This window comes from Copadichromis virginalis, linkage group LG9 (assembly GCF_057382275.1).
Source record: "Copadichromis virginalis isolate Kocher_CV1m ecotype Utaka linkage group LG9, C_Virginalis_male_GT1.1, whole genome shotgun sequence".
NCBI lineage: Eukaryota > Metazoa > Chordata > Actinopteri > Cichliformes > Cichlidae > Copadichromis > Copadichromis virginalis.
The window spans coordinates 7740535-7812623 of NC_140626.1; the positions used below are offsets into that span (position 1 = coordinate 7740535).

The 72089-nt window shown below is 41.9% G+C and overlaps 1 protein-coding gene and 2 non-coding genes across 4 annotated transcripts; 1 reads left to right on the forward strand and 2 right to left on the reverse strand.

The window, feature by feature from the left end:
• Positions 1-26679: 26679 nt before the first annotated feature.
• On the forward strand, positions 26680-49495 carry jcada (junctional cadherin 5 associated a). 2 transcript variants are annotated; one of them, XM_085467536.1, is made up of 5 exons: positions 26680-26950; positions 37694-38221; positions 40660-41613; positions 42423-45994; positions 47217-49495. In XM_085467536.1, the coding sequence occupies exons 2-5, from the start codon at positions 37848-37850 to the stop codon at positions 47249-47251; spliced, it is 4935 nt and encodes a 1644-aa protein (XP_085323662.1). In that variant the 5' UTR covers positions 26680-26950; positions 37694-37847; the 3' UTR covers positions 47252-49495. The 2 variants fall into 2 exon arrangements, with proteins under 2 accessions (XP_085323662.1, XP_085323663.1); XM_085467537.1 differs by lacking the exon at positions 26680-26950 and adding an exon at positions 26978-27279.
• Positions 49496-51676: 2181 nt separating this feature from the next.
• trnag-ucc (transfer RNA glycine (anticodon UCC)) lies at positions 51677-51748 on the reverse strand. Its single transcript has one exon. It is a non-coding gene; the product is annotated as a tRNA-Gly (tRNA).
• A 1105-nt stretch (positions 51749-52853) lies between these two features.
• trnaa-ugc (transfer RNA alanine (anticodon UGC)) lies at positions 52854-52925 on the reverse strand. Its single transcript has one exon. It is a non-coding gene; the product is annotated as a tRNA-Ala (tRNA).
• Positions 52926-72089: the final 19164 nt, after the last annotated feature.

The window sequence follows — 72089 nt, forward strand, 5'->3', positions numbered from 1 at the left end:
CTTTTTTTTTTTTTTTTTTTTACAATTTTGAACATTTTAAGTGTCTTTAGGGAAAGATGCCACGCAATAATGAGCAGTTTTAAAATGTGTTGCGTAGGCTCATTGCTGTTTAATGATTATGTCGTAGTAATGAATCACTCCATGTTTTAGGTGCCTCAGTGCAATAACACTGAGGCACCTAAAACATGGAGTGATTCATTACTACGACATAGTCATTGACTTTATTGCAATAAGAGTAATAACTCTAAACGCTTAAAAATTGCAATAAAGTCAATATACTTTCATGTCTCGGTTTATTAGCAGTGATCAAGCTTATGCATGATTTGCTCTTGTATCCTGCCCTATAGCAATGTCAATAGGCTGCAACAAAGGGTCAAGCTCCTATAATTTGTCATTTCAGTCTTAAGCGTAATGATGTTTACGCTTTGCATATCTAATATTATACTTTCTGACCCAGTAGTCTTTTAAATGAAGACACATCTTCCCATTTGTATGAAGAAGGTTAATTATGAGTTTACTGTGGCTGGAAAAAAAAAAAAGGAGAGACAGGCTTGGAAAAGAAGTAAGAGGAGGGACTTGAGCTTGACTAGGGGCCCGCAAGAGACAGACCCTTCCTCTAAGGGGATTCATTTGGTAAAATGATAGCCCTGTCTGGGATAATGCAAAGTAGAAGAAGAAGCCATATGGGCAGAGAGCAGCACGATGTTAATGCTTTTTTCCTCGATGGAGGCTGTTCTCCACAAAAATTTAGCCCCAAAAACTCTGGATCAAGAGGCACACTGTGGTTCAAAGAATGCCCCAGAAGTCATTGTTGCCAGAGATGGAGGGTTTGTACAAATGTAGCAGTCAGGAATCTTTGGAAAATCAGTTTGTGCTGGGAAGCTGAAGTGTGCTGAGAAACATTTAGCATATTTTAGGCAGCCAAAACAGATGATTTTTTAAAATCACATTTCAATATCTAATGCATAAATGCGAAACAAACATTATGTAACACAATCGAAATTTTAAATGATAAAAATTCGATTCGAGGGAGATATTTACTTTTGGTTCCATTTTTCTCAAAGTTGAAGTCGGAGCAGGGCGTGCCTTCCTCTGCTGTGTTTAGGTAGCAGACGTAAGGGTAAAGAGACACGAGCCAGAAACCTCCACACGCCAACAGCAGGTTTTAATTTTTCGACCGGCGAGGCAGGTTAACTTATGCAGACACCAGTGTGTGCGTTTGGCCGCGTTTATTTTCTTTTGATTAAATAGGCATTTGGGGCATGTGCAGTTGGGTTTGAGACTCTATAATGCCTTTATTCTCCAGGAACTTGCCGGGGGATTGAAAGCGGTGGAAGGCGAGGTGAGAGAGGAGTCAGGGAGGGAAAGCAGGAGCACAGGGACAAGTGGCGGTGAACTGCTTCTTTTTGTCACTCCTTCTCCTTTATTCGCTGTGACATCTTCACCCTCTGCTTCCATCATCTACTTCTTTCCCAGGGCTCTGGCACGAAATTCCACACATGCCTTTAATTTGGAATGACGCAGCTCAGGAGTGAAGTTATCTTACCGCTGTGGAATTTTCCACTCTTGCCTCTGACATGAGCCCAGAAGCAATTAAGCAAAAGGAGGAGTAGGGTTTATTATCGGATTGGAGAAGGGGGCGATGGCTGTCCGTGAGAGAAATCGAAGGTAACACTTGCTTCTGTTTGCTCGGGCCTGTGTTTACCGGGCAGTGCCAGCGAGAGAGGCAGGATGGAGAGATAACGATTAGGGGGTGGGAGGTGACAGGGGGATAAACGCTGCTGTCCTTGGCACTAAAAGTCCACGTGCTCTGAGAATGAATTGGGAGAAGATGGGAGGAAGAACATTTATCTTGGCCCCGTTGACCCCAGCTCGCTATCTCACTTTCTCAACTCACTCGTTCAGAAAATGTTACCCTTCACATGATGGACTGAATCTGAACTGAGTCATGGCTTTCAATACGCTTCCCAACCCTCCCCGACAGAGTAGTGACCGCCGTTACATAAAAGACGGAAAAGACAACATTTTTAAATCGTCTCCTCTTCCGTCTCACATGGCCTCCTCGGGGGGAATTTGTGGGGTCTGAGTAACCCAATCAGGGCCCGTGTGATGGATCTTACAGATATGTTAGATCCGTGGCTCTGCAATTGACTGCCTGGCCTGTTTTTGTACTCACATCCTCGGTTTGGTGTCTGCTCCTTTTGTCTAACTGGCAAAGGAAAAACTGGGTTATAAAAAGAATACTGACGAAAGGCCTTTGAAGTTTTCCACGAGAAATTGTGGAGAGGAGTGGGGGAAACAGTTGGGTCTCTTCTACTTGAAATAGTAATTATGCTAACGCTTTGATACTTTGAAAACTGGGAGCACACATTCAAGTCTCCTATTCTCAGTGCTGCAATAGGGAGGAGAGGAAGAAAAATCCCCATTCTCCTGAATAATAACCACACTGATGTTCAGAAAAGGCTTTATTCCAAAGTGACTTCAGAGCTTCTTTTTCTCTCGCACACAAAATCTGAAAACCTCCTTTTCAAACACTAATTGATATTGAATGTAATGACCAGCTTCTTCTTCTTGTCTCTCTCAGTTAATGGCACAAAGCCAGCTGCACCGCTAAAAAGAGCATTCACTCTGTGCAAATCAGTATCATATGAAGTAGAGGCTATGCTGAGGCCTTGGTCTAGTTTCCATTTGTCCAGGTTATAATCTTGGAAAAGCTCTAAAATATTTCAGATCTATAAAAAACACTTTTATGGCTTTTATATATATATTACAAACAGGAATGGGATCCTCAGGGTCCAGCAAAACTTTGGAAGTCAGTCATATTTTTCTGTCATCTGTATCAGGGAAAATGCATGACTACGCTGCAATGAGCTATTAGCAGAACTGAAACGAGTGCAACTCTGAGCCCTTTGCACCAGTTTCAGTTACATGAAACCCACCCATAAAGTCTAGCCAACTCCTGCTCTCCACCCTGTGCTTCAAATGAAAGCAAAGGGTGTGCGCTGGAGTAGGAGGAAAACAGAGGAAGAACTGGCCATCTCTTTTCTGTCAATTGAGGATATCTACAAAAAGAAAAGAAAAAACTGTGAAAGAGTTAGTGAGAAAGGAAGGGAAATGGGAAAATAGTTACAAACTCGATGAGTCAAGAAATAGACTTCTGATATACTGTTTGCAGGAAGAAGAGGTGAGCAGCGGTACAGCGGGTTGTCTGGGTCAGCTAGCAGCTCATTGAGAGTCTGTGTCCTCTCCCTGAACTCAGAAACATGGAGGTGACACTGCCATCTCCCTCTTCAACAGTCAATATCAATAACCGCTTTAGACGTCACTGGAGGAGAAGTGGATGGGGGATGTTTGTGTGATGGTAGTGGGTGTGAAACCTGCTCTTTTTCTGTTCTTGATGAGGAGAAAGTTTAATTGTGTACTTAAATTTTATAGGTAGAACAAGAACATCCAAACAATGCTAATAGCTCATTTGCACTGAACTGCACCCGTTCGGTATATTATCCCTGTCAGTTTCAGTCAGTTTAATTTAGTGCCAAATCGAAACAACTTTCAGTTCAAGGCACCTGAGGCAACAGTTATAGTAGGGTTTTCAAACTACGGTAAATTGCAGTTGGAAGACCTTACAACATTACAGAGAAAACCCCCAACAATCAGGAGCAACCATTTGGTGACAGTAAGAAGGAAAAAAAAAAATCCCTTTTAACAGGAAGAAACCTCCTATTGAACCAGGCTCAGGGAAGGGACAGTCATTTACCACAACCAGTTGGTGGTAAAGGGACAAAGACAGGATAAAAGACACACTGTGGAAAAGAAGAAACCCTCATTGCACCTTTGGAAGCCCCCAGGAGGCCTATTGGAGCATAACTAAGGGATGGTTCTAACTATAAGTTTTATCAAACAGAAAAGTTTTAAACCTAGTCTTAAAAGTAGAGACTGTGTCTTCTCTCTCAAAACCAAACTGTGTGAGCTGGTTCCACGTAAGGGGGCCTAAAAGCTGAAGGTTCTGTCTCCCATTCTAGCAAAGCTAATGTGGGAGAAATCTGCTCTCTCATTCTAGTCCCTAACAGTACTCTCACTGTGGCATTTTGGACTAATTGAAGTCTTTTAAAGGAACTTTTGGAACAACTTGGGAATAATGAATTATAATAATTCAAAAGAGCCACAGTGATTTAAGCAGTGGATGGCCCAATTTACATTTTAAGAGAACTCAATTGAGTTTACTCACATACTATAATGATCATGGCATATGTAAGTATATTTCTGTGTTTCCTATCACTCATGCTATGGGCAGGGGTTTGCTAGTAAATAAAATGCAATGTCAGTGGTGTTGGTTTCAACATCTACATGCATACATACAAAATGCAGTACTGCTGTAAGAGTCAATTCCAATTGATTACAGGGTTGAGCTGGTTTCAAAGTGGGACCATCAGTTAATACAGATGCCTGAAAACTATGTAGGTATACATTAGTGTAAGATTAGTTTAACATTAGTTTAAGACTGCATTAAAAGCAAGTCAAGCAAGTCAAGCTATATCAATTATGGCCTACTTTTAGACTGAAATAGCTTTATTGGATGGGAAGGGGGCGGAGTGGGGCACCTTGCTGACGTACATTTTTTATGACTTTATAAAGCTTCATCTTGAGCATAAGTTTTTAATGTGATCTGCTCCTAGCATTAAAAATGCATGTTATGTAGGATTGTCATTTAGTGGCTGCAGTGTGCGTACTTTCGACTTCCCTCCACTCCTCATCTTATTCTAGTTGTAGGACCCTGTGTCTACTCCTGAATGCCTAATGTTCTGTCACACACATCTTATGCAATAGTATTGCGTTATATTTTCTGATAAATTCAGTGCTCATTCTTTATTTTTCATAATCTATTGAATCTGTCTTGATTGTGACCAACTCTTGAGGGAAACATCTGGATTTTAAGATGCTGAATGTTTCACTAAGTTGATGTGCTAGTTTTTAATTAATTAATTTTTTTTTACTATTGTTTGGTCTTTGGCAGGTTGTGACACTTTTAGAACATGCTGCAGCTGGAAATTGAATTGATGCCATCAATTGTACTGAGAGGAACTAGGAAACAAGGTCATATTTACCTTACATTGGGCCTCCTCTTAAATGAAGAATTAAATTTAAAATCCTTCTTCTCACATACAAATTCCTAAATAATCATCCTCATCATACAGTATTTTAAATATCTTGCAGCATATTACTCTAATAGAGCACTTTGCTTTCAGGCTGTGGGTTTTTTGTGGTCCTTAGAGTTCCTTTAGAATTTCCCAGAGGAACCCACCCGAGGGATTAATAAAGTTTTATCTTATTTTATCTTATCTTATCTAAAAGTAGAATGGGAGGCAGAGGCCTCTGCTGTGGAACCAGCTCCCAGTTTGGATTTGGGACTGATACCCTGTCTACTTTTAAGATTAGGCTCCTAAAAGCAGAGAGAGACGATTAGGCTCGGGCTTTTCTTTTTGCTTTTTTTGATAAAGCTTTCAGTTGAAGCTCAATCAGGTGGCCCCGAGGCATTCCTTACTTTTGCTGCTGTAGGCTCAGCCTGCTGACAGACCTCCTATGATGCACTATTAGTATTTCTTCTGCACTCACATCTTTTCACTCCCCATGTGTTTATACACCACTGCCACACATCATTAAATTTTGTCTTGTCTCTCCCACAGTGTGTGTCCTGTCCTGTATTCCTATGGTTTCCTTTTTTGCTTCTCTTTCCTCTCACCCCTAAATGCGTTGAGGCAGATGGCCGCCACCCCCTGAGTCTGGTTCTGCCAGAGGTTTCTTCCCATTAAAAGGCCGTGCTCATTGATAGGGGATCATATCTGAGGGGTTCTCGGACTGTGTTAGGACTCCTCACTTTACAGCGTGAAGTGCCTTGAAACAATTGTTGTTGTGAACTTTTTTTATCATTGCATTCTGTTTTATTTATATTTAAGATGTGTCCCAACTTGTTTGTTATTGTATTTTTCTTACTTTCCTTCAACAGTTTAATGCTCAGATACCATAAGTAAACCTGACTTGGTCTGAATTGCAAATCCTTGTAAGCCTATTCTGCCTTAAAAGAAGAATTGTTAGTTTGCTCAGGTTTAAAACTGAAGGCTTCATTTGTATGTTACTGAATGAACAAATTGATAGATTGCATGGGTCAAGCAGACAGAGGAGAAGTAACTGGATTTAGTGGAACCATGGGGTTTGGGGAATAAGGGACTCTTAAACACTCAAATATTTCCATCCACTTCTAAAACTAACATTCCCCAAATCTGAACTTTTGTCTTCGTGCACTCCGCCTCACTGGACCCTACAATTCATCTTGTTATGTGGCAACCGTTCACAGTCTGGCCCAGAAGCTTCTGTGACTGATGCAGTGCGAAACATTGTTGTTTTTTGGAGGCCAGGGTTACTTCCCTGGTTTTGTCCAGACTGGCTCTGCTGATCCGTGCTCTCTGACTGCCTCGGCAGGCACTCGCCAGGCTTCTCCTCTGGCCTGCCTGCTGGGCTTCCTGTGCTAGGGAAAGAGAGAGAAGCGAGTGGCGGGCTGCCAGGAACCAGAAGCATGTGTGAGCAATGTGTAGATTCAGACCAATGGTGGAGGCTGTGTGTGTGTGTGGAGGCTGGGGTTGCTGTGTGTTTGCAGGGGCGGTGTGGGGTTGCCATACCTTCTCTGTGTAATCACATCTTAATGATATCCTTCCATGTCACTCTCTGCATTTAGTTTCCTACATGTAACTCTCTGATGGCAGGTTTCATTTGGAGGTATAGTCTGCTGCCATTTAAGCTTTTTTCTCTTATCTGCACTGGGGAGGATTCTGCCTAAAATCTGTAGTGCACAAAATGCAATGAAAAAGTATTTCTCTCTTGAGCTCTTGTTTGTTTTTGTTTTTTTAATGCCCAGATTAAAGTGCAGCATTGCACAAGCATGCAAACCATTGACCCTGATCCCTCTGAGTCCTTCCTCACCACCACCACCACCCCTGAGGCCTGGAGAGACTCTGAGCCTTGACCCGTAAAAGTGACCACCTGGCCCTAGGAGATTAACCCCCAACCTCTACCTTCACTTATATCTGACTTTCATTCAACCCCCAGAGAAGCGAGACAGAGCCCCATTCAGATGACAGACTCCCTGACTGCTTGTTAGACAGACACACACTCAAGCTCGCGCTACAGCTAGACCAAACACTGCACCTCAGATTGCTACCCTGAGATGCACTTTACTGTTTACTCCAGCATGCTGCATTTGAGGCATGACTCGGCTCTGTTTGTCCCAGAGCAGTTTATTAGTGCAATTTCCTCTCCACCTCTGGGACAACAAACTCCCTTCATTTCATAATTTAGTGGAGCTGGCTTTTTGGGGACTGGTAAGCTGTTTACGGAAATACTTTTTTTTCCTTACCAAATTGTTGCCAACTTGGCCTCGGCACTTATCGTGAACTCCTGAAGTCAGTCTGCGTATGAGTAATGTTTGGAAGTGTATTCCAAGAAAGGCAATTACTGCATCAGCCAAAAAACAACACGCTGCCTCCTCCGACCTACATGCTAGCCTATTAAACCGACATGACAAATGGAATGCCTTTGCTCTATAAACAATCAGCACGTGGGTGTAAACTTAAAAGCTTGCGCTGTAATTATGATGGATGCCTGGGTTACTGTACCTCTTCAGAGAGGCTGTCAGTGTACAAAAAACTGCATGTTGATGGAATCAAGCTGTCTTGAAGTCTCGTATTTACACTATGTTATCAGACTTGTTTTGGAGTTGTATCACAAAGACCTGCTATCGGTTTTCCCATGAAGTTATCTCCTGGAATGCGGATCGCCACTTGCTGGGTTCCCACAGAGACAGGATGGGGCTTGACTCCCACCAGAGACACTGTCCAGAGGCAGCAGAGATGCAGCAGAAATCACAGTTTGCCTAGAAATCAAGAAATGACACTGACATCTGGATGTGAGATAAAGATGGGGAGGGGAAAGAAGAGTCATGGGAGAAAGGAACAGCTTTAGTGTGAGTTTAGGAAGATCCCTGAAAAAAGTACCTAGGAGTACACTGATGTCCTAAGCAGCAATCTCCTGACTTATCAGTAACAATTTCTTTTCGATTGTTTTAATTTACGTTTTTTACTGCTTGAAATTAATTTTATTGAATTTGAAAAATAATGAATTTTTTCTTTTTTGACACAACATTAGTACAACTGCTTTAGCCTCTATAAAATTGCTTCGCTTCTGCAAGCCACTTTGCAGTCCACCTTCACCCCAACTCAATGCTCTGTATCTGACTTAATCAATTACTCATGTTACTGATGTGTACTGTGTTATATATTCAGGTCTTACTGTTGCTCTCACAGCCTTATTCTTTTCATATATGCTTGTTTCAGGACAGGGAGGTCCTCGAGCAGAGCCATGCTATCAAAAGAAAACAACTACTGTAGATGGAAATATTAGTCTCCAATTGACTAGAGTGGTCCTGGCTAAATGTATATTGACTTAAAAGTAGTGGTTCTGTTATTTCACCACCCAAGATATGCACTGAGTTCCAGATTCGTGTCGCCACTGTACCTCAGTATTTCACTTTGTTTACCAGCTATAGATCAACTAGCCATGCCCCTCTGCTGCTTAGTGGTGCATAGTGAGGGTACAGTGGATTTATCAGAGGCTTGTTAGTAGAAAGATAAGAAGTGAAACAATGAGCTGAAAGAGCATAAAATGCTCTTTACGTAGCTGATGGTACTTACAGTTCATCACTATAGGCTGCTGTGAGGAAAGTCAGCGAGCCAATTCAAGCTGTTTTACAGGGGTGATCAATCAAATCACAATGGTGTTGTCGTGGTCACTGACAACTTCAGAGACAGTGTTGTGAACATTTTAAGTCAATGGGGCAATAACTACCAATAAACAAGCCATGAAGAACAGAGTGATAGAGTTCAAATATCCTGGATTCATCATTTCCAGTGATGGTGACACCATCCACAATATAAGCACCTGGATAAACGCAGTGTGGACATCCTTTGTCCACACTGCGTTTGTCCACAACTGAAGCTTTGAAAGAAAATCATGTTCCCAGCAGCCCTCCATGGCATCCTGGACAGCTAGAATGAAGCACAAACATGCTTTCCACTGAATGTGGAAAATGTGCACGCTTCTATGGATAATAGGCCTCCTATGGGACTGCACCATGAATGGAGATGAGAAAATGAATGGGACTTGTACCGGTTGCAGATAAGGCGTGAGAATTGCGATGTATGGGTAGAACTACTGAAGACTTGGTGGCCGAAACCACTCACAGTCCCCAAAGACAATGACCCTGAATGACACGTCTAAAAGGAGGACATGCAGTATGGAAAAGTCACACCAGAAGACATCTTGTCATTTGCTTCAGGGTCAAATGGTGGTCTCTATCTAATGTTTTAGTTTTAGCCAGCAAGACAAAAAACAAAACATGAATGTCACATCACCAGCGGATGTTTGTAAGAACCTTAAAGTTTTTGGTGGTGTTTTTTTCTTCTTTGATTTAATTATTACTTTTCGGATATCCAAGCATGTGTCAGTGTCTGACATAAAAAACAGCTACAATACTGTCCAGGAAGAAGCAGTATCACAAAATCTACCTCAGTGTTGACCTCTACACCAAACCACTGGGATCAATGTTTCCATAGTTGTGCTTTACTTTGTCTCATTTCCCCAGACATCAACAAGGTTAATGTGGCCGGACTGTAAAACTCTGCAATATCCACTAACTGTGGGAGGTTGGGGGTAAAAAACTACCAGCGACCCAGCCCTCTAAAGGGTTTCACTATGTTGGTGGTCCTCCTCGCTTCACATTTTATGGCGCAGTCTAGTCAGAGTTTGAAGGGTTTTCTTGGATGGCAAAAGGAGCAAGTAAAAGTGGAATGCTGTAACGTATTGAATGTGGCAAAGTACCCTGATGTATATGTCCCACTATTATTCTTCTGATGGCACTAAAGCAGGCCCTGTGCATCACATCTCACACAGTTCCAGCTGCTGGGTGGGCCCACTACATTTGTGTGAAACTAATACCGTTAATTACCCACATTATATGTTATTGACAATTTGGCTGGATCCTCCACAGCTACCTTGTGTCCCTGAATCCCACCGTTGTCCCTGAGGTGCATCTGCTGATAATCAGCTGTTTGCAGAGCAAGGAAGAGATGGTGGAAGTGGCTGGTTACATAGTTGTTTGCTGGCTTGAGATCATAGGTTCTGCACATACAAAGAGCAAAAACAGAGCCTGCCAAGCAGCCCCAGATCTGCCCTGCAACATGAAATCTTAAATGCCGCTGCTTGATTTGTGCTCTAATCAGCATACACTTCACTGCACTGGTGAGCCAAAGGTAGGTAGTGCATATCTTACTATCCAGTAAAGCTAGTAATGTACTGCATTACTGCTGCAAACTTTGAGTAGGTTTGCACTGCGTCCTGGACCATTGTTAGCAGTTAGGTTGCTTTTTAATGTGCAGTGTATCATTATGGGTCCAAACTGCTGTTCTAACATTCAGAGGGGACACAGACTGAAAACAGGCCAGTGTTTAAACTCCACAGGCAGGTCGTGTCTGAGGGTGTGTGCTGTTTAAGCTTGGGATTACACTCCTTTGTAGACATGCCTACCAGCAGCTGTAGACAACACCTTTCTGTTCTAATTCTGCTGAAGGGGGCGCACACAGAGTTGGACCCTTTGTAATGTAGTTAGTATATATGCAGGTCCGTGTGAGCAGGAACACTGGAAAGTATGTGAACATCTGCACCAAGCCTCATGTGCATCTTCTCATGGTACATTTTTAAATGACTCGGACCATATCTAAGTGAGTCTTAGATATGGAAAATGGAAAATATAACACTCCCATAAAAGCAAAGCTTTTATCAGGTTACTTACATGAATGCATTTAGTGTCTTTGAACCATTTTGTAACTTGCAAACAGTTAACAGGATACCAACAGCTGGAATCAAGTTACAGTAACATATACATATTTGTTCTTTTTAATCTTCCTCTTTTGGTCTTTTGTGACAGCGCACCATTTTATTGTATACACATTTGCCCCATTCACATTGCCCTGTGCACAAATTAACATAATTTTCCATCATTGCATAGAATTCATATTTAATTGCACTGTGAAAACTTCAATTTATGTTTGGTATGTTTGTTATTCATTCACCCACACACACTTGTTATGAAGGGGGAAACTGTCCGGAAATGACAATAAATATTTTTGTACTAGCCTGTAAACATTTTTTAGTTGCTGTAAAGTTGAACACTTTAACCTGGGAGTCTATGAGGGTTGACTCTTCAGCTTCAAGTGGCTGTTAGAGGAACTGAGACTTTCTGCACACTTCTCTGGTGTCTTTGGTTTGATTTGCCATTGATCATTTTCCTTTTCAGAATTCAATATATTTAGTCTGAAAAATCAACACCAGACTTGGTTTCTGCTACACTCTGTCTGTTGTCACAAATAAGAAACACTGCTACCCTTGATATTTCTGCAGCTGGTGCCTAATCATGCAGCACGACACACATCTAAAACTGTCCTATCCTTTTCAGTCAGTTAAAAGGGTAACATAACAATGTCATTACTATGTCTTCACACGCGTGTCCTCTGATTCTCTGTAAAAAGTCAGAGTTAACAGAAAAATGCCTGTGAGGTAAACAGGAGAACTAGTAAATACACTTCATATTAGGAAGTAATGCACCAAGACAAGCTGCTTGTGTCTAGTGTTGATCAGGCTAACTTTGCAAACTCTGCTAGCTGTTGCTTCATTGAATTGTAGCAAAAGGATTTCTCTCTCTTTTCATCTTTTTGTACTTTTATGCATTTAAATGAAAGAATGAGCTGTGTATTTTCCTGCACTACTGTCAGTCTGAACACATGGCCTTACTGCAGCATCCCTCCATCCCAGGCATGTGTGGGCAGGCTGTAGCTAGTCCAGACATCCCTTTAACAACTGCAGAGTAGAAGAGAAGCTGGAGGGTGGGGGCTTTGTGGTTCAGAGGTTTTATTAGACTACGCCTAAAAAGTGACAATTATTTAGTTGTCCAGTTTTGTTGGCAAAAGTATTACAAAAATTGTCTTTTCTTAATGAGGGATCTTTCCACCCTGTGACTCGAAGTGTGTGGGCAGTGGTGACTTTGTGATTTTCATGTGTGAAATTTTAATCAGACTGAGCTCTGAGGTCTCACTGTGTTTTTTTTTTTTTTTAAAGTTTGGTACATGGCTCAAGACTTCCTGAAACATATCTAAAGTTGACAAATTGAACACTGTTTCTACCAGCTTGAACCGATTTGTAGGCTTTCACAGACGGAAACAGCTTGTAATGTTTAGATGCAGTGAAATTTGTATGGAAAAGGCCAAAAGCAGAAGAAAACAGCACAGAGTTTGGCTGAGATCCCAGACAAAGAAGTATGTGTGACTTTAGAGCTTACACAGGGAACTGGATATAACTTCCGTTAAGGCGGTTTATTTATTTTTATTTACGGTTTCTTCAGGTGATTCACAAGTGATGCTAGGAGTTTCTGACATCATTTTCTGCAACTATTAAAGAAAAACCTGAAGGCTCAGTTTTTGAATGTTAAGATATCCTGTACCAAATGGTTGTATTTGCTAACTATCACCACAGGGCTGAAAATCTATTAATTAATTAATGAGAAAAACTGCAATTCCTAGACTGGTCACTTGAGTTGATCGCCATGGACTCCCACGATAAATGGCCCAACTTCAGCAATTACTACAGCTTGATGAAAAGAAATGTTCTGGCCTTTATAGTATATTTCCCCCTGTATATTGACTACACAGAGCTATGTATGTTTTTTTTTCTTTTTTTCTTTTTGATTGACATGCATACTAATATGGGCGGCTGTAGCTGATAGCTGTCCGCTAGGTCTCCACTCTGCTAATAGACCGAACTAGATGTCTCAACTGAGTATTGAGTTGATTCTTTTTGGAGTATTTTTAATGGTATTTTATCTGACAACATATATATCTTTTCTGTGGTACATCACTACAGCACTAATTAGGAGATGTTTGTGTCTCTGCATTGCACCCGTCTTAAAGGAAGGAGCTTGCTAACCTAACTTGCTACTGCCGATAAAGTAATGTGTCTCCCTCTCATTCAGATATGCTCTTTTCTGGCAAAACAGTCAAAAACTGATGGTTGAAATCACCTGTAATTATGCTTCTCTCTATCATGTTAGAGTGAGAAACACTCCCCACGTTCCCCCGTGGAGCACATAAACTTGCACTGAAGCACCTAGATGCATACATTTGCATACTAATAAGAATACTGTACCTCCTCAAAGCATTTACATTAGAGTTGGTCATGTGACATTTGTTAGCTTGGACATATGTACTGCTTATTGCATTAATTTGCTGATTTAATGACCTCTGGTGCTGACAGGTTGTGGTTAATATATCACAGTGATTAAAGTTAGGAGGTAAAGTGAGGTTGGCAGCTGGAGTGCTTGCACATGATGTTGTCCACGGTGTTGTAGCTACACGGTGCTATATTATACTGCTGATCCCTTTGAAAAGCTGTCGTTGACCAGCTCATTTCGAGATTGGAGCAGTTTGAGCAGCAGAGTTTTACTACAGCTACATCTGTATTCAGCAGCCCGAGTCTTTTGGCTTGGAGTAAACTCTGGAAGAATGATTCAGCTGTGTTGCACTGTGTTTGACCCTGCGTGCTGCCTCCAGTCTGCATCGATGGACTTGCGCTGAACCGGGCAATTGCTGATAATGTTAATAAATGAGTTGCTGGAAGTCGGTGAAACGTGTCGAGCACTGCGAGCACAGTAGGTCAGCACGCTGCTGATTGGAAGCAGGGCTAATCGGCTGGGGTTTGATCCACAGTACAGCATCTAGATTTGAACGCCCCTGCCCTGTATCACACTGTTTACACGTACTCAAACTTCTGCAGCTAAGCAGTCATCCAGACAAATTGAATTATGAGTCTGACACAGATGACACCCTTCGTCCCGCAGCGTGCAGTGCCAGAGACAAAATACTGGGGTAGAGACGGGCTGCGGAGAGTCGCAGATTGAACCTTTAACTTCGTTTTTGAGTGACTTTCTGCCGCGGACCTCCACCATTGCGGAGAACACAACAGCACAGAGAGGTTAGATTCCACTCAGCTCTACATGAAGAAAAACAACAAACACTTTTAGTCCTCTTGGCTCAACTTCTTCGCTCAGTCCTCTTACCTCTTTCGGGCGCTCCCATTGGAGCTCAGCAAAAATAACACCGTGTCACATTTCCCTCACCCCAAATTGACTTAATACTCAAGTGTGCTTGGGTGGTTTCGGTTTGATACACTCATTACACACACCTCTCCCACTCACTCCTCTTCAGCTCTGTACCTTCATGTGTCTTTTTTAGGTCCACTGTTCCATTTCTCTAAAATTTCTACTCCGCAATGTAGACGTAATGCATTGTCCACATAACATCCCCTCAAAGGGGAACACACAGGTAAATTGTTTTTTTAAGTGCAATGGGCCTTGTGGAACATTATGGGAAGTGCTTCTCGTGCTGTCGGCTCCAGCTCCACTCCCGCAGAGGCGTCCATTAAAATAAAGTAAAAACGGAAGACGTGAGTCTTTGACTTGTTTCCTGTATAGAGGAAGAGTAATGTTTTCCTCGCTACAGGCAAAGGACAGGGAGTTTTCTGGAACAGTAGGGTGCAGGAATGGGTGCAGATAGCCTGACACTATAATTAGTCATTGGAAAAGTTTTGTGAAAAGTGGCCGCTGTAAGTCCTCAGGCTGGAGGAAGAGAGTTCCTTATCCCCCAGCAACATGTGAAGAGAGGGAGGGAACCTGCTGAGGAATCTCAACCATGTGTACTGCATTTATGTGTGTGTGTGTGTGTATACTCTCCATCAAACCCTGTCGCTCATCCATTTCTCACGCCTGTTGGCCCCCACAGAGCGAATCGCACTGCTAATGTCTCCTCTGGGAGGCTTGGATGTGTCAGTTATAATGGAGAACTTTCTCCTAAATCACAACTTTTTTCATATGCGCCATCTGTGAAAAGCGACCTACACGAAAACAGTTTGGTTCAACAAACATGTTATCATCCCCCTCAGCTACTTTGGAATTCCATTTCAGTTTTGATAGGAAAGACTTTACAGACGTTCTGCAATCCTGTGGTTTTGGTCAGTTTCAGTGTTCCCTTTCTGCATCTTGTTAACTGAGCCACTGTGCACTTACTGAGCAATGAATAAGGAAAGAGGCCCAGTGTAGCAGGCTTTGTGAAGTAGTATTAGCTTTACAGCTTCTGAGTCAAGCAAGGGGTATTTATCCTCTTGGCAGCTCGGTGACTCAGGTGAAAGTGAATGGAGACACTGCTTGTGGCTCCAGATGTGAGTTATCTCATCCCATCTCAGTGGACCAGCATGCTATAAGTGTTTGGGGACTAAGGGGAGTAAGCTAGGAGGGTGAACTATAAGTTGGTGGGTAGAAATGGGTGCCTGGTACTGGCCAGGCTAGGAAATGCATCATTCTTCCAGCATGCAGATGTATACATCTACTAATCTGTATACTTGCTCAGCATATAGCACAGTTCAGTCTTTAACCTGTCTATTTCCTCAAGCCCACAAAACAGCAAGATCAAACCACATTTCCATGATACGACACCAACCCACCTCATAGAAGCAACAGTCGTCTCAAGGTGTTTTATGTTGTAGTAAAGACTCTACAATAATCAGAGAAAAACAATCAGATGAGCAAGCACTTTGCCGACAGTGGGGAGGAAAAACTTCCTTTTAACAGGAACCAGGCTCAGGGAGGGGCAGCCATCTGCTGCGACTAGCTGGGTTTGAGGGAAGGAAGACAGGACAAAGAAATGCTGTGGAAGAGAGCCAGAGATTAATAATGAATAATCCTTCTTCATCATTGTACTCATTAACTACAAAAGAAACTGCCATAAAATAAAAGAGTTAATTTTTCTGATTGTTACAAACCTTTGATCCCTTCAGTCCCATGACACTTGAAAAGAATTTCATATCTTTTCAATTTCAAGTCTGTTCATCAAACAGAAAGTCAGGTGGCTCAGTCGGTGGGAGTCCCAAGCCTGTTTCTGAGCTTTACTGAAAGACGCTAACGAGCACGCTCTATGTTTACAGAATTCACAGACATTTCAGTACCTCATGGAAGATGCTTTTGAACTTGTGAACTTTTCTGATATGCCAAAGGTATTCAGATATTCAGATGAGGCACTTACCTGGTTGCAGACCTTTGAAACTGTTAGTTCCTTTGCTGTTAATCACAGCCTTGAGTGTAACCAGTGGTTTGCACCAATGTTGCAGACCCTCAGTTTTTTTCCATTCATGAAGATGTCTCTTGATTGCCGACTTGTACAAGTATCATTGTACAACCTCCTTGAGCATGCTCGTTGACATGGAGGTCTTGCATATTCTAAAAATGGTTTTGATCACTGTTTTGAAAGTTAACCCAAAATGCACTTTTTGAAGTTTTCTCCAGTAAAAGCAGTTAAAACATACAGGGTAGCAGTGCTTGTATCTGTTCCTCAATGTCACAGACATTAAACTGGTTCAGTTTTGCTCTTTGCTAAACAATGACATTTCCCAAGTTGTTGATGTCGGTTATAGAAAAAACCCCCATCTAAAAATATTTTAGATTGGCTTTATATTGTGCCATTTGGAGTGGGTGTAAAACTGATCTGAGTTCAGTTAAAATTGTTTTTCAGACCTGAAATTTTCTTGTTGGTGGGTCTTTTATTTGGGAAGCTATGATGGTTCAAAAATGCTGGAAAAATAAGCTGAATAAAATGCACTGAAACTACCAACAAATTCTGTGATATGAATTAGACAAGAAACGGTTGAAAAGGTGTTATTGCGCACATTTTCTACCCCAAAAAACTTATCTCGGCTCTTAAAAATCATTCCTTTACAAAAATCTAAAAAAAAACAAGAGTGAACTGTACATTTTGCGTGAGGGAACTATTTAAGAACCGTACACCTCTCAGCCTGTCTCCTCCCTAATATCCACCACTTCACCCTCAAATAATGCACTTTCTCTGCATTGTCAAGACACGTAATTAGGCTAGCTGCGGTGCAATTACACATTACTGCCAACTTATAAAACTTCCTGCAGATTGGAAACACTGGGCTGTCTACACGATAAGCCTGTATTTTCCCTCTGGCGCTCCACCATCATCCTTCTCTCACTTTTCCATGTCTGGCTGGCTGGGCCTGTCTGTGCGTCTGCTGCACTCCAGTCAGATCCCACGAGACAGCCTATATTACTCCGACCATGTGCGTGTGTTACTGGGACTGTGTGTTTTGCCACTTAACATCCCGGCGATACTTGGAGGAACAGGGAGGAGCACAAACAAGACTCTGGGATGGCAAAACACACATGCAGAGTGATTCATTGAGTTGTCTACCAAGTCTGGCATGCCTTTCCCAAAAGAATGATCTATGTGACTTCAAATTCTGTGTTGTGAAATGAACCAAATGTAATGATTTAAGGGCTGTTTTTCTTTAGTGGGATTCCATATCCAGGCTGCAGACAATTAACGTGAAGTAGATCACCATGACTCCGCTACCACCCGTCCGATTTTCCATCTGTAGCGGCACAGAAGATGGCAGGCATCAGTCTGTCTCTGTGAAGTGCACTAAATGTCACTTCTGACCCACGCGGTGTGGACATATCAAATTAGCCACTATGGCTGCATGAAAGCACTTCTCTGCATTACTCATATACCAGACAGAGGTCAAATATTTTGCCCATGGGTACCTCGTGTCCTGCCTTCACAAAGCATCTAAATATTATCTAATTTAGATACACATACTTTTGCATTTAAATAACGAGATGTGCCATAGGGATCAGCAGACAAGTGCCTGTGCTTTATCGGTTCTCCGATCTGATGTGTCAGTCATGTTGTGCCTTGGAGGAAAGACACTAAAGTGCTGATCACTGTGTATCCCAGAAAGTCTTGATTGCTAATTTTTCCCTGAGTAGGATCCAGTTACTGTGCAGAATCCTCAAGGAGATCTCAAACAGGCAACAGCTGGATGAGGAGGGGGTTCGTTTTATTTACCAATGAATTCAGGTTGAAAAAGGATGTTTCATTACCTCCCAACAACTGTTCCACCACTGTTAAACAAGTATCTTAAACCAGATTAAATGAAATCTCAGCAATTAAAAAGGAAAGGCTTGAAGGAGGTCTGCAGTCAGATGGCTCACGATTTTGCAGTCCTTGGCTGCGTTTCTAAAATATCCAGTGAAACACTGTAAAGGCTGCACTGATGCAGACTGTGATTACAGTACAGGAAAATGAGCGCTTCACATCTCAAACATTCAGAGAACTACTCGAAGACCAAAGAGGAGTAAGGGTGCCTCTATGCTCACCGCTTGGGAAACGAATTTGACGTCACATTCTCTGGTGGGCGCTACTATTTCGTACCGCTTCGACTGGTTGTGCACCTCTCAGTTGTTGTAACCTGGCAGGTTGTGCCGGCACCACCACAACTAGGTCGATCGTGTCAGTTATTGCCACTTAAACAAAACATCAGTAGGGAAGCTGAGATCAACATATACAGAGGAAGCAACAGTCTGAACACATCAGACTGTGTAGGAAAAGCACTCGGTGATATATTTGCTTCTGATTTTGGCTTCTTCTCTTCCTATATCAGTGCTGATGTAGCAGTATTGTCTGAGCAGTGACGCCTATTGTTCAGAAATATAGTGCCTGAATGGTGAGCATAAATAAAATTGACCATGTGATGAAACGACCAATGCAGAGGATATGCTGGCATCTTAAGTATTGCTGTCATGGACTTTGCCTGACCTCAGTCCCTCTCAGCATTTGCCAGGACATTTGATGATTAGAAGACTAAGAAGGTCATGCATCCATTCCTGGCATCGCACAAAGCTCTTTGGAGTATTGTGAGATGAGGTTGGGAATTCGGAGATTGTCTTTGAACCGTTTTGCATCTAAGATATGACCTTTTGTCGGTCTGGCTAAGAAGTGACACAAATATATAAAAATGTCAAAGGTATGCTTAAGGTTCTTCAGAAGTGTCATATTTATTTATTTTCAATATTGCGCCATATGCTAAAGATTAGCCCTACAACAATTTGTTCCAGTTGATTCTGCCATTATTTTTTTTAGCAGCCTATGGTAATTTCCTATATGTATAAAATGCGATGCTCTGCTTTTTTTCAGAGTTAGCAGGAAGCAGCTGTACGGGCCTCCTTTTTTGTTCAAATGCGTTAATATTGTCCATATATCACATTTAGCTTGTGCAAATTAAGCAGGGGCCCAGGGCTTATTTTTGAATCCATGGCATGTCTATGGGTTAATGTGGTCCTGGTGGGAGAATGCTCCATTTACACATGTAGATAAAACCTGGTAGCTGAACATCATGCACTTTCCAAAAGAAACTCTCCTATATGATATAAAAACGGCTGTTTGCGTGAATCCGGATCAAGGTGGATCAAAGGAAATCTCTACATCAACACATAGCAGCTGTTCACTCCACTGGTTCAGAGGTGAGGCAGCTTTACATGATCCTCATGTGTTGAGAGTGGCCCGCGTGCCCTCTTCCCCACAGATCTTTTACCTTACAACAATAATCAAAATCCACAGCCGGACCAAAAACACGCAAAAAAATGCCCAGCCGGTTCCTCAGATCTCCTGAGCAGAAGCCTCTGGGTGGTGTGATACCGCCGAAGGGGGTTCAGACCTCTTACAGTCAGGCCCTTTCCACATCTGTCTTTAGTTACAGAGGGCACTTTATTCTGTCAAATCCCAGCTGTTTTGGGATTTACTTTGTTGGTGGAGGGGCAGTTTGATCACGGCTGTATTACGCGGTAAAAGCCTTGAGATCATATTTGAGAGGATTCTGTGCATGTTTTTGTTTTTGCTTGGATTATCGGTGCTTTTTCTCAAATTTCTCTGCCACTTCAGCTAGTCGCCGAGCGCCCACTTTGGGCTTGCGGCCTTGAAAAATAAAGCCTTCCGGAGGAACGAACTGAGTAGATTAGATAACCAGTGCTGGGATGTGATGTACCGAGCTCGCTCGTTGTCACTGTCTATTCAAATTGTAATCACATCTGATCATGTGATGGGTGACTAAGACGTTTTGTTTTTAAATGAGTTTCTGAGACATACTGCTGCAGACAAAAAGACAACAGTGTTAGTGAGAAGTAAACATGGAACACATGTTCATAATCACTGCACAACAATACTCCAAATGTTGAAAGTATTCCCCTGCTGTTGATTCACAGTTTCATTGGAAGCGATGATGATGGAGAGAGGAATGTAACACACACTCAGTTTTGTGTTTATGTTACACTGTGGTGCAATTGTTTGGGTTCAGGGCAGCTCCTGTGGTTCTGCCAGATAGATTCAGTCGATGCAATGACCACTGGATACTCTGGCGTTCTTAAAATAATCCTAATTACAGGTCTGCAGATGGATTCTGATGGGAAATGGACAATTTTGGTCCAGGAGGCCCACAAATGTGCAGTTATTATAGCCGAGCCAAGTTTAGCACATTCTTTGTGTATGAAAAAAAAAATACATCAAGCTTTTTAAAAAAGAAAAAAGAAATCAGCTAGATGGACTCGAAGCAGCAGAAAATCATTCTTTGGCATTCTCTTTGAGAGCGAGCCATCAGGGCGATGTTAAATAAAACCTGTCTGGAAGAGGTTTCACATGCCCCACTTTTCTTTTTTGTTGTCAGGAGGAAAGCCTAAATCATCATCAGCTATTTGTCAGAACTCAGAACAAATGCTGAGACAAGAGACTAAGAGCCAGCTTCAGCATGACCAGTGGCCATAAATTAGACTGATCACAGAGAGCGGTGTTTGCCAGGTGGCACCACAGCCCCCTGATGGTAATCTGTCTGGCTCATGCCAAGCTTTAAAAGGTGGTTGCACTCGCTACATTGGGATTGCTGCAATTACAGCCTTCCAAAGCCTATTACCTGCTGATCTATTTAAAGCTACTGTAGCGAACCTCTTTCCCCAGGCACCTTTGATGTGAGCTTTACCTCGGGGGTAACCTATACAAAACCCTTTACCCACTGATTGGACATAATGACAATCAGTCAGAGGTGTATTTACAAGTCAAGACACAAACGTTTTTTAGATCCAGCTCATATTTTTCTTTCTCTTTTCCTGTAAGTTGACAAGTTTAGCAAATACAAGTTAGAGTTCACATAGTAGAATTTATTTATTCTTTATTAAAGCTGTCTCAAGCCTATTTCCAGGTTGTAAATTTTATTCCTCATTTCTGGGCCCAAAACCTGAAGTAGATTTTTCAACTTCCCATATTACTTTTACTGAATATTGAAATATTTGCATGAACTTTTAGAACCTTTTTAACAGAGACCAAATGATTCAGAACAAAAGGTAAGATTGGATGAAATGAAACCAAGTTCTAGGAGCCTCACGAGCTTTGTTACTATGGGAAGATGGGAGGAAGTTCACCAAGTTCAAGCCAGACCGGAAACTTGGATTTAGTTCAAAGAATCACAACAGGCGAAACAGCTAGCCTAGCTCTCAGTCTTATTTTGGGAAGGACGATACCTAGTCCTAGCTAGGCCAGAAGAAGGTTAGCTTAGCACAAACACTGGGGGCAGAGGGATACCGGTAACACAGATGTTTTTGGGATGCTCTTGTTATCTTGCCAAGAATAACAAGAGCATCTCAATTTTTCTTATCAACATGTTTGATTTATACAATAAAATGAATAAAAAGTTGTGGTTTAATGGAGAGTTGTGTGCTAAACTAGTTCCTGGCCAAGTGCAGTAATTGGCTTTGGATCTGTAGACTAAGCTAGGCTTGTTTTTTCCCCATTTTTCCAGTCTATATGCTTAACTACACTAACGGTCTATTAGATGTCGTCAATATTTAATGAAGACATATGCAAGTGATAAATCTTGTCAGCAATGACATATATACCACTCTGGTTTGGATGACCATTTAATTATCAGTTATGTCTTGTTCTCTTCCACAGCATGTCTTTTGTCCTGTCTCCTCGCCTAACTGTTCACGGTTGATGGCTGTCCCTCCCTGAGCCTGGGTCTGCTGGAGTTTTCTTCCTGTTAAAAGGGAGTTTTTCTTTCCCACCGTGACTAAGTGCTTGCTCATAGGGGGTCATTATAAAACGCCTTGAGGTGACTGTTGCTGTAAATAACTGAATCAGTTAATATACCAAAGTATATAAACAAAACTTTTCCTAAACTTGCATTATTTTGCTGTATGTCTTGACCCCGAGGTGTTGTATCTACAGTTTGTTCCGATTGAGCCACTGTAGTTTGGTGCTTTTACCATTTTTTAATCATGTTATTATTTATCATTATCATTTATTTGTTTGGCTACAATAATCATGTAGTGAAAAATCTAGGGGCTCCATTTAAACATTTTTGTAATAACTAAAAGATCCATAGGTCATGTTGGGAAATGCATCCTGTGTAATGGTGTAAAAATCTGCCAAATCAAATGTATGGTGATCCCTTGTGAATAAGGATTTTTTTCAAGTAGTAAAATAATTAAAGGAGAGTTCCTCTGTTTCTACCATCTGAGAAGAAGAAAACTCTGGGTTTTCTGAATTCCAAGTTCTGCCCCATCTAAAGGAGATAACAGCAGCACGGGTTTTACACACTTATCATAAAACTTTCTAATTATAACTAGTGCTCATAATAAGAGTTTACACAAGAAACCTGCAGCAATTTCTCAGGAAGGACAATCTCAGAGGAGGAGATAGAGAAGGGTGTTCAAGACCTTTAAGTTTAACAAGTGGTCCATGATATTTGAGTTTAGTTTTCAGTCATACACAATGTTTCAGCCACAGATACAAGCAATCTAATCTGTAAGAGATGTGCTTATTGTCCTCTACACAGTATCAATCTTAAGATTCGTGAATTCATGTTAGCGTTTTCTCCCTGGTTGATGCTGCTGGATGATTAGAGGAACAGGGAGGTATTCATATAAAACCCCTCCCCACACCTAGAGAGTCAAGATGTTACACCAGAGTTCTGGGGAATCAGGGAGCGGCAAATGCAGCAGCCCACAGTGGGCAGTGCTGCTCACCGAGCTCAGAAACGCTCAACCTCAAAACCACAACTGGCAAACGGAGCAATGACATCAGTGTCTCTGCACCACATTTCAGTGCGCTGCATATGAGCTGCATATGCACAGCACAATGGAAAACAGACGCAGGCCAGTGTGTTGGGTGCAGTGCGGCTCACGTGTGGCGTGCACTCCCTGAACACATGGAAGAACCACTGGTGTTGACCTTCACTGAGCATGTGCAGATGCCAAAGCAACACAGGCCAAATGAAACATTGTATCTTATCCAAACTAGAACAGCAGCTAGAACGTCTCATACAAATTTAGTTCCTTTTGTTTTTTTCAGGTTTAACTCACTTTCTTAACATGTCAGGCAGGCCAGAGTCATCATGTCCGCTGTCTTAACTGCTTCATTCACTAGAACAAATGTGCAGAAGGGAACTTAAATATCTCGATCTTTTTGACTCTGTTAAAAAATTGGGCATGTTTTTTTTCTTCATACACTTATAGCCAGGGCGTGTAGAGTCAACAACTATGAACAATGGAGGGGAAGAGATAATCATCAAGGAGGTAATTCAACGTTAAGCTGACTTTATGTAAACATGACTGCTTTTGTTGGGAACATATTAACAGCTGTGATCAAGTAAATGGACAGTCGAGGCAATAATTAAAAATAAGTCAATGATAAGACACTGAGTCTACCAGCCTCCCTTACTTTCAGGGGAATTCAGTTATACGCAACATCTGTGTCAATATTATGGAGGCTTTAGGGTCCTCTGTTCTTTTTAAGGCCTGGAAAAGGAGTTGCAGCTCTGAAGGCTTGGAGCCGGGTGGGTGTAAAGGAGGTGCTGGCAAACTTGATGGGGGAAGAAAAAAGTTTGATTAACTGCTGTAAATAACTTTTTATACTAACTATGGTATATGTAAGCTACAGTAATTTGTTGAAAATGGGCCTGCTGAAGCAAATTATGTAGATATATGTTTACTTTGGCACAAGAACTAAGGGCTGCTGCTAATGATCATTTTTCAGTCATTGTTGAAACAGTTAAAAAAAATGGAAAAGAATGGCCACTTCTCAAAAACAGCAGCCTAGGACCAAAGAGCTGTTGGGCTTCTGGCTTGAAAATTACATAAACAATAATCAGTTATTATAATAGTTTACTGTTTTCACAGTAATTAATCAACTTATTACATTTCTGCATATGTTAATAGAAGCAAGGCAAGTTTGGGCATCTAGCCTGTGTACGCTAAATGTTACAGAACCTACAGCAGTGATTTGTTCAGTGGTGACCGTCCCCCACTGAAATCTGTTGCCTGCACAGTATATTTACTCAGTACTTGAAATGAAGTGTAATTTTACTGTATTTCAGTACTTCATGTTATGCTACTTTCTCCTTGTAGTCCAAAATATTTGGATGCAAACATCATACTACAATATTTATTTCTAAAGCTTCACTTTTGTTAGCATCACTATTTTGCAGAATTCAAAATAGAAATCTATTATACTGTCTTATTATAATTACAAATAATTAGAATAAATCTTTTGCTGCAACATTAAAGTAATACATCGGCCCGCTCTTATGGCAAAACGTGAAATAAAAACAAAACTCAGTGGATTTGTTCCTGTCTATGGACATCCATGCTCTTGTTTCTTCATGTCTGTCAGCGTGACTCTAAAGCTAAAGTCTGACAATGGTAAGCATATTTTGATTGAAGGAAAGCATCATCCAACCAACCAAGTAAACAGAGTAAATCGACCAGTAGTTATTATAGTATAAACCTGAGTAGTTTTAATGACAACGAATAACAGTAATAACAGTGTAAAAATCTGTCCCGTGATAGCACTTTGATTTTAATAAGCACGAGTGAGATGTTTGTGATGAAAAATCATGTTCTGGGCAAAGGGATGGAAATTTGTGTCTGAGAACGAGAAAAATGTAAATATTTGAGTCAAGTAACACAAATTGATAAATTAAATGCTGTGACTATTTCATGTATTAATGTTGGATTATATTAATTAATCATTTTTATGATCCAAACATTATTATATTGTATGTGATGCATTATGAACACATTTACCTTTGCTACTATAGGTATACTTTGATATTAAAACTTGCATATTATTAATTTGATTTCTTTCTTCACTGACCATTTTTCACTCTCTGTGTTTAACCATTAGTTATTAATAATCTCTGGCTCTCTCCCCTCGCCCCCAAATGATTGCTGCCCCTTCCTGAGCCTGGTTCTGCTGTAGGTTTCTTCCTGTTAAAAGGGAGTTTTTCCTTCCCACTGTCACCAAGTGCTCACTCACAAGGGGTCATCGTTGGAGTTTTCTCTTAAGTATTGTAGGGTCTTTAGTTTACAATATAAAGAGCCTTGATGTGAATGTTGTTGTCATTTGGTGCTATATAAAATTGAATTAAACTAAAAAAAAATCAAAAGTATTAGTAGTATGACTATATGGTTTTAATTATTCAGTACTTAATTGCCAGGCTTTCATGCACAGCTGCTTTTTATGTAATACCATTTGTATGAGGGTAACAGAGAGCCAAGTTTCTACACTATTTATTTCCGATCAAAAGCTATGGCGTTATCTTTGTGCCACTATTCTGAGAGCACGTTAAAAAAAATTGAGCGCACATAAAAAGAAATTGCAGGTGCAAGTGTTGCATTTTGAGGAGAAATTTATTTTGAGCGAAGAAAAGCTAAATTTGAGTGAACAAAATTCATTGCTGCCTGCAAAAAATGCATTTCAGTGTTTGCTATTATCCATACACACACACAATAGCAGCCCCTGTCGCTCAGTTTTTGTATTTGCGCTCGCTCGCAATGTGTTGCTTGCGCTCTCAACATTTCTGTCCGTGCGCGCTCCGAAAACGTTAGAGCACTTATGCAAATATGTGATGTATTTATAAATCGAGCAGATATTAGAAGTTTACACAGCACCATTCTCGCATGAAAATATCTTAAAAGTTTATTTTGTGACCCAGAAAGAGTAATATTTCAAACTCTGCCACTCTGTGTTCCTCCGCCACTGCCTCGTTTGAGTTTCGGACAAAATGGATTCTGGGATATTGCATTTCATCATTTCGAGCTGACTGGAGACCAAAACAGCCAATCCGATTTTTTTGCATCCAAGTCTGTGATTGGCTGATTTTGTGGCACAAATATAACGGTGTACAGAAAGAGTTGAGCGCACGGGCAGAAATGTTGAGAGCGTGAGCAACACATTGCGAGCAAGCGCAAATGCAAAAACTGAGCGAGAGGGGCTGCTATTGTGTGTGTGTGTATGGATAATAGCAAACACTGAAATACATTTTTTGCAGGCAGCAATGAATTTTGTTCACTCAAATTTAGCTTTTCTTCGCTCAAAATAAATTTCTCCTCAAAATGCAACACTTGCACTTGCAATTTTTTTTTACATGCGCTCATTTTATTTTTATTTTTACGTGCGCTCAGAATAGTGGCACAAAAATAATGCCATAAAAGCTGCTTCCTGTAACCTCCCCGCTTCTTCTTGGTTCCCCCTATGCCCCCCTCCCCCTCATCAAATAAGTCCTGGAAACGCCCCTGTAGTTTATGGAGTTGCTCGTCAACTCACATATATTTCTGTTTGCAAGTCGCCTTCAGAGGCTGACACAGTGACGTTTAATGTGCATGGATAGGTTTAGCTTTAAAAGAGAATTCACTTTTATTTTTCTCCTGAAACCCTAAGTGTGAAGTGACCTTACTGCTCAGCAGTCTCCAGCTGCCTCCCTGCTAGAGAAGAGGGATGTTTCCTCGGCGCTGGTGGAGAAGAGGGGCTGTTCCCTCAGCAGATCCCAGCTCAGTCCGTCCAGAGCAGCGGCACGGGTGAGCGCCGGGGACTAGGCGGCAACGCAACGACGCATTTCACAGGTAAAAGTGGAGCGACACAGGGCGCCTTTCATCCAGGCATTCTTTTGGACTCAGGGGTCGTTGTTGGTTGTGGCTTTTTCTTTATTTCTTTTTATTTTTTTGTGATTTCTATTTTTTTGACAACACATGCGGCAGCTGTGGAGGCGAGCTGCTGCTGCTGCTGCTGTGAGGCAGTAGACAGCGGCTGAGAGTCGCATCTGCTCTGCCCTCAACATTTCCAGCGCTCCCTCAACTTGATCCAGCTGCCTCGGCGCTCTGTCTGCCTCCTCTGGTGGAATAGGAGGTTCGGGACAAACGGCCGGGCCACCTCGAGGATATGGCATTAGAAGGTGAAGGAGTGGGAGGATGGAGCTCCTTATTTATTTATTTATTTATTTTTAACTTGGAGCGTCTGCGGTGGCGGCTGCCACAGTTTGCGGACGCGCTCCTATCAGCTGAAGGTTAAAGACTGCTCACGGAGCTAGTCCGGCTAGCGTTAGCCGCGCTATGTGCCGTTCTGCGCGCGTGCTGGGGGAACAGAGGCCAAACTCCGTCCAAATTACGCAGTTTTTAATGTCCTAGCACGCGCGCGGACATTTCCATCGCCCGGAGCACTAATTAAAGACTTGAGCGAAAACGCTGCAGGCCATGGCTGGTGCTCGGGAGGCATCCCGCGTTACTCCAAACAACTGTCACTTATATGCAATTGTAACTTGTAGAATTGCTTTTTCTCTAATTTCGCCCTGCTGGTATCTCCTTCCTAGTGATTAGCCCGACTTACAAAACGGAGCTACCATTAGATGACAGCATAGTGGATCGCCGAAATCAGCCAAGGAGTTCCACTCATCCATGTAAGGTCTCAAGTCATGTTATAACGTCTACTCGTGTGTTGCTCACATGACTAAACCCCAAACAAGCTGAATTTTCTTCTCTGTAAAACTGCGCGTTTCTGGGCTAGGCTAGTAATGCTACGGCACACAGTAATCTGCACCAGAACCAGAGGGGCTAGCAGCATCCTGCCGAGCCCGTCAATCATTTTCTGAGAACAGCACGGTGACAGCACTCGGGTCCGGTAACGCGTGTAGCTCTCGGTGCCCGTCGTACGTACGATGAGCGCCAAATTGCGACGGAAGCCAGGCGCAATGAGCCTCTGACAAATGGTCTGTCAAGTTTAGGCGGCTTTGATGTTTGCTTGTTGTCACTTTGTCACACCTGCAGCGTGTTTGCATGATGGTGGCTGCCGCTGCTGCTTGACCTCTCTTCTCCTTCCCACCGTGCAGGCTTCCTGCACGCACTGCCTTATAACCTCCGCAGAAACGCGCTGTCAAAACAGCCACCCTGCTGTCACTTTGACTGGGAAATAACACGATTTGGGGTCCACTGTTTGATGTTGATCTTAAATGTTTTTCATTGAGTAAATCCATTAAATAGCCCACAAGGCTAGATAAGTATAAAACACTGGCCTGTGTTTTGCCTCTTAACCATACATCTTAAATTATGTCACAGTGTTTGCGATGGCTCTGCCGCTTTAATTTTAGAATGGCTTTCACATAAATTCCTCCTGTCACTTAGAGACCTCTAGGGGCCAGATTGCCAAGACTGTTTTACCTGACCAGTCCAAGTTCAGGATTTTGTTACAGTTTAGTTATTACGGTGCATTTATCGCACCGATCGCTCATATTTAAGCTGACCTGACTTCAGCTGTCAAACTGCTAATTAACATTATGCAGGGGTGATCTGTTCTTTTTTGCCAAGGTCTTTCTTAGGTCAGTGAGTTTCCATCGAAAGCTGTTAGTAAATGTCAGCAAAAGACATTTCCTGGACCTCAGAGTGTGTCAGGATTTGTAGATAAGAAGCCAAAACACTGCAAAAAAAAAAAAGAAAAGGCTGCATGCGTGGGTGCATGAGTGTTATGTGGTAGGTCTTTTGCACATCCTTGAGATTTGAGATGGTGTGGGAACGCGAGGCTTTTATAGATGCCCTGAGGAGGGTGTGTGTATGTGTGTGTGGAATGGAGGGGTGGGGGGGGGTGGGGGGGAGATAGGGAGTGCATTAAGAAGGGAAGCAGCTCATTAATTCCCTCCAGCAGTGAGAGGAAAGGTTTGGTCAGCAAAACTGGAAGGAGCCCTCCACAGCTATGAAGTGAGTCGTAGCAGTTCAACTCTCAGGACTGATCCAAACTTCTCTTTCAGTAATCTTGTCTGTATGTATGTGTGCGTCTGTAAGTGTGTGTGTGATTGTTTGTGGTGTCGTTAACAGTAGCAAGTTCTGCCCTCTCTCTCTCAGTCGGTCTCCAGCGTCTTTTATAGGCCAAGAAAATTATTGTTTCTTTTTTTTTCTGCTATTGGGTGGCTGCAGCTGAAGCCTTTGAAAGCCATCTAATGTTTGCCCGGCTACAGGGATCCCCTCTGAGGTCTCGCCTGATGTCACATGTGATGTCAGAGCAGAGGTGACGCAGGCGGGAGGGGAAGGAGGCTGGTGGATGAAGCCTGCATGAAACATGTGAAAGCTATACTGACATCTGCCAGCACGCCAGCACGCCTCTCAGAGCGAGAATCAGAGGCATGAAATGATCTGGAAAGCGCACTCTCTCTCTCTCTCTCTCTCTATATATATATATATATATATAGAGAGAGAGAGAGAGAGAGAGAGAGAGAGAAGTATTGCTAAGTTCTGGCTGCTAGCCGGTGAATGCCCATATGTTTGGCAGATGGCCTGAGATTGTGTCTGCTTTGTGATTTCTCTGTGTCAGTTTTATGCCAATGAAGCCCTTGAGATAACCCTGACTGTTCATTTTCATGTGTTTACATAGCAGTTTTCCACATTTACCAGTGACAGCACTCCTGTTTCCGTTTGTGTGGGAGAGCCTTTTTCATCCCACCTGTGATGTGCATCACAGTCACCTGTCAACACAATTCTATCAGCTGTCTTAAAATGTGACACGCACGCAATGTGCTTAAACTTTCCTGATGATTCTGTTTATGCAGGACTGCTCGCTACCTCTCCCTCTGTGATGCTGAGCAGGAGCCATGCACAGTCCACATCTGATTAGCAGAAAGCCAGAGCATGCTAACCCTTTGATCACTGTGTTGCTGGCTGATAAACCAAACCACTGTCATCTCTAGCAAGCTCCGGACATTGACAGACACTAATTACCATGAAGCCAGTTTGGCAAGGCTTAGAATGAGTATGAGTTGGGAATAGCTCAGTGCAGGTGAAGCCTGCTGTGTAGCCTTCTGGATTAACGTGCATAAAATCCTTATTTTTTCCTCTTCTTTCCTCACATATGAAATTATGAGCATTTCCTGACTCTGGCATGGATCTCCCTTTGCATACCACTGTTGGATGCGTTCAGACGAGGAGAATCTCGTGATGTCAAATCACTGCATTTGAGCTGAACTGCGCTAAGCCTCACTGCACAATGGAAAATGAGTCCGCTGACATAATAACCGTCACATCACCAGCGCCTTTCGACTTGCCTCGTACATTAATGAGCCATCAGCTGTGCTGTTCTTGTGCCTGAGCCAGTGTTGTTGAACGTTGTCTTTGGGTTGAACAAATGTTTGGCTGGACTACTTCTTGACCATCTGAAATGAATCAGAACCATACCACCGATGCGTTGGAATATGGTGGAGCAAAAACACCACCCTCCCCCTGGTCCTCCCTCCTTTCTCCCAACCTCCTACTCCCCTTCTCCATCCCATCCTGCCTTTGATTTTTCTGCCAGCGGAGTTTGACTGTAATAAGTTTTGGAGCGCGGCAATGCAGCAGGAATATCTTAGCGGTCCACATGCTATTGTCTGCGAGCTGCCATTCACAAAAGCAAAAACAACTGTTGCCATGGGATATGCTAAACAAAATAATGCTAGTGGTTGGGGGGTTTTTTTGTGCTTTTTTTGGCAAAACCTTTCCTTTGTGAGATAATTGACTTGGGGTAAACACACCCAGTAGTGCTGTGCGAGACTGCAATCCAATACCAACTAAATACAGGGCCGGTATTGCATGATGCCGATACTGATACTTTTAACTTCTAAAGGCATCTTAAGTAGGGGAGAACAGTGTGTCATGACCTATGACATGAATCATCATCAGTTTGGAAATTCTAAACACGTTTTAATGACCAATAAATGTATTTTCCGAAATAGTGTTCTTTTGGAGACCCGGAATGTAAATGTGCCTGTCTCTAAAGCACACTGGACCAACCTCTGTTCTTTAAATCTGCTATAAGCTATAAACAAAATAGACATGACAACACACTGGGATTCAGACATTTTTCATAGTTTGAGTTCTATTTTTGTTTTCCATAAAAATAATTAATTTAGAAGAATTTAAGTGGGCGAGTACTGAAGTTAGCGAATAGAAACAAAGTATCATGCTCGTGTTAATCCGATACCCATACCAGCGCTGATATTGATACTATCGATAATTGGATGGCTCCGCCCACCTCTAGCACCCAGCCTGTTGCTACCCTCTCTGTTAGGAGGGTGTACATTGTGGAAAGAGCACATGGGTTGCAATGTCGTGAAGAGCTCTTGTTTTGTAATAATCTTCTTGCTTTCAAGCATTTCTTTACTTGTTCATTTTTAGCTGTAATTTTTCTTTTTTTTTTGCAGAAGATAATAATTGCCCTAAACTCTAGTGGCTGCTGAGCCCAGTGGGATTTTCCCAAAGGATAGCAAGTGCCCAGAGGGCACGTAGCTCCCCGGATAATATGCCCACACTTCATGTTGCTGAGTTACACTCCTACCTGATGTGGGGAACATTGCGGGTCACTGTGGGTAAAATATGGCCTCAGGCTCGTTTGGGCTGTTTATTCCTCCGGCCTCAGCCCAAAAAATAAAACGCCTCCAAACTTCTTTCCCTGGGACAAACAGGAGCCTGCCGAGCGCCTGATTGGAAACACTTGCGACACTGCTGGCTCTGCTCCGTCCGTCCACCCCCCCTCACACACACACTCACACTCAACGCACTTCCTCAGGAAGAGAGACGGCCCCTCCGCTGGACATGGTGATGTCACATAGATAAACAATCTGCACGGCGTTGCTGTTTGCCGAATGTGTTCGGCCGTCATCTCTGAGAAGCCCCTGTGCATGCACACTCCTAACAGATGCAGCCCAAACACTTGCCAAAAACACACCCACACGGGTCAGTTGTTATAGTTCCAAGGAGACTGGGAACAATGTGCTGGAGAGGTGCGGCTCTTGTGGAATATTTTAGGAAGCGGGCTTATCGTCTTTTTTGGTTCCAGGCCCTGGTGTTTGAGATTTCTTTTGTTGTGGTGCCTTTATGCTGGAGCCTGTTAAATCCAGATTTGTTTTTGTCTGTAGTGCTTCATTTTAAACAGGAATGTGCTATTTTAACACATCTGTGTTAACTTTAATCACTGTTACTCAGTGGGTTTTGAGCACAATGTGAAAAGTCTTCTGTTTTTCTACTTCAGACTTCAACTGCAAACTGTCTGTAAAGTTTATTTTTTTTAGATTGAATTATTCTGCTAATTTTTACCGTGCTAGGTTTGTAATCCGTGCATCCCGGGGTGCTTAGTCACACCCTCTAACGCTGCAGTTCTGTGCACCTCAAGGCCTGATTTAGGTCTCTGTCCTGCATTGTGTGCCCTCTCTTCTTCCCTCCCCGCCCCATCTTAGCTAGGCCATGAATAAGGAGCTGACACCAAACTGTCAACCTGCAAGCCGTCATGCCCCTGCAGTCCGCCCCAATGTAGCCACCACACACTCAACTAAAAGAATAATGCTCCTACCTGTTTTCAATAACAGTGTACAGTTGTGGTCAGAAGTTTACACCCTCTCATCATAGAAATTCTTTACAGTGATGAGTATAATTTGGTCTTTTAATGATTTCTTTGAACTGGGTGGAATGATTGTTTATCGTGCATCTTTAATGACTTTAAAAATCAAGAAATAGATGAACAAGTTAGAATTTGCACCTTGACCAGGCACTTTTGGCGACCATCAGCATGCTTCTGGGATTATTTTGCCTGGATATTTGCCCCTTTTCTGGGCAGAATTGGTATAGTTCATTTAAATTACTTTGCTTTCTTGGCATGAACCTAAGTGAAGTCCACAAATTTTTAATAAGGTTGAAGTCGGACTTTGGGAAGGCTCTTCCAGAAGCTTAATGTTAGCCTCCTTTATCCTTTCCAAAACCAGTTTTCGTGTGTTTTGGGGATCATTGTCTTATTGGAAGACTTAGTTGTGAATACGTTTCAATTGTCTAGTTGTTGATTTGAAGTGAAGTATTTGGAATTAGTCTTTCTTCATTATTCCATCCAATCTGTGCAATGTACCACTACAACTGGCAGCAAAACAGCCCCAGAGCATGATTCTTCCCCCACCAAGCTTGACAGTTGGTTCATTGATCTCACTTTTGAAAGCCTCACCGATATACTTCCAAACATACCTCTCGTCTTTGTGGCCAAATAGCTCAATCTTCGTCTCGTTTGACCATAAAAGTTTTCTCTATAAGGCATTTGGCTTGACCATTTGTGGCAGCTGCAAAATTGAGTTGAGCATGAAAGGTTTGGTTTTCGAGCAGCGGTTTCTTTCTTAGTCAGCACGCTCTCATGTAAAACTTATTTTACTGTGGCTGCTGTTTTCTACTTAAAGGCAAGCTTGAGCTGTAGTGCTTTTCTGCATTGTTTCTGAACATCCCAACCATTCCTCTCATCTGATGTTGACAGTATAGCGCCTGGAAAAGTGGTGAGACATCCAAATAACTGGTACTTATGTACAATTGTTTGAACCGATGGTCTCTGAATCAGTAGTTGTTTAATAATGGCTCCAACAAACCTTCGATGGACTTTCCCATTGTTGACTGAGTCAATCCAATCCAGCCTCACTGGTCAATCCATTTAGTGCTGGCAAAAAGAGAAACTACCAGTTGTAGTTGATCATAATCACCAATGAGACGTGAACAAGCCTTGGACTTGACATTGTAGAACCTTCAGCACCACTGCTTTTTGTGTGAGTCAGCGTTTGTGTATGTTTGAGCCTGTATTTATAATTTTGACCCTGCGAATGAGAGATAATCAAAAATAAATTCAAATTTGTTCACACACACAATTCTTATTTATAAAAGTCATTAAAGATGTATACTACACAATAATTCCACCCTGGAAAAATAACGTTTCAAATAAATGTTCAGTGCATGTGAACTTCTGACACCAACTGTATGTTAATTGACCTCTTCTATCATTCACAAAAGATGCTACAGTAGTAGTTTATAGTATGAGGGGTGGTATGAGAATGCCAGTCCCTATATGTTTCCACTTGTTTTTAGCTTACTTTAGCAGCACATGTTATCCATAAACTATATCATTAATTTTCTCTCTGTGAGTGAGCCATGCCATTAAAAATACAGCCGATCAGCCCTTTTTTCTAGTTGCCAAATCCGAGAGGCTGCAACACCAATGTCTTTTTCACATAAGAAGGCATTGTGGTGAAACACAATGTTGTTGTGTTTTGGGGGGTTGAAAGCTGCCCATTGTTGCATACCAGTTCTCAAATCCAAGGTTTTATTTGACATAAAATCAGTAATTCCATTGCGTAACAGAATTAGTGGCATTTAAACAGAGCCCATCATGGGAGGGAAGGAAGGAGCAGGGCTGGTGACACGGTGGGGTGGGGTGGGACGGTTAGAGGGACTGAATGAATGCAGCTCACTTTACAGTAGGAAATCCTCACTTTTACTGAGGATGCAGATAATCTTCATTTAGCGCTGACACCGAGAGCCTCAGATTGAGGATTAAGATAGATTAGTGAGCATATGGATGTTGAGTTAAGCTTGGTTGATATGCAGATATCATAGCAAAAAATGAATGATCATATTAGCCCTTGGCCTAAGGCTTTAATTAATTAAGCCTTTGCCTGGTTGGAGGGATAGGCTTGAGCTGCAGGAAGGAAAGGGTACTGATACCAATCAGATTGCGGATTCTGATACGGGCCTTTGCAAGGCTGCGGGGAGGCATGGTGGTTATTCTTAATTTAAAGCACAGAAGAAAAGGCCCATCACATGAGTGACAAGCTGTCATAAATATTAACATCTTAGCGTGCATTTTACTGGCATTTATGCGATTTTTCTGCAACAGCTGTACCAAGCTTAAGTTGAATTAAAGTTCTAGGTCCACATTGCTCGCTTGAAAGCAAATGAAGCAAACTGCCAGCCCGTTTTCACTGACCTTGCTCACAAGTAGCTAAAACTCCAAACCCAGCTCCTTCTTGAGAAGATTACCCTAAAACACAAATGGAAAGAGTTAAAGTCAATAAAAGTAATAACTGGGTAAGAGCCAAGAGTCAATCCTCCAAAACTAACAGGTTTAAGGTTTTAAATGAAAAATATAATCGTATTAGGGGGCCAGACATACAAAGAAAGCAGCATTTCACGGTCTTGGATCCTGTTAATCACCTAGTAGGCTCTCCTACAGTTCAGGTACAAGAAGGAGGGAGAAGGGGTGGTGACGCTGTCCTCTGAGTCAGGACTCCTTTTATAGAAGGATTTTTTTTTAATCTCTTTGTGACGATCATGGCTGAACAAATTCTATGGAGCAAAACAAATGCTAATGTGTTTGCAGCTGAATACATTTCAGCAAGGCTGCATTGCCGTCTATTTCAGAAGCGAAAACAAGCAATTTGGCTCTGCCGTTTAACAATCATAAAGTGATTGGCTCTTAAAACCGTCTGAATGGCGTTATATTCTGGCAACGAGTCACACGGCGCTGTTCCTGTATGCCATTTCTTATTAAGGACAGCCAGGTTGTTGGCAGTCTGTTCCAGCAGAAAGTATTGAATGAGTGGGCCGCAGCAGCATCTGTCCTGTTGACAAGGCAGCAAACATGACTTCATCAAGGGCATTACATCACGAGCAGATGCACACTGGGTATCATCATTTCAGTTCTTCATCAGCCCATCATACTGATACAGTGATTGCTGGGCAGAAAGCAATTCTTAAAACGTTAAATCCAACCTTCCCCTGGGGGTCCCCGCACTGCTGCCTGTTTAGAAGGTTGCAGAGAATGGTACTTCTATGGGGGAGCTCGTCTAGCTAGCCTAAAGTGGATGTAGCACTGCAGTTCCTTACTGGGTTGCTTCCTTACTGGTTTTTAGCAAAAATGTTGTGCATCATTAGCGTCTGCTTATTTGTTATACTTAGGAGGGATGCTTCTGTTGTGAAATTTTGGGCTGATGTTGATATTTAAAATAAAAATTTGGCCTACAGCTGATACCAGTATTTTTTCTGTTTGCGTATTACCTGGTTACCCGGTTACAAGTATATGGAGACTTTTTATTCAGGGTGTATCAGAAAGAATCACTCGCTCACTGGGCAGAGAAGCTGGCGGTAAATTTTAAAATACAAAGCTGAATATAAAGTTTTCCATGCAAACATGTCTGGAGTCATTGCAGGTTGGTATGCTACCTACCTGCAAACACGTGAAACTCACGAATCTGCTTTTTCTAATGGTACGTGTTTCAAAGCTCTTTGAAGATTGATTAGACTTTTTGATACACACTGTTTTGAGGCTGTCCCATTTGTAATTTACCCATACAGCCAGGGGTTTTTCAGTTTGGCCTTACAGTTGTGATGCTCATACCGAGTAAACGTGGGGTAATGTGGGCTATCGACATACTGCACCGTCTATAAGGCTTACTGCGTGGTGCGTAGCTCTGCACAGGGTAGGAGAGAGGACAGTAACAGAGAGATATACTGGAGTTTATTTAACATTTACAGCATGAAGACAGATTAATTTAAGTAATTTATATATACCAGCAACAGAGCACTGAATCCCAATGAACCTTGATGAACACGTAGCAGTGAGTAAGTCACATTAAGTAGTGCACATAAGTTGGTGTCATGTCATAACAATTCCCTGTGTTTTTTTAATTTCCCTGCTTAATTTTTTTCTATAACAATTGAACTAATAAGATAGATTAAGTTGTAGCTTTTCTCTAAAAACAGCACACTTTTGTGCTTGATGGATTTGAATTTCCTTTGCCAGGATAATCATAGACTGAAAATCTGACATCATATGAAATTCTAATGATTTTTGTACAGAGCTTAGGAGTACACAAACGACTACTCCCAACTAGGAAATTTATTTAGGGCACATGTCTAAAAGCATGTCCTCTTCTTCTAGAACCAGAAAATACTTTTGAGATGACAGGGGAGAGAAAAGATGCGGAGGCGGGCAGAGAGAGAGAGGAATACAATCCCCTAGTTGCTTCATTGATGCAAAACATGAAGCAGCGGAAGGGGCTGCTAACAGCTACCTTACAGTGACTGTATGGAAGTCTGCAGGGAGCCTACTGTAAACAGTGATATTTTGCATTTTCACTGCAGCGCCAGCAGCCCCCTGAAACTCCTCTTCCCGCTGAGGAACATGCGACTGCGGCTTGTTTTTAAGGGTGTTCGTGTAGCCCCGGTTCACCATCAGTTCTGGAGCATTGACGGTTCGGTGCTGATGATGTCTGAGTGAAATGAAAAGAGGGTTGTTGCTAGGAGGGACCGGAGAAGATAGGTGGGAGGGAATGGCTGTTGGGAAGGCGGCTGGGCTGGGTTTCGTCATGGCGACTCAGAATTTGGGGTCATTTTCTTTTTCTTCATTTTGTGCCTTCAAATGTTCACAAAGCTCGGGAACCCTAACAAAAACTGGACACGGGTGGCGGGGATAATGGTTTTATCGTCACCTTCTTTTTTTCTGTCTTCCTTCTGGTGTCTTCATGCCGTCCCCCTCTCTCTCTCTTTTTTTCCCAGTGATGGCCTCAGCTGCGCAGCTGTGCCGGTGATCCCGCCGCTGCACGTAGGGAAGAAGCAGAAACGCCTTGACAACCGACCTACCTTCCTCTCTCTCAGAAAAAAAAGCAGAGAGAGGAAAAACGAAACCACACCAGCATTAACAAATGCGACCATGTACAGCGTGGAGGACCTCCTCATCTCTCATGGATATAAGCTGCCCAAGCATGCCACGTCCTCCACCCCTACCCCTACCCCAGCCCCTGCTCCCTCATCCCACCAACCCCGTTCAACCTCACCACCATCCTACAGCAAGCACCATGAAATACTAGAGAACAGGTCTGGCCCCAGGACAGTAAATGGCTATGAAAGAGGGCCCGTAGTGGCCTATGGGAATGGTGGCGGAACCAGGCAGCCCCAAGCATACGATGCTGGGGGCTGTCCCAACAACAACGAGTCCAGGGATAGGAGCCTGCCGAGACGGGATGGCGAGAACCGGTGCCAAACTGACACTCACTCCTTGGGAGAGTCGCTGACCTCAGACAGTGGGTAAGCTACAGACCCGTGATGTGCTGCTGTCTAGATGTCTTTCTGCATGCCCTGAACTGATTCTTTTTGTCCTGACTGTTTATCATTTGATGTTGTGGTTTCCTTGGATGAGATTTCTAAAATGACGTAAGTCATCAAAGAGTTTTGCACAGGGATTTTGCAGTACATATTCAATGGAACTAACACCGCTGCCGGTTTTTCCCCTGTGTGTAACTTCATCTCATTTCATCTCTATTTCCCTCTTGCCTCCTCTTTCCAATCAAGTCTTGGGTGAGGGGAGGAGGGATAATGTGTGCTGGAGTCTAATCTGCCACATGGGGCCTTGGAGTTGTAATCAAAACAGCTTTTGGCCAAACCTATGTGCCCCATTTGAGCATGCCCAGTCTTACGCACACACTTAGGTTGCCAGGCTTGTCAGAATACCCCCTTCTTTACTGGCTTCCTCTTGTTTTAAAGGCATTAAACCTGCTTACATAATGCATATCTCATCAATTATAAAGTATTCATATAGTTTTTTTTAATATGTATATGGATCATAGGCTATATTTAGCTTAGTCTGGAGTAGTTATGCAAGTGAAACCCTCTCGGGTAAGGTCTGTTAAACCTATGATATTTCCGGAGATATCGCCAGGCTGCAGCCAGCCCGTTTTTTCCCCTGAAAACAGGATTGTTTAGTTTGCCTATTTACACCAGTTCTGGGGGTTAGTGTGCTGTAACTGAGACAAAGTCAATACAGCTGTTCCCTTGTCCACACAATTAGACAGGCTTGTCAGATCTCTTCCCCAACCCCCTTTTTCCTTACATTTTGCTTGGATGATTCCCCATAATCCTTTTTAGCCAGCAGTCAGTGACGGAGCATCTCGAAATAGTCAAATGACCTTGAATAATGTCAGCAGTTGTGTTTGTGGCATTTTTCTTTGTTTTTCATTTTTGGTGTTATTCTTTGAGATGAGTAATCCGCATTTTCATGTCGCTGCTCTGCCAGTGCTATCAGAGCATTCTGCTGGGAATGAGGGAATCGCAAAGACATATGTTCTGCGATTTCAGTCCGTTGTTTGCTCATCCCTCTTTTCTTCCTCCTCATGCAAATCTGTTTTGCCTGGCAGCTTTGGTTTAGATAAGGAACGGGCCTTTATTGGCACTTCCACTCAGCAGTGCTACTTAGACCAAATTAGCCTAATGATGTTAACTCATCTTACACAAGATGCCCTCAAATTTAGCAGACTGCCACGGCTAGTCTCCCCTCCCCTCCTTCTCTTTCAAGCCAACGTCTGTGACCAGTGATGATCACGGATGGAAATGTCAAGGACGCTCGGCGGCCTCGGCCTCGAGGGGGACTACACATGCGCTTGCGTCTTGTTTACATTGTCAGTCAGTCTGTCACTCCACAAATAGGCTGAAACAATCCCGCTGCATGTAGGGACCAAATGCGGCTTGTTGTCTGTTGGGTCTGTCATCAAACATCTTCACAGAGATACAGCAGAAGCCGTCGTTGCATTTAGACCGTGCCCATTGTCTTAGATTAAGGACTAATGAGCAGTGCTGTAGAAAGACTGTCAGTGAAACATCCTCGACATTTTGATCTGCTTCGGAGGACGTCCGGGACTAACAGCCACAGCTTGTCATTGTGTAACATCTTCATTATGCCCCATAGAAAATCACAATTACCAAACACTCCATTATTACTCATAGTCATTTGTCTCCATCTAGTGGGAAATGTGCTCCTTTTTTTTTAATTGAATCTCTTCAAATTGTGAATAAAAATTTGCTACTTATATCACTTATATTTTACTTTTTAGTGCCCAGCTTTACTGAGATTTATTCAGTGCGTATGTCATGCAGTATTGCATTGGCCTACCTCTAAATCAACTATAACGATAAGGATCATGAAGAGAGCCTTACCCTATAACTAAACTACTTCATCTACAGCCAGATATTGGGGAGACACTTTCTTTAAAGGAGGGAAGAAAAAGAGTTAAAATCTTGGTTACCTAGTACCTAAATATTGGACTAGTTTTTCTATAAATAATATATATGATCTTAGCTAAAGCCAGTGTGAGGTTTTTCCCTACATAACACCCTCTACCTTTAAAACACCTCTCATTAAGACTACTAACTATAGCATTTTAAATATTTTTAATGAATAAAAAAGTTTTAACATCATTAGCTTTGGCTTCACTGCAGGTTCTCCAGCGTTGGCAGTTTAAACAGGAAGTAGTCTCTGGTGTTCAGAAGTATCTCCTGTTTTCTTATCTAAACAATTTCACTGACAGATAAGGGAATTTTATGAATTTCATAGAACTTCTATTTCTATTCTTCATGTGTTATTTCTGTCCCAGTTCTTCATCCAGTTTCATCTTTATTGTGCTATGGGTTGTTTCTTCTTCGACAAGCATTTCACTTGAAGCATATGGATGCCTTTGTGTGTTTCGTCACAGGTTTTGTGATAGCACCAGAGGTCCTCAGTCTCAGTCCAAAGATGTGTCCTACTGGCGGAGGAGAGGCCAGGACTTCACTGTGCTGCTGGATTATGCTGACTTCCGAGATCCCCATGGAGGGGGACCAGGGAGCTACAGCAGACCAGACAGGCCTCAACAAGCAAGAGGCCAAGAGCTCTCTGCCGAGGAGCGTCAGAGGGCAGCTCAGGAGAGGCAGCGATGGGCGGCCCAAGCCCAAGCTCAGGCCCACGCTCAGGCCCAAGTCCAGGCCCAAGCCCAGGCTCAGGCCCGATCCAGAGACAGGGAGGCTGCTCTCCATCAGTGGAGGATGGCGACTGAGAGGAAATGCCAGAGCCTGGGGACAGATGAGTGGCGTCCAGCTGTGAACTTTGGCAGCCAGCTGTCACAAAGTGAGGGCGAGCGCTGGACACAGGAGCAACAACGGCTCCATGCCAGGACACCAGAGGGGATGGTAGTCCACCCGAGGACCAAAGCCAAATCCCAGTCCCTGCCCAGGATGCTACAGCCTGAAAGTCTGCAGTTTGTGGAAATACCTTCATCTGGTCAGGACCTGTACAGACGGGTCAATGGCCACCCATTCTTACACCATGATCTTTACAGAGCACCGCGCTGGCCAGAGAATGGCAGGCCAGCTAGCGCTAACCAGCTCTCAATGACACCAAAGCCCCGCTTCACCCGACCCCCCAGACCTCCCTCTTATGAGATGCACCAGCAGATCAGGGGAAGCTGTGAGGTGTTGTCTGGCAGAGACTCAACCATTCCCCAGTCCAGGGACAGAACGCCAATTCCCATATCAAGACCAGGTGACCTCCAACTGGACTATTTTGCACAGGACTCTGGACCTCCAGGATACATCCCTCCCCCATCATATAAAAGAGCTCCTATAATGGGAGGAGGGCGGCGGGGATATGGTGAAATTGCTGTTGACTACAGGTATGGACATGATAAGAAGCTTTAATGTTCCCTACTGTAATGTTCCCCGCTGTAAAGTACCCTACAGCAGAAGACAAGCATGACGAAATGTGTCGATAATTTTTGTAAGAAAAAAAATGTCAGAAGGAAATATCTGATACCACTTCCTATACATATTTTTCTTAAGTAGGACATGCATTTTATGCATAGACTAAAAGCAGGTAGCCACTCTAACGTCATTTGTTGGTTAGGGAAGCCCAAATATGAAGCCTTCAACTGATAATTTTTACTGTCACAAACTTGGGGTCATAAAATTAGACTTGTCACATGAGAGTTGTATCTTACTGAGAAACTGAGCAATCATTAGCTAACAACTTGTCAATTACAAGTCGTTAGCCAATGAGCATATTCCAATTTAAACTTGTCTGTGACTCCAATGGGGACCATAATTTACAAAATGAGTGTTATAATATGTTTAATAAGACTTGAAACAAGCAACCAAAAACTCATTAAGTCTTTACTGAGGTCATAAATCAAGGGCGCTAAGGGTTGTTTCTGTTTCATACACTTGTATCACTTTTCACACCCAGAAGATAATTCCATCTTTTTTATTTCTGTCAAAAGGCTCAATTTCTGTCCTTTTGGTGGTACTTGGTAAATATTAAATAAATTTACCTTGTGATGCATAATTCTGACCTGCTATACAAAAGCTGGAGCAAAGCTATGTAGTAATAGTTTAGTAATTATTCACAAATTAATATTGAAGCCAGTAGGTTGTTTTTTTTTATGTTCATCTCCGTATTGGTTAACTTTGTTGTTTTAACTCGTAGGTACAGAGGAGAGATGTACCAGCACATTCAAGTTGCTCCAGATGGGTCTCACTGGTTCACCAGACATCAAGTAGGTCCGTGGGCTGATCACCAGAGAGAGAGGAGCCAGAAGCAACTTTACCCTGTGTATACTACCCAAGAGCACCCTGGTGGAGGGGTCCAGTATATCCCCTTTGATGATCCCCGTATCCGCCATATTTCCTCAGCCCTGGGTGGCAACTCCTTGACGGATGCTGATAAGATTCGCCACATTCGTAACGAGCTTCCCAGCGTCACCGTGTCGGAACCTGCACCCGACGACAGTGCCTTTTTGCCCCCGCCATTGGGGCCTTTCATCGCTGCCAAATTGGCCGATGACGGTAACCAGACATCTTCTAGCGACTTTGACAATGACAATAAGAGGTGGCACAGCAATTTGCACAAACAGACCGTCGATAACTTCCCAGCACCTGACCAAAACTGCAACAACAGATATCCTAAAAACCATCGCCCTCCTCCTTCGCCCTCTTCAGCCTTCCAAACCCCGTTAACAAGATCTTCTTCTCGTCAGGGCTCCAGCTCAGACCAGGTCTTTGCTGAAACCATCACCCAAGTGAAGAAAATTGCCCCAGATTCAGGGCCAGAAAACAATAGGAATACCAAGAGAAGAGTGAGTGAGACCATCTTCTGCCTTGTGTCTGTCCCTGTTCATACACCGACTAACATTAACAAAGACTTTGGAGCTGATCAGAACAACAATGAGACAATACCGAGCTTGACCGTCACCAACACTGAGACATTCGCTGTAGGCCTCAAAGAGAGCCCCAATATTAGGAGCAAGTCTGTGAACGAGATGCCTATTAAATCCCATTATTCTCGCTTTCACACCAGCAGCACATCCTCAATGAGGAATTACAAGAGAGCTCCTTTAAGGAAGGAGATAATAGATGCCTGGACACTTCAAGCCAATGAAGATAAAGAGTTGTGCTATGCTGGGTCTTGGCCTGGAAACCAGTACCGTAATCAGGAAACTCAGACCGGCTCACCTTTGACAGTGGTAAAAAGTCCAGAACCCCAGAGCCCTCCGGGTGGGCAGGGACCTGTTCAGTCTGCCTCAAATACAACCACGGATATTGGCGTGGTGACAGACAACAGCTCCTCTTATGGCTATCCGATGGCAGGCCAGAAGAACCTTCATCTCTCCAGCAACAGCGCTTTTTCCCGCCTCAGCCTGAGCCCAACAGAACCGCTATCCCTTCAGCCCGCGCAGCAAGACCTGTCCTCTCCACCCAAGGTTCAAAATCAGGGAGACGAGCAGCCATCATCTCCGAGAAAAAACAGCACCCCAGAGACTGCAGAGCAAGTCGTCTTTGGTCAGTTTCTCCTAAAGCCAGTGAACCGACGACCCTGTGATGTTATTGGTGAACTGGAGAGCATCAATAAGGAAATGGAAGACACAATCAGCAAGAGGCCCATTGTGGCTCAGTGCATTGATGATCTTGATGGGATGAATAAGAGTTTAGCTCGGTTTAATGCAGGAGCACACTTTATTGCTGGTCCAGAACCAGGCAGGGAAGCAATCAGTCTTCCACCATTGCACAATATAAAGCCCAACAGTACAAAAGTCAGATCAAAGTCATTGGCATCTACTGCTGACCTAGAGTCCATGAGTATGAGGAGGTTTTTTTCCAGATCACAGGCCAACAACATACCAGCTACTAATGATCATTCAGTTCACACAAACTCAAACTGCAGAGACAACTTGTCCTCGCTACCCCCTCACAATGAGTCTAACCGCCACTATAGACAGGATATCCCAGTCCCTCAAGAGTCTTTATTGAAAGATGTGGGGTTAACTGTGTACACTGAAACTCCCGGTGGTCCCGGGGAGCCAGTGCAGCGCTCACTCTCAGTCCCCTCACCGCTGGATCAGAAAGATTTTACTCAGTCGATGGAGCCCTCCTGGGACACGAGGACAGCAATTCTTAAATATAGGTGTAGCCCTGAGCACAACTCAAATAATGAACTTGAAACCGAGGGGAATGCAAAAAGAAAGGCTGAATCAAACAATGTTCCACCATTAAGGGGAGACGTGAATTTAACCATCTGCAGGACCAGGAGTGAAAGCAGCAAATCACCCCAGAAAGACAGTTCACCACATATCACAAGGTTGACCAGGGAGGTTTCTTTTGTGTTTGAGGATGATGATGGCGATGTGAGATATGCCATGTCGGAGCCACTGACCTACAAGAATGAGTCAACAATAGCAGATAAGCACCTAGAGAACTTATTGATTCAAGAGAAAGCCAATGCTTTACGTGCAGAGGATCTCAGCAACCTGTACGAGGTCAAATGCGCAAAAGGAATCCCGGAAAATGAGTCCATCGAACAGAGGGCGGCGCGGATCCTGGGTATAGCCGTTCCAGTGGAAGCTTTAGGCGTGGCTGACAGGCAGTCTGATGACAGCCAGGATGATGCAGAAGCTACTGCAGCTGAGGAACGACAAAGCCCAACTGATGACACACAGCAAGTGAAACGAGAGTGTGAGCAAGTGAAAGAGGAGTCCTTGGTTGTCCGAGGTACAGATCAAGAAGAGTTCAAAGAGACACCATCAGGTATGGATAAACAAGTACAAGAAGAAGATAACAGGCAACAGCACAGCAATGATCACAGTGATGGCAGAGACAATGACGATACAGAGACTCAGTTAGTATTAGACCTGCCCGAATTCCCACCAAGTAAGCTTCCCCTGTCTCTGCCCATCAGCCCCGATGAGAAGCTGTCCTTGAGCATTTGCAGTTGGGAGAAAAAGGGGCGAGGTGGAGCATGCAAACTAATCGAATCCCTGCAAGATAAGCTGAACTCTACCGCGGTTTCATCTGCTACTTGTATGGACAGGTCAACAGCAGACAGAATGGCCCGTCTGAAAGAACTGGACTCTGTGTCTCGAATAAGACGCCTTAGTCTCAAAGACATCAGGTCTGGTGAAGAAGAGTACTCGCAAGAGATAAATGAAGACAGAGAGGAATGTGAAGTTCAGGAGAAGACAAAAGAAGACGTAGTCGAGCAACAATTAGAAAAGGAGGAGAACGAAATGGCAAGAGAAGGAAAAGAGGAGAAAAACCCAAGTGAGCATGATAAGTTGGAAGTTTCTGAAGAAGACTGCAGATCAAATGAAGTGAATGAAGGGGTGTGTAAGGAAGAGCCGAGACAGGAAGACGAGGTTGAAGGGATTAATGTTGAGACTGTGGTAACAGCAGACCATGAAGGAAGTAAAGAAGTAGAAACTGATGTTAAAAAGGAAGAGCCAGAAGAAGAAGTGGTTTTGAAAATTGTGGAGGAAGACAATGAAAACTCTAAAGATAAGGTGGAAGACGAACTGAATGCAGCAGGGGTCAGCAGAGCGGAGACAACTCAAGATACCGGCGGGCGAAAGTTACCCAAACCAAAGCAGCGCACTAGGCTCCAGAAGCCTCCTCTGCTTCCTAAACCTCGCAGTGTTCCCAAGAGAGAAATAACGCTGCCACTTAACTACAGCGTTGGGACCTGTGGCCCCTCAGATATGGAGGATGAGGAAATGCTCTCCATTTCAGGTGGGTTCAAGTCAGTGGCTAGATTCAACCTTTTCCTATGCCTATTTTCCCTCCTGAATAAAGCACCCTCAGTGTACTATACACATGTGATTATTAACCATTTACAAGTACATACACTGCTGATTATGTTACTGTTAATGGCTGGGGGAAAGATTTAGAAGAGAAGCTTTATAACCATTAAATATCTGTTAAGATGCAGTTAAGCACATCGAGAGTGTAGCCAGGAGTGCATGTGAGTTCACAGAAAGACATAAGTTTGCACCGTTATGTTAAGACTGTTTTTTATATTTGAACAAAGCCAGGCTAGTTGTTTCCTGTAAGATGTTTTATAGCTATAGCTTTATACTTTGTGTATCTCATATCTCACTATAACGCTTACAGCATGTTTTACATACATAGAAACATCGAGCTTTGCTATAGCTAACCTGCCTTGGAAAGAACTAGCCTACTAACATAAGTCATTAGGGAGGCTTTGTAGACCCTGCGATGTAGCCTGACATAGCCATAAATGACATTGTTGCTGTCATCTATGCTTGTTTGGGTTTAATATGTGTTAATTGTCATGTGTTCGTGTCCCAGTGTTTTATATGCAGTGCCAGCCTGTAGAAACAAATAAAATGCTAGGTCATTTTCCTCCCGTGGGTCCCGCTCTTTGTTGTGGTCAGTGTTTTGTTTTTTCATTGCAAACAAATCTCCCCTCAAGAATTTCCTAACATTACAAGTTCTTATATTGATGCTATGATTATTCTTCCTCATATTGAGACGATGTAATTGTTGTTGGTCTCTGGCCGATACATTTAAAAAGTATACAGAAATAAACAGGAGGAATCAATGAACAGGCCAATTACAGTAGTTGCAGGATGCACCGACCCAACACGCAGTTACGTTTCTACAGAGATCGGTTACGCCGTAAGTCACGGCGTAGATTTCCTCCTGAAGCATAAATCTGCAGCAAGTTCTTGGCCCACAACAATCATCAAGCATGGCTGTTATTATTTTGTCAGTGACACCTACAAAATTTCACAAGTGTCTTGCGTAGTTCCAATTACCGTACTCCTCTTTAGGAAATCGTGAATAAATGTGTTTGTTACAGTCGCACTATAACAGTCCCAAAATGTCAAACTATTCCTTTAAGGTCCACTGAGGTGAGAGCAAATAATACCGATATGTCTTGTTTTCGGTGGCGTTGTCTCATCTTTTCTTCCTTCTCTTTTCTCATCAGACTCTTACGACCCCAGTCAAGTGGAGAGGGTGTAACCTCTGACCACTGCCTTCACCACTGTGGAAATCAGTCTTTGTCAAGTTAACAGCTTTTTCCAGCAACAAAGGCTTTCATCTCACCTCTTGGCTCAGTCAGCTGTGACCCCTCCAGTAATGTCACACATGACTTCTCACAGAACTGACTGTCCCGGTGCTGCAAGAGTTTCTTTCTTTCTTTCTTTCTTTTTTTTACAGCCAAATAAAGGCACTGCTGGGTGCCAACTCTCCAGGCCTTTTTCAGTCTCGTCATTGTCATCCTTCCACTCTCTCCACCTCTCAGCTAGTTTATTTGCTCGAGCAAGAGGACTTCCTCCTTTTGAAGTTGTCTTATTTTGCTTTTGGAGGAATGCATGTCATTATTCCCGTCTGCACTCGGGGCTTTCTCAGCAAGCTCTGGTGTTGAAATATGAATGTAAAAGTGCTTCTGCTCAACAAACAAACAAAAGAAATGTAACAGAAAAAAACATACAGACACACGTGAAGGCGACAGTATTGCATTACAATCAGTATTAACCTAACCAAATGTAAATAAGAAAGAGTTATAAGATTTTATTAAGAATATTAAAAAAAATAACAACAATTTAAGACATTTAATTGCTGAAGAAATGTATATTTTCTTATGTATGTTATGAAAGAGTAGATTTTTGGGGGGATTGTAGTGTTTGGGTGTATTACCGGTAAGGAAAGCCCTTGCTCTTTATTCTTATATTTGTGTGATAGAGAATGTACCGAGAGAGGATTGCATAGAGAAACACTGTGGTCCTTGAATAGCTTCACTCAGAGCAATACAGTTGTCACACGCTGGGGTGTTTGTGAAATGATTTCAGAAGCAAGTCTCTATTTCAAGGCACTGATCTCATTTGCTTTAAAGGCTCTACCTTTTGGTACAAGCGTTAGATTTGCACAGCTGAGATTATTGGCTTTATGTTACCTATGAGCACCTGATAATCTCTGCAAATGCTCAGAGATTATACTGGGAGGGATTCGCTTTTCACACCCTCCCCGCTCGAGTCTCAGCATCAGCAGTCGAGACATGTACCGGGACTGTCTTTCGTTAATCCTCATGTTGTTCCTAAAGAAATCTCAACACATATATTTTTTCCTGGAATTTGTGGAGTCTTTGCTGTTTTTGCTCACACCCTACCTTATGTGTGACTTCAGAAGTGCTTTTTTTTGCAGGAAATGATAGATGTAGCTATGTAGCAGTGTGCCTGGTACACGCTGTCTTTGTGGAGAACTTTTTCTGTGTGCTTATTTAAACTGGACATGAGCAAATCCATTTTATTTTAAATGAGATTGGAGACGTATGAAGGTGTTTTGGCAATAATAATGATTTTAAGCCAGAAACGCTTAATATCGATGCTGTACAGAACATTGATGTTGGAATACTAATCACAGTATCTGTACATGTTCAATAATTTAACACTGACATATCAATGCTTTGTAAGTTGTGGGCATAACTGGCAATTTGGTTCAGACTCACGTCACTTATGGGGTAGCAATACAAGAAATTTAAACACAAACCAAACCAAACTTTGTGCTATGCATTGGACATCAACACTCACTGGGTTTAATGGCAAAATTCCAAGCTAAAACTGTAACTCCTGGTTTGCTTGTATGACCCTGTCACTCTTTGATCCAGTTGTATTTGGGATCTGGTTTTAGACTTTCTCGGATGTGGCTCTGACCCTGAATTCATCGGCAGGGCATTAAAAACAAGGTTTTGTCTTTGTTGTGTTAAAACAACCCAGTACCCGTACCTCTGTGTTCCAGGTAATGTGTTATCTGGTCATTCCTGTAGGTCTTTTTGTACGGCGAGTTCTTTGTAACATAATCTAGACTATTGGTGCACATCTTGCTTTGATATTTTCTATTTTCATACAGAGGTATGTACAGCTTCTTTTGTATGCGCTGCATCTTTTTTTCCCCTCCTCTTTTTTTGTGCATGTAATGCGTAAGAAGTCACAGAGAGAAAGTGTATTTGCATATAATTGCATTTGGTACAATATAGTCTATCCAATAAACAACTGTTATATTTCATATAATGTATATTTTATTTTCAAAAGTTAAGCTACATATTTAAAAAGAACAAGGTATTTTTAGATTATTGTGAAAAGGGAACTGTTTTTGAAGGCACAGTATTTGTCTATATTTGCTATGATCATTAAGAATGATCAGAAATACAGACAAGTTTGTGCTGTTGTACAGTACTGCAGACTGTTCATAAATAAAAGTCTTTGCATGAAACATTTTGCTTCTGGTTGTTTGCATTGTGTTAATGTAATGAAATATCCGTCAAGAAGCAAGCCAGTGGTGCTGTGCCATACTGCTAATTTCAATGTGATACCAAGTAAATACGGGGCTAGTGATACCAACACCTTTAACCTATAAAAGGCAGCTTATGTAAGGGAGAGCAGTGTGTCAGGACTTATGAGATGAATCATCATCAATTTGCTAATTCTGAACATGTTTTAAATCACTGTGACTTTTACTTTCCATAATTATTAGTTCAACACAAAACACAGCTTTCAGCTTTTTATGGATTTAAAAATGAAATCTTTGGAGACCTGGTATGTAAATGTGCCTGTCTCTAAAGCACTCTAAAGCGCTCAAATTCTGCTGTTTAAATGTGCTTTAGGCTTTTATAACTAAAATATATACGGTTAAAATAAATACGGTGGCACGGTGGTTAGCACTGTTGCCGCACCGCAAGAAGGTCCTGAATTCTATTCCACCATCAGGCCGGGGTCTTTCTGTGTGGAGTTTGCATGTTCTCCCCGGGTACTCTGGCTTCCTCCCACAGTCCAAAGACATGCAGTTAGTGGGGATGGGTTAATTGATTAATCTAAATTGCCCATAGGTGTGAATCTGTGAGTGAATGTGAGTACGAATGGTTGTCTGTGTCTTTGTGTGTGACTGGCGACCTATCCAGAGTGTACCCCACCTCTCGCCCTATGACAGCTGGGATAGGCTCCAGCGACCCTGGAAAGGATAAGCGGAAGTGAATGGATGGATAGATACATGTGACAGTCAACACAAAAAGCTTTTAGTGGATGATTATATTTTTTTATTTAAAGAAAAACCTCAAATATATATTAACCTGTTCAGCTGCTTAAATGCAAATATCTAGTCAGCTAATCAGATGGCAGCAGTAAAGGCGATTTAAGTGGCTTTGAATGTAGCATTGCCTTGTTAATGACAGAGGTCACAGGCAAACAGCCAGACTGCTTTGAGTGAAAGGCAACAGAAATGCAAATGATCTGCCCGTACAGTTAGCGTAGAAGAGCATCTCTGAGAACCTCAAACAATGTCGACAGAAGAAGACCCCACTGGATGTCACGCCTGTTACCTAAGAACGGGAAACTGTAGCTACATTTCACACGGGCTTCACCAAATTTGCACAACACACGATTGGAGAATTGCAGAATTTGGTATAAACAATATGAAAGCATGGCTACATTAAAAGAAAAATAGATGGTACTTGTGTGTTATTTACTGCAATATGGTTTGTTTTTTAACTGCATGCAGGGTTAGCAGGGTTTTATGTTCAGCATCCTCTTTGATTTTGTCAAACTGATGTTCTTACTAAATATTAGGCAATCTGAAACCAAAGTGATTGATATGTACAAAATTTCCTATGCAACCCGAGACAGTCAGACAGAGACAGAACAGAGTAAGAGGACCATCTGCTGGACACATGGTTTTATGACTGCACTATGCTGTCAGGAATACGAGGTTAAGTGTGCTCAGGATGTCCTCACCTTGATGCTCATCATATCATGCATACTTTTTGGCATTAAAATTTTTGCTCCTACTTTCACTCTATTTGGAAGTCAGGACATTTATCAATAAATACATTTTCATACTGAAGGTTAACCACACATTTTCCAACAGATTAACACAGACAGCAGCTAAATTGTTTCAAAACAATTCAGAGGGTGTTTTGTATTTTCTTCTTAGCTTTTATATTTATTTCCTTTTAACTTTTTGATTTGAATTCAGTTTAGTTTTTAGTCTGTTTTCTATTTTCTAAAATTTCTATTTTTTGTAGATGTTTAGTTTTAGTTTAGTTTCAATTTTTGTCTTTATTAATTATTCTTGAATGGAGGGCATAATGTCAGAGGCAAGACACAGACTCACAGGCTTGTAGACGTTCAAAGTCTGCATAAAAACATTCAAAAACGGTAACGGTTTTTCACATTTACTTTTAGTTATCACTTTGGTTTTAGTTAACTGCAGTAACACTGATTCAGTGATGAGATTAGAGTAAGGCACCCCCACAAAACAAAACAAAACAAAACAAAACAAAACAAAACAAAACAAAACAAAACAAAACAAAACAAAACAAAACAAAACAAAACAAAACAAAACAAAACAAAACAAAACACATTGCGCCAAGGATAGACACAAAAGATCCAGCGCTGCGATGGCCGGGAATCGAACCCGGGTCAACTGCTTGGAAGGCAGCTATGCTAACCACTATACCACCATCGCACAGAATGTCCTGAAAATCAAACACTAACTGACCGAAACACCTCTGAGCTCCGAAGTGAATCGCTGTTGTATGGAGAACATAGAGTTGATGATCTATATTAACTGATCAAAGTGTGTTTACCGTTCTCTATAGTTCAGTTGATTTAGGGAGGTAACATGCTGGAACAAGTAATGAATTTATTTATTGCAATTACAACAATCCTAAACACCCCACGCCTTTCAGACACAGAACTTACTCTGAGTCTTTTCAGGAAGTCTAGCAGCTTTTTAACGTCAAAAGAAGTCTTTGCGATGCTGCAGAAATGAATCTGATCATAAATGTGGCGCTAAATGTTCCTTTTGCTTAAGAATTCAAACCTTTGTAATGAAATGGTATTTTTCACATGCTGTTCTCGTTTAAATTGCCTTCATAAAACAGGGTTTCAACAGGGTTAGAACACATAGTGGTGAGTTTAAGATGCGCATTTTGTAGTCCGACTTAAGCACATTGTTTAATGAGCCTGGAAACAAAAGCGTCGGGACATCTTTAAGTTTCTTGAAGACGTTTCAACACTCATCCGAGAAACCGTGGACGGGTGTGGGTCATTATCAACAGTGGTTTCGGGTGAAGACCTTGCCTAGCTCTGTCATATGACTGAGGTCAAATGACCAAAGATTTGAATGGGCGTTCAGGCGCCTGGGAAGGGATCTCAAAACTGGATTATTGGTGGCAGACACTTGGTGTGGAAAGCCACCGCCTCTGTTCAAAGATGGTCGTTCACAGTGGACATAGGTGGCTTCTTTCCCTCCTTTTTCAAACCATCTGTCTTCTCTGTCCAAATCGTAGACACTGGCATTCACAAAAGAGCGACCTTTGGTCTTCAGATACAGATGTACAGCTGAGTCTTGTCCTGTTGAGGTGGCTCTTCTATGTCGTGCCTTGCGTTTATGAAGTGGCTGTTTGGTTTCTCCAATGAGACATTGCTCTTTCAACACGGAGGACAACCAGCGTCACGCTGTTAAGGGGATTAGTGTCATGACGTATATTCTCCCCTACCCATCTTTTGTGTCATTTAGGAAAGCTCGGAGTTCGAGCAGCAGTGCGCTGGACTGCAGGCAAAGAAAATGGAGATGCCGGGGATTGAACCCGGGGCCTCATACATGCAAAGCATGCGCTCTACCACTGAGCTACATCCCCTCGACCTGCCGCTTTCGGCAACTCGGCTCAGACGGTGTAATTTGAGAAGATTGCGCGACAATTGAAAATTGATTTCCTGTAATTTCCTTACTAATGGTTGTAAGTTTGGTAGACAGGTAGAGCTGGGTATCATCATCATAACAATCTGAACTTACTGTACAGAAGATGATGTTGCTATAATTCACAATATTGTGAAAGTGAATTTATAATTTATCAAGAAACAATTTCCCCAAGCCACAGCACAAATGAAAGGAGAAGTAAAACAGGTTGGTCTAAAGTATGATTAAAGACAATTACTAATATATTGGAAAACCAGTAGATGTTTTTCTGTCTAACAGCTCCATTTCTAAACATGCAACTGTTTGATATAATGTGGAGAGTGTTGGTACAGATTTGATACTTAACGGCTGCGCAACCAATATAACTTACAACATAGAAAGTTGTAATACAACCAAATTAGACATAGAGTACTTATCAATAAAATAATAATTTCAATAATTCCATCTACTACTACGTCTGAATGTGTCGGATTGTCGCCTTCAGTTTGGGACTAAAGAGATGTTTTTTTTTAATGTAATCATTTCATGCTTGTTTAAAAGCCAGCTTTCAATATATACAGTTTCTAATAAGCACAATGACCAGATAAAACATGTGGCAGTGTTTTTATTTAACACAGGCTACCGCGAAATGTTTTGATGAACCAACTGTGGGTATGAAATTAAACTCTTTTTTTAGAAGAACAATCTAAATTACTTTATTTTCAACTGTAAAGCCAAACTAGATTTTAAACATTTATTGTTTAAAAATGACAGCATATGTACTTGGTATCTCTAAACTATTTTAATGTGTTGTATGGGGCTTTCTCCACAAGATGGCAATATTGGCTTTGATTCTTGCAGAGGCAATGTGAATCCAACCTGCAGTATTTCTAATGAACAGCATGCACCCTCTTTGTGTGGCTCTGTGCATTTAGACATTACAAAAATCTATAATGCAAGTATTTATATGTTGGTGTAAGATCGTTTTAGAGCTGATGTAGAGCACACATATAAGTGTGTTTGTATAATCTCACCTAGGACTATAGCAGTGGAATCCCGCTGGTCACAATGAGGTCTTTGTGTCGAGTGCAGAAGCAGCAAGTGAAAACTCATGTGATGGAAAGGCAGTACAGTGTGCAAACCCAGTCTTAACTGTACACATTTATGTCTCTGCACAGTGTGGATAACCTGCAGCACACATATTTGAGTGACTGTGTTAGGGTCAACTAAGCTTGTCAGCACTGGTGCGTGCAGCCAACCGAACTTTGGGTGCAAACAAAGCATCGATCTTTAGAGTCTAGAGCTGCTGTGTGTGGATGTGCCACCAACCTGAACTTGCACAAGTTATTTAGGACAATAATTCAGAAATGATATTTTCTTCTTCTTTCATGCGAACAGTCACAGCAAACAAATCCTTCCAAAACTGAATTATTCAAGCATCTGATGGAAATCAAATAACAAAAGAAGCAGTTTTTATTCTTTCAAGTCTGTGTTGCTCCATCATCACATACAAATATGGACTCTTAGCAGAGCCAGGGCTCCTCTGTCAAGCCGACAAAGCTCTGTCTGTGCTACCACGAACAAGCCAGCGGGCACATTTACTGCATGGCCCTGATGGAACGGCATCATTTAGAGCAACTGAAATTTCCGCAGCTGCTTATGTGATGTTTTTCCACAAAGAGACTTTTACTTCACTGAAATGATCACTTGAACTTACACTGGCAACAAATTTTGCATGTTGTTGTGTCCTTCAGAGGACAGCAAACCTCTCTGACTTTATTTGCTTTCGCATGAATTGGTTTGCTCTTTTGACTCTGACTATAATAACTCTGATTGATAATTGCCTACCTGCAGAGAGTGTTTGTTGCCAGATGGGGGTAGTATCAAAAACATGTGCTACAACCGGTCTGTGGACTACTCTTGTTGATGCTGTTGTTGGTCCGTCAGAAGTGTGAAGTCATAACATAGAATGAGCTGAAGTGAAACTGAGTGTTAAAAACAATGGAAAAGGTCCACTGTCTGTACTTTTCATGCTGTATTTTTTATCTTTGATTGTTTTCACACTTATCCCATTCCTCGTGAACTCTACTGTCACTCCAATCCTTATTCCAGTAGACTTATCAACCAACTAGTATTCCACGATTGCATTTGTCATCCATGTTCAGTGATGCACATGGGACCATGTTTGCAGTGGGTGAAAACCTCTCCGTACACTGTCCTAACAGAAACCCAAACACAGGCTGTATGATTCATGAGGCTGTAGGCAGGTATCAACGTCTGTGCCATTTCTTGAAGACTGTTTGATTAACTTGTAAATATCACTTGAACATGCTAAAAATGTGCACACGTACCTGCTTTCATCGCACACTCAGAAAGATTTACAAAGTGAGTTATACATCTGCATTTCATGAAAATGAAATCAAATTCCAGAATAGTCTTATAGCCCAAGAGAATACACATGCCAGGTTCCCTCTCTGTGTGATGAGTTGGAATATTAGGACTAAGAGAAGGCAAACAGACACAGTGAACCAAAACAACCTAGATTTCATGGGCTTACCAAAGAACGGCTGCTTGTTTTCAGATGAAGCAATCCTGGTATGGCCTCTACGGCTTTACACCCGGGGGAACAGCAACCCTACAAACAGAACTCCAATGCCCTTTCACTTTGAGAAATGCAGGAAAAAACAGCCAAAACATACAGATACAGGAAAACAAACTCTGTTTCCAGAGTATTTCTCTGGGTGAGATTCACAGACACAAATAAAGCAAAAACACAAAAGCTCTTTAAAGCCTTCTTTTGTGATTTTAGGTGACTTTCCACTCTGCATGCCACCATGTGCAAAATTGTACTGGTACTATCTCAAGTACAGTATTTTCTCACAGAGCCCATCTGGTGACACCGGTGTGATTGTCACATTGGCAAGCCAGTAGTTTACATTAGTTTAATGTCAGCACTCATTAGAAAAATGAATCCTTTGTGCATCTCAGACCTCACACATGTTAGTTGGCCCGATTACACAGAAACTAGCACAGAATGCGTCGCAGTTATGCCAGGTGGTCCTCAATACATGTTCTTTCTCAATTTTGATTTTGTACCAAAGACTCTTCAAAGAAATCACTCCCAGTTGTTCATGATATTTTATCAAGCCTTACCTAGACACCTTTTCAGAAAGTCCATGTTGGGTACATTTAGCCTAGAGTTCAATTGTCAGATATATTTTCCTCCATTCACTATAAAGAACCAATCTGCTGAAGTGTGAGAGTGACATTTTCAGCTAGACTACAGTAGAGAAATCACAGATGTCTCTCATTAGGTCACTAGTTTGGATCCCTCTGTATCACATTACTGGCCCTAGCTGCTCTGTGATTAAGGTGTTCCTGTTCTGTGTTTGTGTTGTTTAATACTGCACAAGCCAGTAAGCTACCCGTGACTAACAATGGACACTCTAACATAATGCTACTGTAGAAGCCCAGAGACTTAAAGCCTGACATTAGTGCTTATCGCAGGTGTTTAGAGGATCATTTAATGTCTTGGCCCCTTAAAAAAGTTTAACACTAGTGACTTGGAGGGTGGGAAAAAAAGGACGTTTTATTGACGGAGCTTACATGGCTAATATCAGTTTGGTCCATAGAGTATAGATCTGAATTTAAACAAATCTGTACCCATTTTAAAGAGTCATAACCTACTACAGGCAGATGAGAAGAGGCTTGGATGAGCTGTATAAAATAGATAGACGAATAACTAAAAGTAATCTAAAATTATGCATTGTTCTATTTATATATAAATAAAGAGGTAAGTCATGTAAGTCATTTATCTTTTGTAAGTCATAAGATAAATGACTTACATCGGCTCCTAGGCTCCAAGTGAATGCCAGTGATAGTAATGCACGTCTAAACAAGCTTCTGTTTGCTAAGTTTTCCATAATGACTTTGAAAACCATTAATTCCTGAATGCAACCTCATGGCAGTAATGCGAGCAGAAACTTCACCATGCCTTCCAGCGGACGTGATTCTGTGCTGTTACTTGGCCAAACATCCTGTCAAACTTCCCTGCACTGAACAATATTGTTTGTTTAGCTTTAATCATCCACTGTCTTGTCTTAGAGAATTAACTTTATGACTTCCTTTGGGTCCCTCTCTGAAATTCAAACCTCACAATTCTCTGACTCCCTCGTAGTTTTCTGTCGTTACAGAGCAAACAAGCCAACTCATTATCTGTTCCTCACTATATAAACTGGAGTGCAATTCATGTCTGTGTAAATACAAGTGAAAAGAAGGATCTGCTTGAAGGAATGGGGAATATAGGTTGGATTTAACAGGTCGTGCAGTAGTTATTTTAGTATCAATTTAACGTTAATCTTTATTGCATAAGACTTTCCACACATCTGCTTTCAAACACCATCCAACAAATGTAAATAAGAGCACTAAATCTGAATTAACAATAAGAATGTTTATTCTGTTCCTTGTGGAGAGATTTATCATAAAACGCAGGCTGGGGATCAGAGAAACATGAAGATGGAGTCTAAACACACAGTATACATTACAGATCATTACACATAGCGCCTGGGGCATTTTTAAAACATGTAATATCAGTGCTCACTGCGGCCCCTAATGCTAAGAAAAGAAGGGAAAAAATCCCAGTTTAAGTTTGCAGTACATATATGTTGCCTCTGAGTAATCTCTGATTGTGCCTTCAAAACTTACACAAAATCCCCTTAGTTCTTCCCAACAGGACTGGAAATGGATGCCCCAGAAATATGGCAGGAACACACGTTGACACTGCAACTGGATTAAGTGATGTGTTTATATTTGGGAAACAAATATCCACATTTTGAATCAGTATATTTCAGTGAAAATGAAACAGCAAACATTTAATCCTTCTTGAAACCGTACCTAAAAGCAAGCAATAGAGTCTAATAAAGTGCATGAAATTTACATGTTGTAGTTTGAATTTTCATGTAATTAACATTTTTTTTAAAATTATTATTTCTATAAAATAGGTAAGAAAAAATGTACAAAACAGAGTTGGATTGTTAAAGGTACTTTTTATATTTATTCTCTGTAGAAATTGACTAAAAATGTCACCACGGGTGCAGTGCTTTGCAACTAAGTGCGTTAAGATGGCTAATGAGCATTGCTCTTTAACCTTTGATTTCTTTTTAGCTCTACACACATTTAACCATTAGACCTATCCTTTTGTCAGGCCACTATTCTAATCAAATATAGGTTCTGCTCACTAACTGCGCCATCTTGTGGTATAAATTTGTATTACATAAAAGTAAAGCGCAGCACTTGTTTAAAATCAGTTAATATCGCTTCAACGGCATAGATATTTTGGACGTAGCAGTTATTTCTACTCATTCAGTTGACAGCATTAGTTAATTCTGGAGTCTTTAAACAGTCTTTAAACACAACAATGACATTTACATTAAAGCCAAATGAGAGAGTCCAATTCACTTTCCACCGTCCTCAGAACTGTAAACAATAAATCAATTCAATTCACTTTTATTTATACAGCGTCAAATCACAATAACAGTCGCCTCAAGGTGCTTTATATTGTAAGGTACACCCTACAATAATACATACAGAGAAATACCCAACAATCATATGACCCCCTATGAGCAAGCACTTTGGCGACAGTGGGAAGGAAAAACTCCCTTTTAACAGGATGAAACCCCAGCAGAACCAGGCTCAGGGAGGGGCGGGGCCATCTGCCGAAAATCAAGAGAGTGAAACAGAAAGAATGAGAGAGATATTCTTCAGCATCGTCACACTACCATTGTACATATTTTCACTGTTTAATAATGTTTTTAAAAAAACAGATTGGTCTTGTGAAAAAACGCGAGTGCAGTTCTACTTTTATCACACCGTCATAGCCATAAAAGTAGACTCGTATGTTACTGGAAAATTCAATGCCAAGAGTTTGAACATCCCTATGGAGCGACAGTATCTGGTGTTTTTGCTATTGAAGTGTATGTCATCAGGCTAATATCTAACGAGCCCCTCAAAAAGTATCTGTGGATGTGCAAGAGTGTGGAAGCAGATTCAAAAAGCTCTCTTAAAAATCATTAATAATAGATATAGATATGTCTAGGATTAGCTGGCCAGCAGAAGAGCAGTATGTTTTATTGGATAAAAAAACTCAAACATGTAACCGTAACAGATAGGTAACTCCTGTATTTTTAGCATGTTATAAATTTTAATTGGCTATAAAATAATTGGTTTTCTTAGTTTTTAGTAAGTTTTATTTAAAAGCATGTTTCAATGTAAATAAAGCATATATTAGGCTTTTAAAATTGTATTTGTTGTACGTTGTGCTATTTTTGTATAAGGTACATCTCTGATAAAGTGAATATGGCCAAATGATGTATCTTTTTTTTTTTTTTTCTTGCCTGTCCCGTTTGGCTCTTTTGCCATCAGAATTGTTGTCTAAAGGCAAAGAAAGATGCCCAACGGATTTACTTTACCAAATTGACCATCCCAGCCTTGCCATAATGGTCCATTTGATTCACCTTTTATTGTTTATTTTATTTTCACTTACTGAATATGGGACAGACTTGACTGGGGGAAAGAAGGGGAGAAAGAAAAAGGGAAAGAGAAACAGCTGAGAAGAGGGACGGGGGAGAAGGGCAAAAACCAAAAACCAACAGAATGAGCAGAAAAAGAAAAAAAAGAAGAAAAAAAGAAAAAAAAAAGCATATATCAATCACCTGGATCACCTGCTGAGAAAGAAAAAAGAAAACAAGCAGAAGAGAACAAGAGTAATAGAATAAACAGCATCACAATGATATATGGGAATATGACAGTAAATACTAAATATTAAACATTATTGTGCAGCACATAAGATCAACAGAACACAGTGTGCTTTGAGGTAGGAGCCAAAAAGGGTGTAGTTTGTGGGTGTGATCACCCGTGTGTACACCTGTGAGCATGGACGCGCTTGTTTTTTGTTTTTTAAAAGGTTCCTTCATGTAATGATCTGCTAGAGGGTGTGGGGGGGCCACAGCCCCGTCCTCCAGGGCATGAAGCAGGTATGGAGGAGATCAAAACTCCAGACATCCAGAGGCCCCCAGAACACAAGAGACCAAGGAAAACCAACAGAGGGGCAGCCGCGCCACTGTCCCAGAAAGAGCTGAGATAGGTAACTCCTATCTGTCCCAGATGAGGGCTCACTCAGCAGCCGCGGAGCAGAAACCAGGGGGAGTTGCAGTGACGTGCCCGTGAGCCAAATGATGTATCACTGACATGTATCAGTACTTCACCACAAGCAGTTGCCTCTACGATGTCCCCGTCTGAGATAAACGTGCACTCAGACCCACAACAACCCTTAACCTCACAGCAAGATGGGGCCTTTTCATTCGATCAGACACCAAGTGTTTCTTTTTTCTTTCTTTCTTTTTTCATCTTTAAAGTGAAACAGTGAACCAAACACTTATGCGGTCCAAATTGTTCCCTAGGCAAACTGCTGCTGCTGCCAGTCCAGTCCAGCTTGGTCCTCCTCCTCTTCCCGCTCCTCAATCCACATGTCTCTGTCCACACTGTTGCCATTCTGTCTTCCCACTGTGAAGGCAGGACAAGGAGCTGATCCTCCACTCCAGAGACCACCAGCCTGACAGCACATACAGGCAAAGCATGACTTCAAGGCTCACTGCTTGTGGGTCATTCTTTTTGGTGTGTTTTGGGACAACTAAAGTCTGTTCTTTCTGGAAATAAAAATCTTAAAATATTTAATTCTAAGTTAAGAGGTTTTGCAATGTGATGGAATGTAGACCTCATTTCTTCTGCTGCATAATAAAAGCTTGTTGATGACTTAAATATGTGAAGCTGCAAAATTAGAAACTCACATCAAAGCAATTTAGCAGCAGTGACGCTCTGTTAGCTGAGCTCAAAGGAGTGAACGGTGCAACAGTATTTATTTAGGTCAGGGGTGTCAAACAGAAGGCCCATGGACCAGAATCGGCCAGACAAAGACTCCAATCTGGCCCACTGGACAGCTCTAGAAAATGTGCAGGAGTGTACGGATTAGGTTAGGATAGGTTTTACAGCTGTATTGATAATTTGCCATTCATACTGCACCAACGCAATCAAGTAATAGATGAACAATTAAATGACAGAAAGTTCCTGTTTATTCAAAATCTGCTTTATAAATTTACACTTGATACACAAACATTTTCTTTGAATTAATGAAAACATATTTTATCATTCCGACAATGAACCAACAGAAACATTTTCTGTAATTTTACACATTTATTATGTACTTTCACTGGACTGGCCAACGTAAGATCAAAGCAGTCTGTTTGTGGCACCGCATGTCAAATGAGTTCGACAGCCCTGATTTAAGTTGTCACCTATGACATAATGCAGTCTGCACAGTGTCGTTTACCAAAATCGCTGAAGTGAACTCATTTGTGTGCAAACATGGTTGAATGAACATTTCATTAAAATCTCCACAACCCAGCAGTGAGTCAGCTACAGCGGCTTGCAAAAGTATTCGGCACCCTTGAACTTTTCCACATTTTGTCACGTTACAGCCACAAACATGAATCAATTTTATTGGAATTCTGCGTGAAAGACCAAAACAAAGTGGTGTACACGTGAGAAGTGGAACGAAAATCATACATGATTCCAAACATTTTTTACAAATAAATAACTGCAAAGTGGGGTGTGCATAATTATTCAGCCCCCTGAGTCAATACTTTGTAGAACCACCTTTTGCTGCAATTACAGCTGCCAGTCTTTTAGGGTCTGTCTCTACCAGCTTTGCACATCTAGAGACTAAAATCTTTGCCCATTCTTCTTTGCAAAACAGCTCCAGCTCAGTCAGATTAGATGGACAGCGTTTGTGAACAGCAGTTTATGTTTGGACTCATGTATGATTTTCGTTCCACTTCTCACGTGTGCACCACTTTGTTTTGGTCTTTCACGTGAAATTCCAATAAAATTGATTCATGTTTGTGGCTGTAATGTGACACAATGTGGGAAAGTTCAAGGGGGCCGAATACTTTTGCAAGCCACTGTATATGACATTCATGGGTCTTTTCTTGCTTTGGGCTTTCTGCTTGCTCTCTGACACACAAGTGTAGCAGTTTCTTTCATTTGCATGTGTGTGTGTGTGTGTGTGTGTGTGTGTGTGATCCTAATTGTCTCCCCTGTTCTGCCTGGCATGTTTGCTTTGCTGACATAGGGCACCGTGGCTGTTAATCTGCACCTTTACTCCACACACAGGCTGTTAGGAATGTGTGTGGGAGAGGACAGCACTGAGCTAACAGGCTCTTCTTCCAGCGTCATCTCTGTTTACCTGCTATTGTTCACAGCTCCTGTGAAGCGATGAAGAGAAAGAAGTGATTTATGTGTGTAGTGACAACAACAAGTGTTTGGACTGCTGTGGCGCCAGTGCATTTCTTTATCCTGTGGAACTGGCTGAAGCCCGGAGCCATTAACGCCACAGCAACTTTAATTTGTGGAGACATATTGTGTGATTATTCGCTGACTTGGAAAAAAAAATGGTGATTTTTAAATTATTTGTTAATAACGATTTCTAGCAAGCCAACACAAACAGAGACATGTTTTTTTTTTCCTAAGTTGCCCATTAGATGCCTGCTTCTCCTCGTTTTATCCCCCTTCTCCTCTTCTATGCTGCATCTGATATTGTTGATGTTGTTTTTCTTTCTTTCTTCCTGAAAAATGAATAGTGGCTCTGTCACGTCAGGGAGCACGGGGTTCTGGGTTGTCTCCTTCCTGTTGCCTGTCTTATCTCGTGCACAGATCCTGGCTTGGCCTGCTTTGGTGTCAGAGGAGGCCCCCCCCCCCCCCAGCCTCCCATGGAGATAGACAGAGTAGGGGTTGGCCCTGCATTGCCCTGCCATTTTCATAATCAGTGCCCCAAGAGTTTAAAGCAGCGGCAGGAAGTTTCTAACATCTCCTCCCTCTTAAAATAGACATATATGCTGAGTATGATGCACGTTTTAAATGGAAAGTGGTAAAATGCAAGACAGGGAGGGAGGGATGGATAACGGGTTTGGTATGTGGAGGGCTTTTACTTGAGGCCCCGCCATGAGGTCCTCATTTGTTCCTGGGGCCATTACTGCGACAGACTGTTTACAATCACAGACAGATTAGGTTTACTTAAGGATTTATGTTATTCCTTTAGCTGAAATGTATAAACACGGCTAACGCTTTTCCACCACCCTGCTGTTATAAATTAATACTGCTTGCTGGGGCCGGGGGGCTTACTTTAAGTACACCAAAAATGTGTGATTTACTGAACAACGTGCGGAAAAAAAATGTCCTAATTCTTTCCCAAAGAGGTGGAATGAACGGCACGGTGAGCTCTGAACCATGGTGCTAACCGAGCTGGCTTTGGCTTCATCCACTTTCTTTGCACTTAACAGAACTCAACACCCTATTAACAAGTGTACCTGAGTCAAGAGAGCCCTGCTGCCACTGGGTGGTGCAATATGAAAGACAAGTTGCTCAAAGAATTCAATAACAGGAAAACTTTGCATTATACCTGATCAGCTACAATAGAAATATACAAGTTCACACAAAACTCTATGTATAGCTAACATGATATAAAGAAGATTATATAGCTATAAAACATTTGCATATTTCATTTTTTTTAACTCAGCAGATGGTATTTGATAGAAAACCTTAAATATAATAACAGCATACAGGTCTCTAGCATATTCTAATTAAACATAATTAGTCTGTGGGAATATGGCTTTCTCTCTTGAACTCTGTACACATGATGAGTTTCTGGGCTTACTCATTTTCTGTCATCCATCCATTTTCTTCCACTTATCCAGTTCAGGGTCTCGGGGGCTGGAGCGTATCCCTATTTTTCATCACACTGAAGAAAAATGCCAGTCTTCTGTGCAAATCTTGGTCATATTGTGTTTCAAAAAAGACGATTATCTATGTCATTCTCATTGGATGATGACTTGTTCTGACAGTCAGACCCACTTCTCCTCATCATGTTTAGTTTTTTGAAACCAAGCAACAGTGAAGACGCTGATCTCAAGGCTTCAAGACAGGCCCTGAGAAATCAATGGATGACATCATGGTAGCTATCTCAGTTTTTTACACTGTCTATGGTTGAAGTGAAACAGAGAAGTGATAAAACTATAAAAAATGTGCACCTCAGCCACTGTCTGTGCTTTTCATGTGGTTTTATTGATCTAAAATATTTCTTTAGGCATCTACCAATTCTTTGTGAACTTTGCTGTTCAGGCCCACTTTTCAACCAGTCAGCATTTAACGTACACACAGCATCGTCCCCATCTGGCTACGTAGTGTCGGCTCTTTAAAAAACTGCACACAAGTATGTCTGCATAGGTTGCATGTGGATAATCCTTCTCTCTGCCATCCATTGCTCCCAGGGAATGCAGATAACTGTTTGAATGGCCTCTGGCTCTCTACCAAGTTCTGGTGGGATCTTTCTCCTCATGCTAGAAGTTGGAGATAAACACCCTGCGGTCACTTTCACTTTCTGTGTTCACACAGATACAAAGAGCAAGCTAGCCACACCTGTGCACTTGTCTTGTTTGTGCCAAGTGTCACTGTAATCTTTACTCATTCTCCAATTCACAAGAATGAAGCAGTGCTTTCCACCACCCTCTCTCCATCTTCATTTCTTCTTCCCAACCTGTTGGACGAGGGCATACTTACTCCTGTACTGACTTACTAAACATTCTTGCAGTATAAATAGGATCATATGTGCTCACTCACATAATGTTGATAACGTCGGGTAATTCTGGGAAAACTATTATCATTGAATGGAGCTATTTTTATTGACACTCCTTTAAGGGCTGGTTAAAAGCTAGGGAAAGCAGAGACAGCCTTAGAGTGGCCGTTCCCATGCACTGCAACCTCGTGTTAGGAAATGAGTTTGGTGGTGTTGAAGACAGTGAGAAAATGTTTCAGTCTATCGTCAAAAAATATTCTAAATATACCAATATCTTAAACTTAGACCAGCTGAACCAGTTCAATTCAATTCAATTTTATTTATATAGCGCCAAGTCACAACAGCAGTCACCTCACCTATATTGTACAGTAGATCGTACAATAATAGATACAGAGAAAAACCCAACAATCATATGACCCCCTATGAGGAAGCACTTTGGCGACAGTGGGAAGGAAAAACTCCCTTTTAACAGGAAGAAACCTCCTGCAGAAGCAGGTTCAGGGAGGGGCGGGGCCATCTGCTGCGACCGGTTGGGGTGATGCTCATGGTATTATATCATCTGTATATTATACAGAGACTATGAGTGACTCCCCTTCGAAACTAAACTAATATTTAAATGCTCCGTGCCGGATGGAGGCATATTGGTTATAAAGATTTTTCTAGCTTGTGAAGATATGCTAGAAAAAGCTGGCAACTCAGCAGGATACAATCAAAACCTCCTAACTAAAATTTGCTAGTTTTCCATTTGTCTCTGTCTACACACCCTCTCATCTCTTTCAGTGCCATCCCTGTCCTGTGGCTAAAGCCAGGCCAAACCACAACTCCTCAGATCTTTCCTAATTACATGTCTGAGCCTCAGTCACAGAAGAGCTGCGCAGCGCTGAGGCTGCTGAAGCTTTTCGACAATCATAACAGAAAATGGCTTCATGCACTTCCTACTCTGCTTCAACAGCAATGACAATAACTATGGGGGGCGGGGGGCTATTTTCCCAGGCTCTTTTAGTCCCGCTGAATAATAATTTTCCAAGAGGAAATGATAAACACATGAAGCAATTACACTATATAAGAAATTCAACTCAAATCTGAATCCTTGCTTTCAAGTTTATGACTGCGGATCAATGCTGTCATTTTCAATTTGGGGCCAGGCAAGTATCAGAAATAAAACGCTCTAAGCTTGGCTCAGTGAGAGTTATGGGAGATATCATTATTGTTCTAAATTTTCTCTCGGCTTCTTCCCCATGTTTTTAACATGGGGTATTTCCATCCTGTGTTTTTTCTCAGTGAGTGTAGCCCTAACCACACAACATGAAGGCCCAAGTTCATTAGCATGCTGGCCTCAAATCCAAAGTGGAGGTATCCTGGCTGACCTCTCACACACCTGCATCTGGACACTTTTAATTAACACATTCCTTTTTTCCATAGGTCTGTTTGTCCTTTAAAAAAACGGGGGAAAAGGGTAAGAGTGAGTGAAGGAACATGGCATCCTGGGCTGGTTGGTATCCGGAGTAAGGTTTGGCATGTAGCTCAGTGAGACCACAGATATTCCTTGGTCTTCAATCCCTTCTTTTTTTCTTCCTCTGACTAGCCTATCCCTCCTCCTTTGCTCACTCTTAGCTGGGCTTTAGCTAACAGTGTGGCACATTCACCACTGTGTCTTTTCTATGCTGGGGTCATAACCTCTCTTAAGAATGCTCTGCCTTTTCTTAAGGCGTGAGGAGGGTCACGCCACGCTAACAGAGGAGGCTGTCTTCCATTCATGCTCTTTGGAGATGTACAATTAAAAAAAACACAGGCCTGTTTGTCTCGTTTATACACGCAAACAACTGGAGTCTGTGCGAGGCTGTTCGTCCCCCTCGTGTCTCAGTGAGATGGATTTATACTGTCTTCTTTCCCAAGAAAAACCAGAAACGTCATTCACTCTGTCCACCAGATCCAAAAATATTTCAGCATAATTAATTTAGTGTACTTCTCAGCTCTTTATTTTTGTTTTTTGAGGACTTCACAAATTAAATTTGAATACTTGCAGATGCAATCTTTAGCGTGGTTAATTTGTACTGTTTGGCCTGTGATGAACTGGGAATCTATCCAGGGTGAACGGATGGATGGATTTGTAATTTCAGATGCTAGCACATCAATGCTAATTAGCAAAAAAGAAAAAGTAAGCTGGGGCTCATTAGCTTAGCAAATATTTTGTCATAACCCAAAGTATTAAAAACTGGTGCTGAAACTTAAAAGTTATCACAAAGCCCAAGTCATATTGAGGAGAACATGAATGTGTTTGGCGAATTACGTCAGCTGTGCTCACCATCAGTGGTGGTGATTTGTTTTAAAACCTACCAGGCTTGTTTAAAGCAAAATTATATTTTGAAAGAAGAAGAATTTGTGCAAATATGAAGCTACATTCATCCAAAAGCAGGGTGAGCACTGGATGGGGTGGTTGGGCTTTCAGTTTTGACGGGAGCAGTGATCCAAATGATGTTCATTATACAAGAGCTGGTGTTACACGATATTTTAGCCTGTGTTATGTTTTATTTTGATATCACTGATTGTAGATAAACTTGCTGCTTGTTGTGCAAGTTCTCAAATCAGGCTGTCTTTTAGTTAGTGGTTATCAAACATTATCTGGAAAATGCAGCTAAAAAAAAGCTACAGACGGCAATTTATGTTTTTAATTTTATCATTAACATGAAAAAATAGACTGAATTTTAGTAAAAAAAAACAAAAACAAAACATTTTCACAATAACGTTAGAAGACTCATATTTATTTTCACTAAAATAAAAAATCATATTCATTCATCTGAGCTGAATTCTATTTTCCCTTAGTTATCCTTGCCCCATGTCAGGGTCCTGGGTCTGAGCGACCCAGGATCCCTGAGCAGTTATGAATTATATTGTTATTATTATTATTTGTATTTTGGTGTTGCTTCCCTTCTCTGTGCTTGTGTATATGTGTGTGTGTGTTGCTGAGCACCTGTTTATAGGCGGCGTCAGGCCTGGAGGGTGTGGTCCTGCAAGGGGACTGGCCACACCCGAAGCTGATCAGGCCTCGTCGGGGGAGCTACTTAAGAGAGTCTTGGAGCTCCCACTGACGCGGGATCATTGCATGAGACCCCACGTTAGTCGTCCTGTTACCGAGTTAGTGTGTGTATGCCCGCAAGTTGTATGTGTCCTGACGGCTGCGTCTTTTGTTTCCCGCAGGAGGAGCGTGGAAGACACGGGAGCAGCGAGCACCGGGGGGTGCTGACACGGGAGCGGAGAGCACAGAAACACGGACTATTCACGGGGAGACACGACACGGGAGTCTGGGAGAACACGGGGATTTATTGCTACGTTGTTTTTCACTTTGTAAATAAACACTGCCTATACATAGAGCACCGCGCCTGGGTCCTCCTTCCCCACTCCTTCCACGGTGTGCCATGCCATACCGTGACACCCCATCTGATTTTTACTTTTCAGATTTTGATGTAAATCCCACTTGTCAGTACATGCTTAAAGCCTAAGTGAGAAAAAATGCCAAAGGGCCAGTGGTTTCACATTAAAAACATATTTCTGACTGAATGTATTAAATGTTGCCAATACATTTTTTACATTCTGTTGTACTTTCCGTGATCTGAACGTAGCTGGCACGTGCAACTCTGTCCAATTCAAACTCTCTCAGGGGGTTTGTTTTTGTCATTGGTGTGCCTGTTAAACACATCCTGGGCAATAGAGTCAACACAGTATTCACTACACTTTACATATACAATGTTGACAGCTGGCCTAGGAGTGGAGTTCCGATCAGAGACAGACACAGTGGTCCTCATTGTGATGATAAAAATCAGCTGGGAACGAGAGGAAAACATGGCTACAGGTGGAAACCGTAGCATAATTCAACTGCTGTGAATTAAAAAAGCACAGCGGAGGTTTTGTTCATAGAGGCCAGCTTATACAACTCACAGAGGAAGTAGCAAGAATGGCAGGGGACAAAAAAAAAGCCATGAGGATTCATGAGGCAGATTCTTGGGAATACACAGCAACAAGTCAAGGTACCCCCTGAGGGGGAGGAAGGAGGGGATGGAGGGATACTAAAAACATGGCAGGAACGAACTCAACTGCCTCTCTCATATCCCAAAGCCTGAACCATTGTGTTGTATTTTTGGATTTCTAAAATCTGATGAAAATATGAAATCAGGTCTTGAGAAAAGTGAGTGAAGCTTATTTTAGGGCCAAACAGGAATCCAACTAAAACATCCAGAGACAGGGGAGCCATCCCTTCCCATCCCAGAGTCTCCATGCTTCCTGTTTTCTTTCAACCAAAGGGGCACTAAAAGCTCAAGACTGTGTGCGATTTGGGCGTGTGTCTGCGATTTGAGGAGGACGTTTGGCCCGGTAATGGACTTTATTAACACGGAGGAGGAAACGAGTCAGGACTTTTGGGAAACATGTCTAAAACCCAAAGAGTGGGTTGCTATTTGGAGATAAAGCCTCTTTGTTTGTGAGACATCACAGATGCTGCTGATTCAGCAAGGTGAAGGCAAGGTTATTTAAAGCTTTGAGGTTAGGCTGTTGCACAAGAACTGACCCCACAACGGTTTGGATAAGTATAGTGTGGAACTACAGGTCAAGTCAGTTAGCATGGTGGTGGGCTTGTTACTGTAAAACACACACGCATGCACCCACGTAAGCATTTTATAACGTCAAGAGACATAGAAGGTCTACTGCTATTACAGTAAAAGCCATGGGAGGTGTGTCTATATGCACATACATGACTATTCAGACCCTTCACTCAATACCTTCTGGAAACACCTTTGGCAGAAATTACAGCCTCAAGTCTTTTTGAGTATGATGCTACGAGGTTGGCACAACTATTTTAGGGCAGATTCTCCCACTTTTCTTAGAACCCTTCAAGCTCCATTAAATTGGGTGGAGAGTGTTGGTGCAGAGCCATTTACAGATCTCTCTAGAGTTGTTCAATCAGGTTCAAGTCCAAGCCACTCCTGTGTTATCTTGGCTTTGAGCGCTCTGGAACTGTTTATCATCAAAGATGTCTCTGTGCATTGCTGCATTCATCTTTTCTTCAGCTTGGACTAGTCTCACAGTTCCTGCTGCTAAAAACATCCCTACTGTTTGTTTCACTGTTAGGATGATTTTGGCTACTTTAGTTTCCTCCATGAACGATGCTCGGCCTTCAGGCCAAAGCCTTCTATCTTTGTTTCAACAGACCAGAGCATTTTTTCATGGTCACAGAGCCTCTCTGGTCTGACAGCTATAGAAAGTGTCCTGGTGGTTCTTCCATTTACAGGTGATAGAGGCCACTGTGTTCACAGGGACTTTCAATGTTGTAGAAATGTTTCTGTACCCTTCCACAGATCAATCAATCTTGCCTCGGAAGTTTACAGACAATTCCTTGGACTTCTTGGTCTGTGCTCTGTCATGCACTGACAACTGCGGGATCTTATGTAGACAGGTGTGTGCCTTTCCAAATTATGTCCAAATCAGCTGACTTCCCCACAGGTGGACTCATCTGACAGATGATCAGTAGAAACAGGATCCACCTGAGCCCATTTTTGAGTGTCATGCAAAGATTGTGAATACTTGAGTACTTGTTATATTTTTTGTTTTTTATTTTTAGTTCATTTGCATGGATTTCAAGCAAACCTTTTTTCACTTTGTCATTTTATTTTGTTAAACTTTTCTGCTTTGCTGTATGCGTGCAACAGGGCTCACACTGTGGACCTAAAATCTCACCGATTTTCCTTCCACGCCTTAGCAGATCAGCTGATCTCAATGCCAGCCGACGTTGCCCGATGGCTCAACTGATACACTACTACTACTATTATTAGCTATCTAATACAGGGCACACTATTCAAACTGCTTTAGTCTGCCAGTTATTGCAAGCTGTTTTGAAAACCCTCCACCTCCATACCAGCTCCTCCTCTCATGTTGCATCCATCCACAGAAGTGAATCCTATGCACACCATTAAACACCAAGTTGCTTTTTGCACAATGCTGAATCTTTTGCACATTTCTATTGCACTGTTGTGTCTGCACGGTCTCGTGTCTCTTTGTTTTGTTTTTGTTGCAATGTTTGCACATTGCACTTCATTATTAATGCATTTGTTAATATGCACGAAAGCAAATTGAGGAACTGTTGTTGTGATTTGGTACTATATAAATAAAACTGAAAAAAAAATAATGGGCATCCAGATTTCGTGGCGCACCACCGTCCACAGGTCAATAAAGAGTATTACTGGTGATTTAAGATAAGATAAGATAAGATAAGATAAGATAAGATAAGATAAGATAAGATAAGATAAGATAAGATAAGATAAGATAGGATAAGATAAAACTTTATTAATCCCTCGGGTGGGTTCCTCTGGGAAATTCGGTTTCCAAAAGCACAGCACCGACAGAAGTTACAGAGTTATTTTTTCCAGCCATAGTTCAATATTTGAGGCCATAACTGGAGTCAGCAGCTAATGTGATGTTTAAGAAGGTTTTAAAAACAATAAAGGGCTAGTTTGTGAGAACATTGGATCCCCAGCTCCTCGACTCTTGGGCCTGTTTGTCTCTTGACGACAGATAAAGCATAGCGATAATTCCCTTCAGTTGCTGTGCACTGACAGCTGATAGATTCATGCTTTCATAATTGGTCGACCTGTTTGCACATAAAACAGTTGAAACGATTTACACAGGATGAAACACCAAGAGTGCCGTTTGATTTTGGGTGAGAAGTGCAGCATATGTGTCTGTGTCTGACAGTGTTTAAAACTGGTAACACATGCGTGACTGCGTGCTGATCCACCCTCGGCTCTCAGCCGCTCCACACTGTGCAGATAATGTCGAGCTCATCTGACAATGTCAACTGAAAAGAGTGGAGTTGTATTACACAGCACTGTAAGTTTAGAGTTAGACATTCAGTAAGGAACCAAAGGGGATGCTATATTTAGAAGGTCCAGAGAGCGTGTTTGGCTCAACATTACAAATGAGTCTTTAGAGAAGATTTTTCTCGAGTGCCAGAGGAGGGGGAAATTGAGCTCTTTTAAGTCAGCATACAGAGAGTTTTTTTTGCCAATTTATCAGCAAAAAACAGGAACTGAGGCATTAATCACAAAACAATGACTTCCTTTTTGGCTTATATGGGGAAAAATGGTGGCTGTTGTGTTCAGATATGTGAGAGAACAAAAATTTAGCAGTTTCTTATAACTCATGATATGTTTTGTGAATATCTAGTAAGTTGATGTGACAAAACTATTGGCCACTGACCACCTTCTGTTTTTGTGATTTATCAGTTAACAGTGATGTGATCTGTCCATCCCTACTGAAAAGATGTGATTTTAATGAATCAGCATAAATTTGTTGAAATTCATTGTAAAACATTACATTATATAGAGACAAAATAAAGCATTAATCAAATTGTCTGGAAAGTAGTTCAACAGTCTTATGAATATATATGTGCTAAAC

Excerpts from the sequence above, each read along its gene's own strand:
- jcada (XM_085467536.1), top strand. The coding sequence starts at position 37,848 with ATGTACAGCGTGGAGGACCTCCTCATCTCTCATGGATATAAGCTGCCC. Across the intron at positions 38,222-40,659 it reads TCGCTGACCTCAGACAGTGG|GTTTTGTGATAGCACCAGAG; the intron begins GTAAGCTACAGA and ends GTTTCGTCACAG. Across the intron at positions 41,614-42,422 it reads GAAATTGCTGTTGACTACAG|GTACAGAGGAGAGATGTACC; the intron begins GTATGGACATGA and ends TTTAACTCGTAG.